Here is a 72,089-nt window from a genome sequence, read left to right on the forward strand (position 1 = left end):
GACATGCATTTAAACTAGTGTAGTGGTTATTTCTGCAAAATGCATACAAAGTAAAATAAGTGTATTTCATAATTTGTATACAATGGCCTATGTAATGTAGATGCAGCGCTATAACATTGACATATGTATCAATGCCTCGTATTCTATATGATAATCTATGGTTAAAAATGTCAATTCATTTACTTTAACATAGTACGTCACTCGAATAAATGTAGTTAGTAACATGTCACTAATAATGTATGCATTTCACAGGTTTAGATATTGAACAGAATGTCGTGCTGCATAATGGGACACTGAAATGCAGGTGTGACAATTCATTGTGTGACTGTATTTGTTGCCTTGACAGTACACAACTCGTCACACACCACCCCAGCAGTAACTGGGTGGGTGCAATCACTCTATCCAGCAGCAGCTCCCAATCAGCTGAGCAGAGTGCTGAAAGCAGTCACATGCCTTATCTGGGTTTGTGTTTTTCCCCCTCCACGTGTCAAGATACACGAAGCAGAAGGCGGGACCAAAACAAACCATCTCATTGGTCCGCTCCGTGTCACCAGCTTATGGTCGCGAGGAGGACTGTTCTCTTAAAGGGCCAGGCACCATGTTTTTTTTTCACCTCAACAACAATACAGCATGAGCTCGACATCTTATGCAGAGACCAATTTAAATCAGTATGAGCATGTAATACTTTTATTTTAAATGCTACACTTAATCAGGCACAAACACCCACATTTAAAGATATTGATTCATTTGGAAAAATATGGCATCAACACATTGCTGGGGGCTGTGGCTTGGTAAATGTACATTTTTTAGAAGCACACATTTGAGGATGCTTTACTCGAGTAACCTTCTTCCTTTGATAAATAATACTTTTACAAGGATAGTTTGACTACTACAAAATAATTTGCATAATAAAAACACAAGATGTGCTTAATTGAAATAAATACACGAAAATGCAGTCGCTTACAATGTTTGATATTAGTGCAACAGGGATCAACTATTATAGTAAAATGTTATGTAATGCACACATACAATTATAACTGAAAAAACATAGTAATAACACATAGTGTCTACATTGAATGCTCTTATTTTGATACTAAAGTACCATTTTAAATGCAAAAATTAGCCTATTTAAAACGGCATTGCTACATGTTCGTTAGAAATGCATGATCAATTGCTGAAATAGAAATGCAAATGAATTGTAAAAGCAATAACAGCTTTTAATATCCTTTCAGTGTGGCTTGTATTTGCATAACACTGTAGCTGACTCTGTTCCTTTCACATTTTTAAGAAGGGGCGGTTCCCTGTCATCGGGGCGGACTGCTGCTTTAACACGGCCAAAAAAACAACCCGCTCTAGTCAGCAAACATGTATGAGTAGCTGTAATGCAAAGAGGGATACAAGTCGCATCAACACAGTCCGTAGGAAACAAGGTAGCGGCAAGTTGTCAAGATACCACCGATCACAACGGAACGCGCTTTTGCTGGCGGTGAGTGAACATTAATTCAAATTTAAAGAGAGAAATCCTCCGTCCCGTAGTTCTTCGTTGTTTGTGGGAGTTTTGTCAACAATGTGAGGGGCATGACCGGGCAGAGACGCGGGGTGAGCGGACTCACAGAAGCGTTGGCATAATGGCAGAAAAATGGCATTTATAGATACATTTCTGCTCTGTTCTTCACACCAAGCAAGGCTTTTTCCTCTTGTTTTGACGGACGAAGCGAAATTATGTGAATGTGACCGGTTCTATCCATCACCTCGGCGCTTCCATTCCCCACGTCCCGGCTGATGTTTCCCGGTGTTTGAGACACAACAGCTGCTCAGTAGTGTTTTGACATTACACAACATGACGGCTTATTAGAGTTGTTACACACTATAACATTACTGAGTATTGAGTAGAAAGTAGTATCTGCTTTGCCTGAGTGAAACTGTCGGCTCACGAGTGTTTGTTTAGTGGTAGAGAAGATGTCAACGGACGATAATGGGAACTATGCAAGTGGCATTATTCTAACACTTTTTTTGTAAATAGGCCTAGGTTGGCATGAATCAGGCTAAACTGTTAAATGCTTTTTTAACGAGAAAAAAAAAGTTTATATTGACAATTTAATCTGTGGTTAGCGGTACCATGTGTCAGCATCCTGTTTCGAAAGGTTTCTTCACTAGATGTGTATGGAAGTCTGTATGAGCGGTGTTACCGCTGTGAGCTGCCCGGGGCGTTGTGCTTCTAGTGCGGGTAAATATGCAGCACAATCCCTGTGGTCGTCCGGAGCGAACTTCATGAACGATTTGCAACTGCAACACAAGAATGAAAACCGCAGTTATTCTGCATCTAAGTTGCATTTTAACTGTATCAACAACAACATATCATCATACACATAAACAAACAGAATTTATTTTAAACCATTACATTGGCTTTATTTTTCCAGTGATAGTTTAAGGTAGTGTTCACGACGTCTCTAGCACAAAAATATCCACGGAATATGGATTACTCGTTACATTTAGGCAGTAGGGTAAGTATCAGCACAGCTCACCTTGAGTGCACCCCCACCCTGAGTGGTGAATGGAGGAGAGCCCGGTACACAGATGGTGCAGCAGAGGGAGCCACTTTCTGCTCCAGCTTTGTGGTGGCTGCCAGGCCTCCCTTCTGCCCCAGGCACTGTGTGTGTGGGGGTTTGTGTGTGTATGTGTGTGTGTTGTCTTTCTGTGTGTCTCCCTTTCTATGTTTGTTTTTATGTGTCTGACACAATGATAATACTTGCCAGTCTTCTGTTGACTGCCAGTGAAAATTCAAGACAGGGCTGTCAATGCCACACAACACAAGTGCACATTGATTGGCGGTGAAACTTGTGTTACTGTTGAAGAGCCCTTACTGCTTTTATAATGTCAAATGAAGTACTACTTTATTTACCTGGAGGACAAGTTCATGCAGATTATGGGCTGTTTTTAATGTCTGTAATGCATACATAATTAGTGTGCAGTGACAAGATGGACGGTTTAAATGCCCTGGGAACAATCAAGGCCAGAGGATGTGTGGCTTTATAATATTTCTTTTGTTTACCAAAAAAGTGACTCAGAGACTGACATCTTACACTATAATAATAATACCTGGATATTAGACAGTGTTTTTCCACAGTTGCTCGAGATGTATTTTCCTCCTTTGACTCCATATGATATGACATAATGGACACTTTCACAAATAGATACACTACTGGTTTCGCCAAGCTCAGTAAACACTATTCCAGTATATCCAGTTTCAACTTTTGCATTTGCCAGTCCCATTTGTCTCCACTCACACAACAAAAAGAAAAGACAGACACCCTTGGAAAAAAAGATGAAACGCTATTTCAGGTTGTGGCATGTGGCCAAGCAGGAAGAGAGTGCAAGTGTTTTTGCGTTGAGCAGCTACAGTTGAGGATGGAGTGAAACTCGTTATCTCCCTCATGAAGCGGCCGCTGCACGCAGCACATGACAGTCTAGCCAGGACTTTGGTTTCACTGAGGTTTCACTGACACATCACCCGCTGCTGTGTGTGTGCGTTTTATAGTGTAGACAGAAGTGTGGACAGGCAGCCATCCAGTTATTATGTGGTTGAGAGAGAGAAAGGGGACAACAAGCATAGGTATTAATGTTGAGCTGTCGAATTGTGCTGGAGGAAGCTAATCTCTTGACTGTGACTCCTCTCTGTGGAACAGATTAAGGTAGTTGTGAGGCAGAAATTGCCTCTTCAGTGGATCTTTTGGCTCTCAATTACAATTTGGCAGCAACAGCTTGGCAAAATCTGCTACGTGAGTGTGGCAGATTTGGCGTGGCATTTGTATCTGCCTGCTGGGTGCCCCTACACAGGGTGTTTCCATATATTTGGCTCCTGTTGCTACTCATCACTATATAATAAGAGATGATAGCTTAATCTTGTGTTTACATTGGCAGATCCATCTGTGTGCCTCTTGAGGTTACTCATCTCTGCTTGTTTGTTTTCAGTATCACACACAACATTAGCCTGGGCATTAATGACTCAGGATTTATTTTCATTTAATGTAGACAGGGAGCGATAATTTTCTATCTGCCAGAGGGCAATGTTTTCACTGATAACACAATGACATTTGGCACTTTTTGTTTGGAAACAAATCACACCCAACTTACCTGCGATCTAAAGATGATAAAGTCAAACACAGTCCAACAAATGTGTCTAATATGTTCACTACAAAAACACTTTTCATGTCATTCTAAAGTTTCCATCTTTGTGCTAATTTTTGCCCCTTCAGGGAGTTTACCGCTGAGGCATCGGATGGATGATGAGGAGGAGGACATGTCACGGCCTATCTCACAGCTCTGGGGAACCCCCTATATGGACGTCAAATACGAAGAACGTGTTACACAGATTGCGGCTGGACAGGCCATGGCTGCTGTCACGACGAACAGCCACAACAACAACAACAGCATCGGCATCAACTCACTGCCCTGCGGCATGCATCGGCAGCCTCGCATACCCTTTCACGGTAAGGAGGGGGCGAGATCATGTGAGCCTACGGAAAGTGTTGTGGGCTTATGGTTTTAGAAACTGAGTGTAAGGGTTTAATGTTCTGGTGAGATCTGACACTATTAGTCATTCCTTTTATCCTTTTATCCGGCAGGTTACTCATTGAGAACTGCCCTCAAAGACCCAAGTGATTAAAACTGTCAATCTGGTTTTAGGAGTGTCGGATAGAATGAAAATTGGAGGCAGGGGTTTTATTTGATTTAAGGCTTTTAGAGAAACTGAATTCAATTAAAAATTATTACTGAAAACCAGAATTAGAACAACCTATGACATTTATTTTCCTTACAGCAGGGAGATCCCTGTGTCCTATTATACGCATGCTGAGAACTTGTAAAACTCAGAAACAGTTAACACTAGATTTGTAGTTATGTCATCCAACTATTTAGATCTGATAGATATTGATGTAATGTTAACCACATGACACTCTGTTTCTGTTTACGTATTTTAAATACAGACAACGCTAATTTCATGCTAACATAAAGGCACATGCCCACACTAATATGTCCATCACTTTTAATCCAATATAGTAGTCCCACCTCTAATCGAATCAGTGTGACATCACCCTAATTGAATTGAACTCATGTTGAAGTAGAATATAGTTTGTTTGTTGACTCAGTGTCATTGTGTGAGAGGTACATATTGTTCAGCGTTTAAAGACATGAAATACATGAACACCACACACTGTTATCATCTTGTCTTCCATTGTAATTTACTCAGTAATGGATGTCATGCACTTGGCCCGGTTCCATTTCTTGCTCATTTCTAGGAGGTATTATAGTCCTCTGTGAGGAGGAACAGCAGGGCATTCAGCACACATGATAACATAGAAACATAGTTTTCCCTCTGACTGCAGAAGGACGCTTGAGGCAATGAGTAAACTCAATGACACAACGGAAAGGTAGCAGTTTACTAGGAAAACTGATGATTTAATAATGTGGTTTGCGCTTTCCCACCTACCAACCCTTCCACTTGTTTGTGGACTCTTTGTAATTTTCCCATCTGCGAAAATCTGATAAAATCTGTTTGTGTTTCAGAAAGCAATACAGCAACCGTGTTAAGTAGATACTGTTTTTGTCACACACAGTTGTGTTTGAAGCCATTCATATTAATCTAGATACTTGACTGAGGTTTTTCACTTTTTAGTCATACATAAGTGGTTTAACTAAACAGAATCAGTAATGTCTCTTTACCTTATATTCATCTTGGCTCTGACACTGAAAACAGCTATTTTAGAGATGCAACACCAACAACACAAGTTTTAAGAAGCTTGATGTTTTCCTTTTAGGCAACGCTGGATTACGCTCACATTTCCCCGCTCAGTTTGAGCCCATGGAGGACCGGGGAGAGAGGCAAATTGAAGAGGAGGAGGGCAGAGGGGAGGAAGATGACAGGATGGCAGAGAGGCCCGAGGAGCAGGCAGGGGTGAGCGTCGAGGCGCAAATTGGTCGTAAACTTCGGGAGATCGGAGACAAGTTCCACCAGGATCACGTTGAACTGGTAAGCCTCACTCCCACGCAGTGAAGTGGATCCTTAAATGATCTCACTACTTCAAACAATAAGAACCTGTGTCAAGCCTCTGTTTGCCTGTTCAACATCTCCTTATGCATATCACAATGCCAATCGTTACACATTTGGTTTGCTAGGACTCAAGCTGATTTTTTACACAGGATAGAAAGTTTGTGTGTCAGCATTTACTTGATTAGAGACACAACTCAAAAGAACCTTGTGCCAATTTGTGGTTCACTTTTGGGGGAAAAAGGGCAGAACATTTTGCCAGCCGAATTGACCACAACTGGATAAAAATAGCCTGTGCTGTGATTCAATCACTTTCTTGGCCACACTGAAGGAAAAATCCTAAATCACTAATAGAGCACAATTTTACAGAACCGACAAAACTCAAAATCATTCAGTCAAAGGAATATATTGTTTTTGTCCCTTTCTCCCTTTTTAAAATGAAATATTGGCCCTTTGGTCAAGGTCATTTGGTCTTCTAAATCTCAGCAGAATGTTAAAGACTACACTTCCCATACTGCATCATTGGCACTATTTCATTACACTCAAAAGGAATATTAATATGTTTTCTAGTCTACAAAGAGAACCCGCCCACTCCTGACAGATTTCCTTCATCTCTTTGTCTCCGCTGTGTAATTTAAAAGACGTCAACCATCTGTTTATTACTTTTTTTTACCTGAAAGCAGACTTATTTTTACTGAACATACGTACCTCATGAAGCATGAAACGATGTGGGACTTGTGAAGACGATGAAGGTAATTGAGCGTGTAGGCTCACTGTTTGCCAAGCTCCCGAGAGAATAGCTCAGCACCACATACCTTGTGTAGTTCACGATATGTGGTTAATTGTGCATATCGAGAAATGAAACTCACATGCAGCTGACAACATGTTCCACATCCATTCTGTACATCTAGATGTGGCAACAAAGTGTGTTTTATAACAGGTCCAGGGGTTAGCGGTATCAGCGTTTGTTAAGCACTCAGTGGCCTGACTGAGAGTCCACACTATGAACTCGAGTTAATGAGTACAAATATACTGGGAGGGAGGGGTATCGCCTTCCTTATCTGCTGCTGTACTGTTTTGCCACGGGGGTCTGCGTCAATATCAAGGTGTGGTTGATACGTTTTGAAAAGCACTTCACTGTGTGGTTAATGGAGGAGGTAAATGGAGTAAACAAAGTGAAAGAGAGTGGGTGAAAGACTAAAAGTAAAGTGATAAAGCCGGTGAGATCAATGTGACTATCACGAACAAGAGTGAGCGGCAGGTCTGTGTCTGGGTAGACTTGGCCGTCTGTTTATATGGTGTCTAAAAATAGTGTCTGACTCACGGCTACCCACAATACCTCAGTTGTCTCGCTGCCTGCCTCGGCGTTTGTGTTTGTGTGCGTTTTGGTTTGTAACTCTGTGACAAAGAGATAAGAGAGACGCTTTCTTTTGTGTCTGCACTCCAGTCCTGCAGGATTGGATACTGCTGTTGTACTCCAAAGGGAGAAAAATACAAAAATAAAGATCCTTTATGATATCCAATCACTTCTTCTGTATTGTGTCTGGTGCTATTGTTAGACTTGTTCACTGCCTATCTGAGAAGAAGTTGCTGGTGTGGGCTAAAATGTGGATTCTAGTAGATGTGAAGTACATTGTGTTTTTGTTTTAAAATGCAATTAGTAGGAATATTTGAGGGGGGAAAAGATAATCCATTGAGTAAAGGAGTTACATTGAGTAAAGGAGCCAACATGGTGTCATAATTCCTAATCGCTTGAAGGGAATTAGCCTAAAAAGGGCAAACAAAGTACACGTCATCCTCCACTACACACCCAAATGACAGCAGAATGAGGAACAAACCGACGTGGTGTTTAAATAAGCTCAGCAGTGTAGAATTAAGGACAATTACGGTTACATTTAGCGGTGCTTGTTCAGTTCAGTGCAGGCTGCTAGTTTTGCATCAAATAGCCTGTGGCGGACTCTGATTACTAAGCTGGTAGAGACCTTGATAGAGAGAGGGAGATATGGTAGCAGGAGTGCTTATGCAACAGGCTGCAATATGTGAGCACGGCTGTTCAGAAAGTCAGTGGGAGCTGCTGTGCAGGATCAGAGATGAGGAGGGGGAGAGAGGAGATTGCAGGCTGCAGCAGGAGCCCCTTCATCTGTAGTGTAGCCCCCCAAAAGAAGAAAATGACAGAGCTGAGAGAAAGGCAGCTCCGGGAGCAGATTCATTTTCCTCTGGCTTTGTTTTGATAATTATTCGTCTGACTTTCTGCTTTTACAAGAGAGCCGTGATGAAATAGGCAGTGCGTTCTCTGAAAGCATTTCACTTTTGAGGTTTGAGAAGTCAACAGCGCGACATTTAATAAGAGGGACTGTCTCAAACCCCAGAGAGGAGGGGGGATTGATATTATGGAGATGAGTGGCAGATCCTGAGGGTTGTTTTAAGTCTGGTCATTTTCATCCTCTCATCAAACGAATAAATGAAGCAATACAATTAACTTCTGTCACCAGGAAATCACTGAGCCACTGCCCTTGGTATTGCGTGTATTAAACTGCAGGATGTGCGTGAGACAGATATGTTTGCTAGACAAAAGCTAATGTTGTGGAAACATCAATTCTACCTGGTCATTTGATTTGATATCGCAAGGTTTACCACAGGTCACAAGGCTCTAACTCAAAACCATGTTAGGGTTATTGTCTTTATCGTACCGCTGATAAATCCCTGATGCTAACAACCTCATGTGCTTTTTTTCTTTGCAGTTCATGAGGGGTCGGAGACAGAACCTGCCTGCCTGGATGCGCCTTACGATGGCCCTGTTTGGCTTTCTGTTTCCACGAGAGGCTCTCTTCCCCCGCCTGAGAGGAGCGCAGAGATGAAGGAGCTTCTTTTCCCCCTCCTTATAGGGACAAGGGACCAGACTTTTAAAGAGATGGCACTGTAAGATGGAACACGGGTTTGGATTTTGTTTTCTTATTGACCACGAAGATGAGATGAAGAAAACACTTGTCACCGCTGGACGGAGACTGACAATTTTTTTTTTGCTTTTTTTTTTTTTGAAGAAGCCATTGCGTTTGAAGAGATATTTTCGAAATGTTTGTAAGATTACCTATTTTGTACAGTAAACTGCTCTTTTTATTTGGTGTTTCAAGTCTTGAAGGACCTCCATCAGTCCAGGGAATGCCTTATTCTCTCCTGCCACAGTACAACTCTTTTGCAACGAGGAAATCAGTGAAAAACAAGAGACTCCTTTTTAAGATTAGGCCACTTTTTTTGCCGTCAAACTGGACGTGGACATGTCTGTGCTGAAGTTACTGACTTTAAACCTTGAGGACTCGAGGCAAATTTCTAATTTATTCTCAGAAAAACAATAAGCCCTGTACTTATCCTTTACTGTTTCACACTGGCTCATTTCTGAATGGTTTTCATGACATTGTGACAGTGCTACACCTTGATGCTGCACTTGCCAGATTCCACTTTAGACATAGTGACATCATCAAGTCTCATCCATCAGCCTCTCCATCTCTAGTTCCACTCATGCTGTTAGAAGTGGCCTAAAGACCCACTGTGTAGATTCAGATCCTGTTGATTTAAAGGAGAAACACATGTATACTTGAATGTAGGTTTACTGAAGGTATTTTAGTCGAATAATACCCGACATAATCGTGATTACTCTTTGAATTTGTGATCATGTGTCTGTAGGAGTGCGTGCTTACTGTTTCCAAAATCTGAAGTCATTTTGAAACCAAATAAGCACGAACAAATCTCCTTTGTGGGATCACGATCAGGGAACTGGAAAAACAATCACACAGCTGAAAAGCTTTGGAGAGATTTCATAGTTTTCTAAAGCTTTTCAGTTTTTCTTTCTCTGGCTGGAGTGACAATCGCAATTTAGCCCTTTGCTGTATTGGGTGGGAGAGATGACGTTTATCAGCATTTCTATGGGCGAGCAATATTCAAGCCAGTGGAAGGAAAGGAACATCTTAGGGATCTGTTGCATTTGCAATCAAACTGAGATTACACCTCTTTCAAATTTCTTTGTTACAGAAAGATTTTGGGTCAAAGTGACAGAGATGCATTTTTATTTTATTTCGCTCCAGGTGGAAGTGTTTCGAGCACTGATTCAATCCCGATGTGCTGATACATGTTACGTATCGACCTTTCATTCAAGTGCTTTCTTTCACCAAACTGCCAGTGGTATATCCAGCTTCACAGAGAACTTAGTAAGAACAGCTCCTGTACAGTTCAGAAAAACATTTGTACTCGCACACACGGACACATTTTAAGAGAAGGTTTATACACCCTTTTTGCAACGACACAGCCACTGTTTAAAGTAAGGTTTATTAAGTCTTTAAGGACTTTACAAATGTCGTCATTGGATGTATTATTTCAGTCTGTTGTAGATTCATGATATTAACTTTTGAAGACACTGATGGGTTTTTTTCTTCAGGGAGTAGTTAAGGACCATGTTAATTACCTGATGCTTACTATGAGTTGCAAATAATCTGCCTTTGAGTTAGAATAAAATATATTTCATTGGACTTTTTATGTTATCCAAAGTACATTCTCTCAACATCAACAGATTTAGAGGTTACGACTCGAGTAGCTAAACCAAAATGTTGTTTCCTGCAAACAATGAACGCTGAGCCAATTCACGCCATGTTTAACTACTCCCTGTCCTTAATGAGAACAGGTTTCATTTTGGATAATTTATTCTAATTTATTTTGTGTATATTTGCTCAGTTCTACTGTATAGATGCTAACTCAGTGTGTACAGTCCTTTTCTTCTCATAGTTGATGCGCATTCAGTTGCGTGTTTGATGCCTGTGTGTGGGGAGGTTGGACTAAAAGCCATGTGCCTCGTGAGTTCTCACTCTAACGGTGTGAGTCTTTACAAATCACGTGAACAGCAGACAATCAAATGTACAAAAATGTGCCTTGTGAGTAACAGACCTGCCACATCATCATCAACACTTGGCATCATTATTCAAAGTCACTTGCCACAGCCCTTGTTTCACTTGGGCTCTGTGAGAACAACATGCTACCATACAAACGACTTGGCACACACAGTATGTCGTGTTCGTTGTGCCTTGATACACAAAAGATCTGTTTCACGAGGCACAGGCTCAACCTTTGACGGCTCTCAGCACAAACGGCGAGTTTAACCGCGCTTCTCAATATCAGAAATGACTGTTTGCAATCAATGTGCACTGTAAAAACGATTTTTTTGTTTACCTGTATACTGTATTTTTTGCACCTCTCTCTTTCTACTCCTGTGCTGAACTTCCCCTCTAGAAACTCTGTAATATGCTGGATCTGCCTAGCTCGCCTGGGTTCTTGTGCTTTATTATCTACAATCTAGTAGGGCTGTGGGTTTACATTTGAAGGAGGAATGAGTCACCATGGTGCCCAGTATTATTTGTATGTGAGCTGGGTTGAACAGCCACTCAGTCGGTTACCAACCACTGTTGCAACCCTGACTCAAGTGAAACATTTTGTTATTCGTTCAACCTTCAGTGTCTTTAATATCAAATTTCTTCGATTCCATTTTTTTAATATCAAGGAAAAAGTGCATCTTTTCTGTCAAGTGCTGTGATTTGGTGTTTTTTTTTATACATTTGACATACATTTGAAACAGCTATTGTGGCTATCTTTATAAAACATTTGTAACAATTGTTTTCCATATCTTTTTGTAATAAGACGAGGAAAGATCTACAACAACAGTTTTTTTTTTAGGATTGCTTTTTTTTCAATGTTGTGGCATTTAACACTTTTGGATATTGCAAAGTCTGCTGTGTCACTCAGTTCAAGGGCTTTTTTCAATATATGTAAATGGAGTAAAAATGCATGTCCAACATTCCTGAAAAAATCTGTATCTTAAGGGTTTGAATGTAATTTAATGGAGTGAAAACCACAATATCTCTTTTAATACATGAACTGAACAGTGGAACTTATTTCAGACTGCCGTGCTTCGGGAGTTTGTATTGTCTTCACATTTCTTTCTTTACGTTCAGAGTGGTCTCAAGGATTTCACATTCATGTGTCCTAATGAAGTGAGACCCAGTCCAAATGTAGCAGTTTTTGTTAAAGCATTGTCTGTGTCATCTTTGGGACTGCTCTGTGTCGACTGCACAGTTTTCAAACAGCGCAGGACATGAGGTGATGGAGGGAACAGAGGGACGGGGGATGTTTGTTCTTTTTCTAGTGCAATATGCTGTACATAAGAGCTTGGCTCTCGAAATCTTACAAGTTCTCTTAATTTCTTCTGTTGTTAAATGGGTACATTGCTGTTTTTTTTTTCATTAAAGCTTTATGGACAATTTAAAAGGCTTGTGCTTTGTTTCTTACGATGAGTTCTCTAACACACATACACAAACACACATGATACATTTACATAATCATTCCTGTGTTCGTCACCTAACACGTTTCTGCTGCCATAACTATAACAATCCCATAAAGTCACAGTGACTGAATAAAACCTGTTCTATGCTAGACACCAGTGATTTAAACCCCCTGAAAGTCCCAAAGAAGTTAATTTAGCATGAACAATAGGAGCATTTCATAAGCCCTGAAGGCAATGTTGGGAGCTTAGCACATTTTACACGCTCTTCCCTCTGGGAGAAAGGTGCAACCTTACCTAAACAGTGATTCACTCTCCTGTCACCAGCTCTCCCTCAGGCAGCTGCTGTGTGTGTGTGTGTGTGTGTGTGTGTGTGTGTGTGTGTGTGTGTGTGTGTGTGTGTGTGTGTGTGTGTGTGTGTGTGTGTGTGTGTGTGTGTGTGTGTGGTGTGTGTGTGTGTGTGTGTGTGTGTGTGTGTGTGTGTGTGTGTGTGTGTGTGTGTGTGTGTGTGTGTGTGTGTGTGTGTGTGTGTGTGTGTGTGTGTGTGTGTGTGTGTGTGTGTGTGTGTGTGTGTGTGTGTGTGTGTGTGTGTGTGTGTGTGTGTGTGTGTGTGTGTGTGTGTGTGTGTGTGTGTGTGTGTGTGTGTGTGTGTGTAAACACAGCCTCAGGAAAAAAGAAAATTCATGATTTGAGACCTGAACCCCATAAAGATTAGCACATTGAAGTGTGTTGAGCTGCGGGGCGTGCTGATTTCAGTTGATACAAAAAAGTTTCATTACCAGTGACAACTGTCACCTTTGAGGCATTTTCCGTATTATTTCTAACACAGTCATAGTTGTTTCTGCTTTTGCAAACATTGTTAAGATAAGTAAAGAGTCACACTCAACACAAACAACACACACTAATTGGTTTGTCAAATTACTTGAATAATTAACCGTATTGTGTTTTATTTCTCATAGTAAACCACATTGCATACAGACTGAACTTTAGAACAATTTAATGTCCTCATTTACTTCAATGTGATCAACGAGTAGATATCGGGAACCATTACAAAAAAAGACAGAGCAGTTGTTGTTTTCACTTTGAAATTTGAAAAGCAGACCAGAAAACACATTTCTTATCAAGGCAGGATGACATTTCTCTCAAAGTCAACTTGACTGGAAACAGAGACTATTAGAAACTCTTAGCAGCGGGCTATATTAAAGCCTAAATTGCATCTCAGAATGCAATGCTAACTTATCCAGACTTTAACCAAAAAACTGGCCCTTTATTCCCCTCCTTAACCTCTCACCAGTTGAAGTAAAAAGCCTCGTCCCCTGGGACCGCTGGTAAATACAGACGTGTGTGTGTGTGTGTGTGTGTGTGTGTGTGTGTGTGTGTGTGTGTGTGTGTGTGTGTGTGTGTGTGTGTGTGTGTGTGTGTGTGTGTGTGTGTGTGTGTGTGTGTGTGTGTGTGTGTGTGTGTGTGTGTGTGTGTGTGTGTGTGTGTGTGTGTGTGTGTGTGAGAGAGAGAGAGCATTCGTGTGTGTCTCCAGGGAGAAAGAGAAAAAAAAAACACATGGGTGGGAGGGAGTGAGGGGTGAGGGCCCGCTTGGCTCAGCACTTTTTCGCACACAGCCCTGACAAAGGCCTCCCTGTTCTCCTGGCTAGTCACACAGGGAGACGCCCTCATGATAGCCCGGTGCCTATCTCAAGGGTCACGCCTCAACTTCAGCAGCCAGAGAAGCTCCAGTCCTTGGCTCTCTTTGTTTACTTCTGCCTTTCTGCCTTGAGTCCCATAAATTACATTAACCCTTCAGTGTCTGAATGTGAGTGCTGCAATGCCGCCAGGGAAAGACTGAAATGTTTTATGTGTATTGTTTGTCTGTTCCTATATTTCCCTTTGTGGCAGGCAGCAGTCCCACAGAAGTTGCTTTTGTGTCTCTGAGTGACTGTGAGATTTACAGTTTTATCAGGTTGCTATATATTCTCGTGTTACCATAATTTAGTTTCTTTGTTCAGTTGTTTCACATTTCCCCATCTGTTTTGTGCTGCTATCATGATTTAAGACTGAGCGAGGACAAGAATGAGCTCACAATAATCTTCTGGTTTATGAATCCACAGAACGATCTCATGAGATGTTTCAGAGAGTGATGACATTTCAATTATCACCTTCTCAAAGCTCTCTGTGTCTTGCGGTTTCTTGTAAAGAGGTCAAGGGAGGAGCATCTTCCTGCACTGCGAGTGTAAACATCCATTTTTACTTTCAGAAATAATCAATCTTCAATCTTCTCCACACATGTACAAAGCTTTTCTTGTTGATGCATTGATGTTCCCTGAGATATACTGAGCTTTAGAAACATGTCTTTCAGCGCAGAAATGGGCTATATTTATGGGGGTAAAATAATAATATGGTATAAAATGGAATAGGTGTGGCTCCATCCTCTGAGGAAATGAACTTCCCGTCCATAGAGAAGAGGTCCTGCCGCTCTGAAAGGGCACACATGTCAGGTGTAGCACTTTGGCGGTGTGTTTAGGTCAAAACACGTTGGTGCAGCTGCAGCTGAGAAGGGGCTCTTGGGAATAGCATGACTGCCTTCTTAGATGAGTCTCTGCTTTGTGGACCATGCTTTAATAACTGACTTGCATTCAAACCATAGCTAAACACATATCTGTTTTTGTAGGTGACAATTTATTTTCATGCAACCAAACTGCATTGGATAGTGTTGCAAGCACAACAAAGTGCATAATAATCAGTAGGCTACACCATAAAAATAATGGGATTAAAGAGTTCAGTCATAAAAGAAAATACTTTGTGTCATGACGCTGGCTTTTGTTGATATGTTTTCTGTTTTATTTTGTAAGTGTACTCATTTTAAGGCATGTCTACTTTTTACTTCCTGCCTTTGTGTTTTCCCACCTGACTTTGATTGTCTGCCCTGGCCTTATTCATTTCACCTGGTAACCATTAGCTCTGCAGCCATCTGACCTCCTGTCCACCTGCACTTCATCCCCTTAGTTTGTATTTAAGCTGAGCTGCAGGCTCCAGCTTCTTCCTAGTTTTGTCAGCTCCCTGTCCTGACCGCTTATGAATACTAACCAAACCTCAGAATAACTGCTCTGTGGCTCGGAAATTGCCACTTCTGCAGTCACACTTGCTGCACTTAGTCACAGAAAAACCGTCCTTAAGAACAAGAGGGCAAAATCAAGTTTAAGCTAGTTGGTGAGATAGCCACATTAACTTCACTGTTTAAAAAAATTATATTTCGAAGATCTAATATTGATAATTCAGTTGAACATCCCACAACTGTAACACATAATTAAGGCAACAGCATAGATTTCCAATGGTAGAGAAAAAACAGCATAGCTTAGCAGCACCTCAACTGCTACCTAAGCTTTTGACTTAAGTGGAGTGTATGCGTTTGTTGTGTTTGGTGTGAATGCATTTACACCAAAAAGGTAGTTGTCATGTCGAAAACAGGGATTATCAATAACACATCATTGAAATGAAAAGAGTGGGAAGCAAAGTGTTAAAGAAGATAACGTGGAAATAGTGTTAATGCCAAAACGTATTTTACTTAGGAAAATGTTTTTGCAGCTAGGCCTAATGGTAAATAAAACAATGCTTTCCAACATTAGATGTGGGTCCACTTTGCTGTTCCAGAGAACCAAACCTGCAGGGCAACAAGTGAATGTATCTTTTCTAAATCAATCAATCTACAAAAAACCAACACAAAGAAAAAACTCAACCATGAGTCACATTATCTGTGAGCTTTTTGAAATTGGTGGCAGGGCTCTTCAGTTACCTGGCTCCGATCAGGCTGAGCCACGCTGCCTTCGCTTTACAACCACAGACCCTCGTATACGTACACCGCACCACCAAATAAGGGTGGGGAGCAGCCAATCCATCTCCTTGGGTAATAAAAGTTAAATGCAGCCCGTGAGTCGAGACGTGCCTCCAGGGGGACTTGGTGCAATGGGCGTCCGCTATTGTCTCTGTCATCTCAGGCCTGTATCAGGGTAGGACAAACTACCGAGATGATAAGTGGGTATTTATATTGTGGTGACTGCTGTCTAATTCAAGACAGATGAGTGGTTAAGGGCTGCAGCAGATGGCCGGTCTCTGGAAACTAAAGAACAAGCTCTTCTTGTCTCCCTGGGATAAAAGCAATATGATAATATTTAATAAAATGTTGTTGTGCTACACAGTGTCATCAGACTGTGTATTCAAATCACCATAACAAAGTAGACTTTAATGGGAATCAATCTAATAATTGTTCAGATGTTTCCAGTCTTGTCCTGTGCTGGACAAAATGCCACCCAAACCACTAGCGTAAATAAATGTAATCTGAACATAGATTCTCAAACTTTGAATGAGAAGGAAAATGTTTTGAATAGTGTTTACTGATCACTACATCTCTATTGCACTTGTTTCTAGTGACCAGTTTCTGTCTGATTTCCCTGATGTTTACAGCGAATCTCCAGTGTGTCACATCCCGGAAAGTTTTGTTTATGGCTGTCTGCGTGTTGGATGAGGGTCAAACTGTTATGATTGTGTTTGTTGACTCTGCAAACAACCATGGATACTTCCAGAGTGACATAATGACTTGGTTTCACGACGCCCTGCGTGTCAGGTACATGTGTGATATGTAACCATTTGTGTAGGGACAGTAGAGTAACAATACCCTGCCTTCAGTCAGCCTTTGAATCATGGACACGATGAATTACCTTTGGAAAAGACAGAAAACATTTGTGTTCACAAAGATGAATTATATGAAAGCACCACATGGGTTTTGCGGTGTATTCAAACAGAGCTTGTAGACAGACAAGATATTTATAGAAAGCATACGTTTCATAGAAATGATGGAGTATGGGATGGGAACAAAGCCACTGACTAGTAGACTTATTGCAGGATAAAAAAACTCCTCTATTCCTCGTTGAATATGATAGAGTTTTGTCACGCCAAGTATACTATATATGTGGAAAGTATTGATAAAAGAATACAGTACTTTCCCCTAATTTTTTCTTAATATTAGGTGTATATGAATGTATGAACACATACAATGGGAAGACATAAGGTTTGAGCTTGTTTCTACCTACATTTGTTCATTGCATTTTGAACCAGCAGATATTATATAAATGTTCTAAAGTTAATGAATGTGTCCTTGATAACTGAATATCAGGAAAAGGTTTACCATACACATTGTAGACTAAGCTTTTGTTAACTTGGCCTCAATAGTTTGAACTCTGCAACATTCAGGTTTAAAGTTGAATAAGACCAAGTCATGATAAGATCATTGAAGTCTAGAGGAGATACACCCAATGTGCAAGGTAAACGTCACTCTGATAATCAGTTATCAAGGGCCTTGTTATTAACACGATCAAACGTCATCACATGCTGTTCCAAAGCCAAAAAGTGAAGCAATCCTACTCAGGTGACTACAAATATGTCACCTTGGTTTGACCTGTAATCTTGCACTGTTGGGTGTGTGCCACATCTCAGATAAAGGATGGGTAAATCCAGACAAATTGGCCTAATTTACCCGTGAAATCATTTATAAAAGACTCATAATCCCAAAATGAAGGCATGAAATACAACACAGAAGCATTTTAATTTCTTGCTGCGTTTCCCCTAATGAATTGTTTGTTTTGCTTTTTAAATTGATTGGCTTCTCGATTGTTATTTCTTAGAGCTGTTCTCAAATGCCGCCTGGAACAGAAGAAGTCTATAAATACCGTAATGTGATGTGAAGGGAAAACAAAGTGAGCAGTCATTATGTCTTCCCTCAACACACAGATCCTTTCCCTTCCAATGTTTTTGTTTCAATTATTCAGCCCAAGTATAATTTCCTCCGAGTGCCCTGAGAAATCAACAGTCCTTGCATTAACTGTGGTCTCAAGAAGTCTATTGCAAACTTAAAAGAAAATGAATTGGACACTCTCTTCGCAATAAACGGATATGAAATGTGACTTCAGGTCTCAAGGGAGTGTGTAAAAAAGAGTAGTAGGAAACAAGGAAACTTTTCCAAGTCATTTTGTTTTATCATTGTTTATTCAGCAGGCTGATTGAAAGTACTAATGGAGGATAAAGGAGAACATGAATAGTAAAGCAATTTACTTCATTATTGCATTTATGCTTATCTAACAAATTGGAAACTCTTGCCGTAATTAAAAAAACAGTAGACAAGAGATATATAACAGCCACTTAATATAAAGCCCAGTGTAAACATCATCCTGTCCAAATAAAACTTGACACTTATCCTGAAACTCAAAAGTTAGACGTTTTCCTTTCTTTTGAAAATCAGAGTGTGAACAAGGTTAAAAGGCCGCACATAATGTTGTTCCCACTGCCTTCCCCTCCGAACACAAGCAGCTTGCTTCGCAGTTTTGTGTGTTTGCTCTCTCCAGCAGTTGCTCCCCTGCTCTTGCAGCTGGAAGACCGGGGGGATAGAGGCATTGTTTTGTATGTTAACACAGTCTATGCCGCTGAGGTAAAAATAGTTCCCAGCTCTATTCTCTCGCAGCAGAGCCAGCGATGGCTCAGCCAAAAACAATATTTGGACATGGCAGCAGATGTCCCCAAATAAGCCCGGTAGGAGAAGCCTGCGAGGGGAACTTTTGGCATCGCAAGACTCCAGGGAGAGGGGAGAACAAGCTGGAGACAATGTGGTTTATTAGGACACTTGAGGGAGAGCATAAGTGCTTGCTTGTATCTCAATGTGAGACACTCAATGGGAGGCTCAGATTGATAGATGACGAAGAACCTGCCCTTTTTAAAAGAAATGGGGGATAGTTCATTGAGTTCGCCAACTTACTTCTGTATGTGCCTGCAATCAGTCAGGGCACTTTATTGTGACTTTGGAGCTGAGAAATGATCTCTAACTTTGTCTTTTACGCTGGTTCTATGGAGTGTGATATCTGTGCAGTGAAACAGAAAATTACAGGAAATGAGCACTAATGTTTGCCTTCTATACACAGATGGTGAGATTCGCTGCCCGATTTCCCAGGCATTGAAGTCATTTACTGAATCTTTTTGCTGCTCATTTGTTTATTTTCTCAAGAGCTGCATTTGCATTAAGGTTTCCCCAGAAAAATCATTGTGGTGCATACAAAAATACCTCACAGATTTCATGTTAAAATATGTAAAGCCAAAACAGACTTCACAAACTTGAGGATCTGACATGTAAATCACTTTCATACATATCTAAATAAAGCACTTGTTCCTGATATGCTGACCACTATTACAGATGATACAAGGTTTAGCAAAGAGAAGACTTCTTCACTACAGTGATTCGTCTTCTCCGTGACTTTCTCATTTTAGTTAATGCATGCAGCTTCTGTCACTGCTGATCTGCTACTACGTTTGAAGCCTTAAAAGTGCTCAGTGCTGATGACTTCATGCAAAGTATGATGTGACAGAATAAAAACTGTGCCTTTAAATGTCTATTTGGTTACTTTTACACTTTAAATTGTATCCAAAACTGTAATCTTGGAAGATTTGTAGTGTGATTTGGAAAACATACTGTGTCTGACATGATCATGAAACATTTTATTTGGAGATTATTACTAAGTCTTTGCATGAGAAAAACAAAGTCAGTATGAATTTAATAGAAATAATAAAGAAGGCCCTGCTTTGTGTCCACAGAACCATCTCGTTAGTTATTGAGTATTCAATGCCAACACACTGCTTGAGTTGCACATTCAGTGAAACTCATGATGGATTCAAGTTATACGGCCAGATGTGTCTTTTTGTATAACTTCATCCACCATTTGTCACGTCTTTTCTCGTGAATTCAGGAGACACTTCGACGCCCCTAAAAGCTGCGATGCTGATTTTCCATCTCAATCAGCAGTATCAGCAAGAGGGAAACCTACACCACCAGACAATAGCCCACACATCAGATTTGACTCCCCCTCCTCAAGCAGGCTAAAAGACTGTGACCTGGACCTGGCACTCTGACATGGCACCGTTTCAAATCGACAAGCTAAGAGACACGAGTGCTACATGATCCTGTTTTATTCTGGCAAGCTAATAATGCCTCTGACACCACTAGCGAAATGCAGACAACAGGGAATCAGGTTTCTTTCAATATAGCCATTAAAGACATATAATATCAGGGCTTTTGTTATTTAAAGAATAAACATATTAACCTAATGCTTTTTTTTACCAATCTGCGACACGCAAGATGTTTAATGATAGACAATGTAACTGGCGTTTTATTCAAACATATTATATTTTCCAGAAATTCAAGTTTGTGTTGAAATAAAACACCTTCTGAGACAGTTTTGTAACACAGCATTATCACATCAACAGAGTTGTTTTTTCTTTCATCAACACCTCTAACCAGTTAAGCCAGATGAGGGTATATTCCAACTTTAAAACTTTGGGCAATATGACACAACAGCTCACTGATCTTGTTGAGCAAGATCCTGCCAAGAGCAACAATGCAGAGCCAGCATCAGGTGGGTTTGCTTCACGATAGTTACATTTAATTATACGACTTCAAAAAGACAACAGGAGTGGAAACACAATGTAGTCTTGCTCTACAGCTGTGTCCTACACTACCGTCAGGAGAAAGGGAGAGAGCGGGGGGAAGGAAGAAGGTGACTGAAGGCTCTCATTGTCACCATGCCTGGTTATTGTTTGCACTCCCTCACATGCAACCCTCCGCCCCTTGCTTTTTTATCATGCTGTGGCACGCGAACTACAGCTGAGAGGTTCCTTTCTCTATCTGAGGAAAAGGCCACTTGGCAGCCGCTTAGTGAAGGTGAGGAAGGAAATGGTGACCGTAATGGTCATGCGTTGGACTTCCTTAAACAAAAGTTGGCTATGTATTAAGACTAGGGCCGGGACTCGATTAAAAAAATTAATCTAATTAATTAGAGGCTTTGTAATTAATTAATCGAAATTAATCGCATTTTTAATCACATATAAATATTTGACCTGAGAACAGTGAGAAGCAATTTTTTTCACATGGATTTTAGTATACCATTAGGCGCATTCACACTGCAGTACTTTTCCCACAAAGGTTCATGAGAACTTAGTTCATGAGAACTCTTTGAATTTGGGGGTGGATTAGGCAAATGAAGCCGCTGACGTCACTTCTTCTTCTTCTGCTTTGGGTTTACTGGCAGGCCGCAAACCACTTCACGGCGTATACTGCCGCCCAAAGTCCCCGGAGTTGGGGACTGGCTTCAGTAGAAGCTGCTGGGAATCCCAGCAGCCTTCCGAGTAAATCGCCAGAACGCCGACACCTCCTCATCTCCACCGCTCCCATGTTTTATTTTGTGTTGCCATAAATTAGTCTCTCTGCGTTTCTTCGCTGGGCTAATGCTAATAATGCTAATGCGAGGATAATAAAATTCACAAAACTTTTTGGGAGTTTTACGGGGCGTGGTTTGCAATCCGCCCAGCCAATCAGAAATATAGCTCTTTTCTCACAAGAGAGCTGTGCGAAAGTCCCTGCTCTCTAGCAGCTCTCTGCTCTCTAGCAGGGACTTTCGTGGGGGTAAAAAGGTTCTCATTAACTAATTTTAGTACCGGCTCTTTTTGGTGTGAACGCGATAAAAGAGGCTAACGTCCACGCTAGCTTCCACGCTAGCTGCTATATGTTTTGCATTGAGGTGATACTTGAGGCTTGATGTGCTGCGGTGATATGCGAATTCCTTTTTGCATAATTTGCACACAACCGTGCTCTTATCGACGCTTCCATCCGTCCGTTTAAAAAAAAACAACATATCCCACTGTTGTTCACTGTGGTTTGTTGTTGTCTGAAGTCATGAACGTTAGTTGGTGCTCCAGTATAATCGGTACGCCTGAAACTCATCCAGTGAGAAACGTTCCGCGGTGCAAAAATAAGTGCGATTAAAATGCGTTAATTTTTTTAACGCGTTAATTTTTGTGTAATTAATTCATCTTAATTAACGCGTTAAAGTCCCGGCCCTAATTAAGACATTTAAGGGGTTGTAAATGTATTGATGTCTTCCAAAAAGGCTGTATTGTTTTTCAGAGACAGCTACATTGTGATCTCAAGGACAATATTAGGCATTTAGGTGTGTTTAATGGAGTTGAAGATTACTGTTATGATTTGGGCATTACTGCTGATGGGATCACGTTTCACTGCGTCTGTTCCAGTTGTGGTCAGTTGGTGTTGACAGTTCAAACCGGAGAGACGTGATGAAAGGATTACATATTTATTGTTTACACGTCATGAATGAAATGATTGCCATGATAATACAACAGGAGAATGTAATGGTGTTTGGCGATTAGGCCCCGGTTTGCAGGATAATCATTCAGGAGGGAAAGAAGCGCTCCGATGAAATCCCCGGGGTCTAGACACTGGTGGTGGTGATGAGTAGGTGAGACCGGTCTGAAGAAGGAAGGTTTAGCTTTGTCCTGGAGGAGACGGGAGGCGAGAGGGGTGGAGGCGGGTTGCGTGTGATCATCTGCAATGACAACTGACAGGGAGGAAGAGCAGGCATTTAAAGAATTTAGCATGTGCAGCAATTGGCTGCTGAGGGGTGACGCCCTCGTATTTAATGAGGGGGGAAGGGAGCCATAGAGTGACGTGTAAGTGACTCGTGTTAGGTCTTCCTTATTGAACTTGTGCTAAAGCTTTCATTTCAAACCGGAGAGACGTGATGTAAGGATTACATATTTATTGTTTACACGTCATATGAATGAAATGATTGCCATGATAATACAACATGAGAATGTAATGGTGTTTGGCGATTAGGCCCCGGTTTGCAGGATAATCATTCAGGAGGGAAATAACCGCTCCGATGAAATTCCCAAAACCAGTGAAGTATGAAATACTGAGATGAACCGAGTTGCTTACCTTGTGAGGTGACTGGTGATCTGGTAATGAAAGATAATATATTAACATATGTAAGCGGCATTGGGCCGGAATCACTGCCGGAGCTTACGGGTCATGCTGAGACTGACTGCCGAAATCAGTGCCGGTCTTATCTGAAAACGACCTGCGGGTCGCCTGCCTGGCTAGCAGGGCTTGACTACGCCGCCCGAAGGTCGAACGGTTTTGTTTTGTAACCGACACCGAAGTGTACGGTGGCCCAACGTCCACGACACCGAAGTGTACGGTAGCCCAAAGCTACGACACCGAAGTGTACGGTGGCCCAACGTCCACAACACCGAAGTGTACGGTGGCCCGAAGCCACGACACCGAAGTGTACGGTGGCCCGAAGCCACGACACCGAAGTGTACGGTGGCCCGAGTCCACGCAGGATATACATTTTACACTGACACATTTGAGCAAGGGCCTGGGATTTGGATACCTGCGTGCAGGAGATGAAGCCCGTTACAGGTAGGTGCAGCGTGAGACGAGACATTGTTCCCTGTCGGCGGGGGCCCACGGACTAGGACAGGAATGCAGTTTGAAATCCGATACCATGATGAGACATGTATACGTGTTATGAACCACACCAGTTATATGCATAGATACCATAGTTAGGGTCTGAGAGATCTTTGGGAAGCCCGTACGGCGCTGATGTCCGGACGAATGAAGGTTGTGAAGGCGGAGGAGGACCACCGTCCTAGTTGTTGTAGGGATAAGGTAGAGAGACCTTGATTAGCAGCAGAGGTGGCTGCACCTATCCTGAAGGAATGTCCCGGGTATGATATGGGTGATAGGCCGGATTTAATGAGAACTTGCTTGAGGTAGAAATTGACGGGGCCATGACCCTGCGAACCACTCTCCCTGGAAGAAACCCCCAAAACCCATGGATGGGCAGCATCCGTGAAGAAACTCATTGAGTCAGAGGAACGCACGAGGCCATCGTAAAAGAAGGTAACTCCGTTCCAGTGGGCGAGCAGGAGGGACCAGAACCGTAGGTCTGAGCGGCAGCCTTCGTCTAAGAAAACGCAGTCATGGAGGTTGTCGACCGATGATGCTGCGTCCAGGAGGCGGGAGATGAACGAGCGCCCCTGGGGGATGACGTGCATGGCGAAGTTGAGGTGTCCGAGAAGGGAGAGCAACTGTTGTTTTGTGATAACTTGTTGCTCGCAGTATGACTTGGTGATGTCCCGGATGCGCTGCAATTTGTCGGAGGGGAGAGACGCCTTCATGTCTATGGAGTCGAGGATGATGCCTAAGAACTCTAAGTGTGTGTCGGGACCTAACGTTTTCTTTTTGGAGAGAGGGACACCTCACTCCTGAAGCAGTGTTTAAGCTTGGCCAGTGAGATCCCTGAGCTGTCCTGTGGCGGGTCTATGGGGAGGAAGTCGTCCGGTAGGTGAAGGACGGAGGGGATTCTGACGATGTTCAGCAGGATCCAATAGAGCGCTTCCGAGAAGGAATTGAAGATGCGGGGGCTGCTTCTGCATCCGAAGGTCAGGCGAACGGCAAAGATAGAGTTTGGACTCCCACTTAATACCGAACAAGTTCCACTGAGACGGATGAATGGGGATGATTTGAAGGCATCGGTAATGTCCGCTTTGGAGAGCCGAGCTCCGTGCCCTGTGAACTTGATCATCTTTATTGCATTATCCACTGAGGCATGGTGAAGGGAGAACTGATCTGGAAGGATGATGCTATTGACGCTGCAGAATGGGCCGGAGCAGGGAGCGGACAGATCGAAAATCAGCCTTTTATTTACGTGTGGCTATTCCGATGGGATTTGAACGGAACACTGAGAAGGGGGAGGAGCTAAAAGGACCGATTATATATCCTTTGAGAAGTTCTTTGTCGATGAGCTGGGAAACTATGTTGGGTTCTTTAGCGGCTGACTGTAAGTTTCTTGCTACGAAAGTCACTGTGGGAGATGGGAGGACCCCTACCCTGAAGCCTTGGGAGAGCCCTGGCAGGAGATAGTCAAGTAGATAGCGCAGCTGCTAGCTGAGGGATGTTAATGGGAGTAGAGGGGTGATATTCCAGATTTTTTAAATTTATTTTTTTGATGTTTCTGGCGCAGAGCCACTGTGACGGCCCGTCCACACGGTGGCGTGCGTTACAGCTTCCAAACGCTTCTGCCCATTCACTTTGAATGGGGTGACGTCACTTTTAGCAGAACTGTATTTTGGGAAGCGACGTGGAGCGTTTGCTGGCGTTGCTCGCTTCAAAAAGTTGAGCAATGTTCAACTTTTGGCGCCTCGGCAGAAGCGTCAGCCAATGAAATCCCGTTTATGCAAATCTGCCAGTACAAGCGCTAGCCTATCAGACCACGTGTATGCTGGGAGAGACTACGCAGGTAATTCCTCATATTCCAAAAATTTGAGGGAAAATTCATTATAGCGGTAGTGAATCACCCGGTGCTGTATGATCAGCCTCTGTTCATCTACCGGGATACAAACCAGAGGAGCGAGGCATGGAGGGAGGAGGCAGAGACAGTGGGTGAAACTGGTAGGTTTTCGCCTGTTGGGGATTTTTTTTTTTTTTTTCCAGTTTACTTCGTTTTAACATTGCTATTGCTTTGTATGTCGGGGGCAAGAGATTCATGTGATTGGTTGTTGCTGCTGTGCGAACCAGTAGCGTAGGCAGAAATGTACTTTAGGGTGGGCCTGTAAAAATATAGGGTGGGCCAGATTTTTCTTCTGCGCATCAGAAACTAACCACAATCCCGCCGGTACCGGTGGCAGATTACTTTTAGAATACTTCCTTTTCTTCTCTTTATCTTTTCTTTCCTCTTTTTTTTTTTTATCTTTTCTTTCTTTAGAATACTTTCTTTTCCATAACAGATGGGTATGTTTTGGTGAACGGGAGACACGTATTTTACTGTTTTAATGGCTTATGAAGAGCACAAACACCACATTTTAGTGTCATTCTGGACAGCTCTCTCATCTGCACCGCACATAAAAAGAAAAACTCACCCAGACTGCATTCTTTGTACTGTCTTAAAACCTTTCCTTGGAATAGTTTATGCATTGTAAGGTGTCCTTAGGTGCTTTGAAAGGCGCCCCTAAATATAATGTATTATCATTATCATTTATTATCTGAAACGATGTAATAACTTCTAAAACTTTTCCCAGTTACTTGCCCCATGCATTCGGCAGCAGCAGGCCATTCAGTTAGATTTGATCCCGTTATAAATGTCATCATTTCGACAATAAATTACATTACATGTTACTTGTTAGACGCTTTTATCCAAAGCGACTTACATACTCAATACTGTGGACAATCCCCACAGGAGCAATTTGGGATGAAGTGTCTTGCCCAGGGACACAACAACATACTGACTGCAGTGGGGTTTGAACCTGTGACCTCCTGATCCGAATACCAACTCACAACCCACTGCACGCCTCCAAATAAATAAATGCTACATAAACGTTATCTTCCATGTTTTATCTAAACATCTCCGTTTCTACCTTCCAATATATTTTGAAAGAGAACTCTCTCTCTCTCTCTCATCTGCGTGCGGGGCGGGGCCTCACGGACACGCTGTCACTGGCTGCATCTCTCGCTCACAGATATGCTGCAGCGCTGTGCAGTGTGCACACGGTTCTGCCGGTAATGAATATTACATATTGTGAGGAAACTTTCCACCAATAATTCCAATAAGTATTCACTTCAGGTTTACGAAAGTAACTGCACTCAGATTACTCGTTTTTCAAATGTAACCCCAGCTGAATATACTGATTTTTTTTCTGATTACGTAACACCGTTACATCTATTCCGTTACAACCCAACCCTGTGTAAGGGTGAGTGCAAACATTTTCGTTAAAACTAGTACCTGAGTGCAACGGAAGTTGAAGCTCCTGTGGCGGAGTCTTCCAGAGCCTGGAGGCGAGCATCGATAGCTATCATGGAGCTAGCCAGGGATTGCAGGGAGCCGGCCGCGCTACTCTCCATAAGGGTGTGACAATGGGGGACCCTGATGTAAACAAGACGAAAGTCTTTCTCTGGTCTGCATCCCCTTAACAATTGTATGTTTTGAGCTGTACTGTACTGTACCCAATATACAAGCTGTTAATAAACTTTTCAATCAATCAATCAATCAACACTCCCTGCCTGGCGAGCATGAGAAGGGGTGGATTTTGGAGGGGGACGGGATCCTGGAGGGCTCGACTTCCTGCCCTTTTTTACCTCCGCGGCTGCGGCCTCGTCCTCGCCCTGCTCTCTGGTGAGCTGAATGGAGCTGCTGCCCCGGACTGGGGAGCTACGCTGGAGACCTGGTCCGAGAGCTCTCGCAGCTGAGAGAGAGTGAGGCCTGGGGCTGTGGGAAAGCCCTGCTGCAGGAGCCGGGCGATGAGGAAGTCTGCCTCTGTTGATAAGCCGCTGTGGGGAGCCGAACCGGGATCGGAGACTTCCAGAGAAGGTTCGTGTTCCGAATTGTCCGAGTTGGACATCTTGAGCTAGTTGTTTCTTACGGTTTTTCTCACGAGAAGGAGTATTGTAGTACTACCATTGCGTGTGATCATCTGCAATGACAACTGACAGGGAGGAAGAGCAGGCATTTAAGGGATTTAGCATGTGCAGCAATTGGCTGCTGAGGGGTGACGCCCTCGTATTTAATGAGGGGGGAAGGGAGCCATAGAGTGACGTGTAAGTGACTCGTGTTAGGTCTTCCTTATTGAACTTGCGCTAAAGCTTTCATTTGGCAGATAAAATGTACCAACTCTCCCTTTTTACAAGCCCACAACATTGAAAATGTTCAACCAATCACAGATGCCCTTAGACTTTTATTCCTGTCCTCATCACCTGACTGCCCCACCCATCTACACACCTGTTCCCACTTCCATAATCAGTGGCCTTGTCATCCCCTCCCACCTCCTCACCTGCATCCTATTGCCTAATCAGCCTCTCAGTTTTTTAACCAGCACAGTTTTCCTAGTTCCCTGCTAGGTTTTAAAGCTGATAAGATGCTACTTACCATTTGCTTTCAAGCTTCTGATACTTGCCTAACCTTAGCCGCGTTCACACCGCAGTACTTTTCCCACTTTATTTCCGAAATGTCGCGCTCACACCAAGTGTATATATTTAGCACATTTTAACATTATTAAATGCTTACCTTTAACCTTTGTTTTCTGTTTGGGTCTGTGGGACCCGTTTTCAGTGTTTACTAAAAGAACATGTATGCAATTTAATTATTTGAACCTGCTTTATTTGGGAGTGGACGGGCCTCACCTCCTCTAGGGGGATCCTCACCTCCTCTAGGGGGGTCTGGGGGCATACTCCCCCGGGAAGATTTGTTTTTCAATGTTGAAGTGAAATGCATCAATCTGATGCACTTTGAGCACAAAATTAATGTATGGGTACAGCTCTCAACACTCATATGAAAGGGAGATGTATACTTTTCAATTATCCAAACATCTTTAGAATATGATCACAACCAATAACAAATAATTTAAACTGGTTTATTCTTATCTTATGTTACCTATTTATCATTCTTTCTTTTTATTTATGCATATTTGACTAATCACTCCCCTTTTAAACTGTTTTTTTTTTTTACTGTCCTATAGTACACATTGGAATGATTTCTTACTTTATCTATATGAAATAGATAAAGGTGTGCTCTCTCTCTCTCTCTCTCCCTCCCTCCCTAGCTCGCTCGCTCTCTCTCTCCCTCTGTCTCGCTCGCTCACAGAGGCTGTGTGCTCCTCCGTGGCGATGATGACTTGCGTTAAAAAATAATAATAAACATATTTGTAAAGTGGGGGGACACAAACGTGATTTCGAAAAGAGCGGGGGACATGTCCCCCCTGTCCCCAGTGGAAATTACGCCATGCGTGTGTGTGCGTCAAGTGCAATAAATATATATATGCAAGTTGCAACACACACAGAGTAAAACTCTGCCCCTCATGTGTTGTATAGGCTGGCATAATAGGCTTTTCAATGGGGCTGTTGTCTTGTGTAGATTCTGCCAGAAGGAAAATCAGCGGGGAGGTGACACATTGCTTTTCTTCCCGACTGCAACGCTGGTCCCGCAAATCAAGCAACAACGTGATTGGTCGATATTCATTGTGGGGGAGGAGGGGTGTTAGATAGATATAGAGTTGTAGTAAGTAGATAGAGTTAGCTATGATTTAGGTTTCGTTTATGCATAGGGTATATTATATATATTACATTTCCTTTTTTGTTTTGTGTATTTTATACATTTTGGATTTGCTTGGCGAGCTATTTTTAGAACATGCCCCGCGGGCGACTCACGTTGCCCCTGCGGGCGACTCACGTTGCCCCTGCGGGCGACTCACGTTGCCCCTGCGGGCGACTAAGTGCCCGCGTGCACCGTGTTGGCTACCCCTGCTATATTTGAATAATATATTGTAGGGCCATACCTATATAAAACATGTCAGTGAAGTTTTTTTTTCAAAATAGCAAACAGATCATGCTTTTTAGCCATGCCTCATTTCGCTCTATTTGCTCTATTCCAGCCCTGTTTTTGCAAGGGCTGATTCTGTGGCAAATGAGCTGCAGCTGACCACGCCCCCCTGCAAAGGAGGGGGGCGAGGCACGAGCGTCATGTTACCATGCTGTTACCATGCTGTTACCATGCCACGACAACCCCCCATTCCCCTGATAGGTGGAGAGTTGCCCATATAGGCGGAGCTCCTTGTTTCTGACGTCAGAGATATTTCAAATCTGTATCAGTCTGTATCAGATCCGTTGCAGCCCCGTTTTTAGAGATTTGGGTATGGAGGAAAAGAGAGAGGGTTGTGTTTTCTGACACTTGGTGAGTTCCCTGACCCACCGGGGACACATATTCATGTATAAAAGATGTACAAAAGTGCATTTTGCATGATAGGTCCCCTTTAAGTTTTGAATATGTTTGGTCTTAAAATATTGAGAGCCATTTATGAACTAAAGATTTGATAATAACACTGGATACATTTCAGAGAATAATGACCATAGACAAATAGCGGACGGTGTGGTGTGCTGTAAGGATTATGTCATTGCCAAGTTCATCTGGTTTAAGTGCAGCCACAAATCGCCCTTCTCCTTGTGAAATTACTTGCATAACTTTCTGCAGTTTGGTCCAGCTGTTATTGGATTCCTTTCCACTGTAGCATATCAGTTTAAGTTTTCCTACAGTTTTGGTTTAATGTGACATTTGGTCCACTTTATTTGACATTGTCTCTAATGAGCATGGCAATAGTATTTGTCTGAGATGTAGACAGCACTACTAAAGGCTTTAATTCTAGATTAATTCAATTCTGCTTTAATAGGCGGCAACTGAAACATCGCTACATGTGATATATATTTTTTTAAAAGGCCACATTGCTGCAAATAAATCTTTGTTATGATCTACACAAGTCAGAGCCATTAACTTTGAGTTATGGGATGAACTTAAAATGGTCCAGCCACTGGCCCTGAAGTGGACAGTAGTACAGCACATCACAGGCTCTGGTTTGTTTCACAGTAGTTTGGTTGGCCTCCAGAGGATACAACATCTGGATTTCTGCTCTTAACGGGCTTCGCTTAATAGTGAAAGCACAGCCGGTTGGACTGAATCTGCATGAAAACCTAAATCTCTGTATCTGTAGTGAACATCAACTGTGATTTTTAGATAAGCATTTGAAAAACATTATGAAATACCATTTATGATATTCATGTTTTATTCTGTAACACTCTTTTTTATGTATAACCACATGGCTTCTCGAAGAGGGTCTAAAGGCCACTATTTGGAATGCGTGTCTCATTAACACTGCTATTGTTTCATATCACACTGAAGTTGAACTGACACGCTGAGCAGAATCACATTGCAAGTTGCAACACAGAAGGTGGCAGAATAACTGTAGATAACCTGCTTTAACAGTAAGTAAAAGTCAATAGTCAATCAGTGGGTACCAATTCATTTGCATGTGTTGCATGGATGACAGGGTATATGAGGTTGACTTCACGATGGGGAATGTGTTGTCGTATGCCAACATTAAAGTATGACTTCCTGTTCCCATCAGACACTTTCAAACAACCTGACAGACATGGAAACCTCGTGTCAGACACAAGCTGCTTTTGCTAATGTTGTGGTTTTAGATATTTGAGGGGATGCACATATATGGTTGAAATAAACATGACAGCACATGTTGGTGCACACAAGCCAATCTGTTTCACTCAGAGAGAGATCACTAATCTGTTCAGGCAGGCATTGGTTTCACTACCAATGTAGGTGTTCTCTTTTCAATATTGTCTTTGTTTTTTACCATATTCATGGGCAGTTTTTATGTAAATGTTAGTGAAGTGCATACAAAAATTCCCTAACTTCTAATATAATATTGATATAATACCTCAGTAAACATTGTAGTTAAATCGCTAGTCTCAGTCTTCTTCATTACAGCACGATGTTCATTTTGTCAATTACAGTAGGGCTCTATTTTGAGTAAGAACAGACAATAGAGCAGTGTGCATTTTGGTTGCCTAAATATTTTTCCCTCAGTGTTTGGTTGCACATTTATATTGCTATTGTTTTAGCCCTCAACCTGGAACACAACTACAAATGCAACCTAAAGAGGCTATTAAGAGTTCTCCAGGGTCATAAGCTGTTACATATGACAAAAGTTTTTAATAAGTCGTATTGTGACCTTTCTGACAGCTGACTAACGTGGTCTTTATGAATCTAAATGACTCCAAAACCAACATTTCCAAGTTTGGGTAGGCCTTATTTAAAAACAAAAAATATTGACTGTCATGACATTGAGTGATGGGTAGCTTGTCCATCTTGGCACAGGCTTAATTTCAATTGGAGAACATTAAACTTCTGGTTGCTCAGCAGTGCACAGGGAAACAGCCTTTGGCTCCACAGACACTTACAAAAGGCCAAAAGGGGAGCTGAGCAGAGCACACACAAACATGAGTAATGACATCCAGCTGTTGGTGCACACACTCACACAATCTGAAAAAAGCAATTCAGTAGCAAGTAGATTCGAGCATACAACATTATGATAGCTTCTGAGATGAAAACCAGGCTAAATCTCATGTTTGGTGATTCTAATGTTTTGTTTTGCATCTTTGACATGGTGTGACAAGCGACTCTCACGTACCCACCACACACCTTTTTAAACCTCTTTTTTCCCACACTCTCACACAGACTTGCATGAAAGGATATTTGCAAATGCAAATGCCACAGCCTCACTCGTCTGGTTTGGAGGTTGTGGGCAATGAGGTTATCGTGTAAAACGCTGTTTGGCTCGTGTTGTGGTTTCCAATGATCACACTTATCGCTGAACTGAACAAAAAAACAGATATGAGAGACATTATTCATGTTGGGTGACTCAGGTTTCAGTTTTGTTTACACATAATGGTTTAGAAAGAGGTGGGCCGTTAACAATATATAGATAAGCAAACTTCAGTACTTATGTTACCAATAAACAGCAACCAGTGTGAGTGTGTGTCTGCATACATTTGTTTGCAATGAAATAGATGACCATACACAAGAGCATTAGGACTTTTCTTGATAAGAGCTTCTAAAATGAGCTTGGACAGTCACGCACTGGGGACTTTCCAGGCTCTTATCTAACACTGGGAGAGGTGACATCACTGTCCATGGAGACTATCACAACACAGAGACGCTCACTACATGGCACGACATCGAGCTGAGGTCTTTGTTATGAGCGTGCCACAGTTCTGATTGAAGCATTAAAGCTTAATATGTTAACCTGCGTATTATTTTTAAGTAACTTGGGGATTAATGGTTTTGATTTACAGTAGGAAATGATTTAAGGTGTTTGATGCAGACGGGAGATGCTTTTCTACCATCTGAGAGGCACTTTGATTGGAGCAAAATGACACTTAAATGCAAATGCTATATTGTCCCTAAACAAAAAAGCTTGACCAAGTTCTTTATATAGATTTAGCTTAAATAAAATACCGTTTCAGCTTTTGTTTAAGCATTCAGTGTGATGTTTTGCTACGAGGGGTCTCTCCATAAAAGCAATAATAAAAGAGAGGTGGTGTGTTGAAGTAGCGTAGGGTCATGGGAGTTGATTGCACTACCCTTACCATCTTTAGAGACAGATTTTACTAATTACAATTCCTTTATTGTTCATTTTTCAGGAGACTTTACCAAGGGCCGAATTGCACTCGGATGCCTCCTTCTTTCCAAAACAAATAGACGGGGATAAAAACTGGTAAATGGTAAAAAAAAAAGAATGTCTATCGTAAAAATGTCTCTTAAACCTGATAATGTCAATTTATAAAAGCTTCTGGCAAACAACCAACATGTTTTAGTATTCACAAAGAAGATGTACCCTAAAATTGCTCTACGGGTTGCAGGCAGAGACGCTAACAGTTCATCACCCGAGCATCTTCTTGGTTGTATATCAGCTTTAAGTGCCAGCAACCAGACTGAGCCGTCAAGTTTTATTACTTTATGGTCCTTATGCTCTGCTCTGTTGAAGTATTTGCACCGTAAGCATATACAACCACACAGACATTAAATGTGTATGGCTGTGTTTTGTTTAGAAAATATGATCCCCTTAGGGATACAATATGGTGATCAGGTGGGAGCAGCTGTCCAATTCTGTAAAGCTATAGTGCTAAATGTTTAAACAGCTATCTTAATAAGACTGTCACCAAACTGTGTTCATGATTCACATTTAAAAAGCACTTTGATTATGAATCTCAAATATAAAGTCTATGGCAGGTTATAATTTCAGTGTCAGCTGAGGAGAGCAGGGGGAACTCTTTGGGGTTTTGAGGCACCAGCTGTGTCTCCCTGTCCAGGCCAGAGACTCAGCTGGGAATTTGCTTTTTTAACAAAACTGACAGGAAAACATTGAGTTGCTGTAACCTGAGATGGAGGGAACGTAGAAAAACAAATCCTTTCAATGCTGACTGTGTGTGTTGAAGGGAGAGGGATGGATTAGTGTGGGGCGGGCATGGTGAAGCATCCCTCCCCCTCCTTGACTGATAACTCTAGCATAGAGGGAGACAAGGAAAAGAAGGAGGTGCCAAGAATAAATATGCCATGATGATTACAAACTCATGATAACACATTAGAGAAACCTAAAAAGTGGCCTGAAAACAAATAGCTGTTGTGATTTTTGATAATGTCATGGATCATTGTTGTGCTATTGAACCAACTAATTTGTCTGTTTAACCTAACACCGTTTACATTTTGGGGAAACACAGATGTTTGGATAGAGGTAATATGGCCTCATCAGCACCTCTACGTCAAACAACTAGCTAACAATTCAAAAAACGACCCTATGACGATACAAACAGCAATTATAATACATAATCCTGGCAAAAAACAAATGTAGTGACCCAGCAAAGGTCGTGACACTTGACCTTCTGAGTCATTATAAATTGCTTTATATTTTGTTATTGTTATAAAACATTTGGATTATTTAAAAGTACTTAAAACTGTAGCTATGCTGACCTTAATGCATTATAAGTTTGTTTATAATGAATATTAGACATGGACATCACAGAAAGTGTAACCAGATCAAGATGTACTAATTAACCTATAACACTGAGGTTCCATAATTGCTATGCGGTTGTCAGGGTAGAGCTTTCTCTGTCTTACTGTGTAGACATTGAGAGCACCAGCTGTAACCCTTTGCTTGACCCCTATAACCTCCTGACCCCCTTTCCCATCTGCAGACAAGACGGGGTCAAAGAAATGTGACTGTGTGCCACAGCCCATCACTATCACTATAAAATCTTGCATGCACACACAACAACTAACACCAACCAAAACAAAACAAAGGGGGATATCCTGTTTTTCTGAGCCCACTCCTCCCAGAATAGCGCAGCATGGCAGGGAGGTTCTTATCGCTCTTATCACAGCCCACATTATATTAGCTGTGTGGCAAGGAAGCATCCCTTATTGTTTTCTCACAGGCTTCCTTTCAGACTAGGGGTCGAAGTGGTCCAAAGAGCCACGTACTGCTGCTGTCACTCACTGTCGCTCTCTTCATGCCCTTCTCGCTAGGACAGCGTATCTCCTTCAGGGTTTTCCACTGATGCTACACAGACCCCACCCCCCAACCTTATCTTAAATTGCCGGAGCTTATGGAGGAGGGTGTGTTGTACAAACATGTACAGACACGCACCTAAAACCCAATCCCACTTTTACTGATACAGTGGCATGTGTACGATAATATCTGCTTTGGTTACTCAGCCTGTAAATAGTTCACAAGCAGTGAGTTGTGTCAGCAGTGTTTCAGAAGCTATAAGTGAAGGGCATATAAGAACTCATACACTCCTGGTGCACACGCAGTGCATATCTTACCCTAAGAATCCCATGCATCTATATGAATGGCACATTGCTATGGTTTTTGTATCATAAACACACAAACTTGCACACACACGACACACATTCACACATCAGTTGCACCCATATCTTTGTCACTCCCCTGAGCGTGCCACTTCTCATAACCACACTATGTGTGTATGTATGTGAGAGTATCACAGGCTCATAACAGGCAGCTTTACACAGCAGCTGCTGCTCTGCTCATGTGCGCTTGCTGCTGGCACGCCTTACTCCATAAGTAAACCCACGCTCCAGTTATTCACGGCATGCGATCTGCGCCAGGACAGGGGCACTATGCACTTGTGCAGGGGTCAAGGCAAACTTCTGCAGAGGTCAAAAAGTCAACTATTTGAACAGCGAGGTGAAAACTTTCAGTTGGGTCACAGGTTGGGCAGAGTGTTTGGGATGGGATGGTCCTGCAGCTTCATTCTTCCCTGAGGAGGAGCCTCACTCTGCTCAGCAGTGTGTGCCATGCCAAGGTGGAGTAGTGTTTGAGGGTTTGTCGTAAAGTTTGTTTTGGTACAGTAATACGATCGTGACTCTGGTGTTTGCTCTATTTGGCTCATGGCAACTCTTCTATTTGTGATGTTACAATAAGTGCCCTCTGGTCTAATAGACCTGCTGATGCCAAATTGGATTATTTCCAATTTGTGTGTAAGAGTACACAATGCAGACATTTGTGTCCAACTACCATTTGAATTAGTTTTCAACAGTAAACAGAATAGAAGAAGTAATGGTTGCAAATCAGAAAACAGATCAAATCACATTGGCCATCCAGCCAATCTATAGGAGAAAACATGGAGAGGTGACTTCAAAAATGTGTTTGTAGTCAGCTAGTATTGGCCATGTTTCATGTTTTCAGACATGAAGACAATATTAACTCGTGAGTTAAAGGTCCAGCAAAGCTGTTTCCATGTATCTATTTTGTGAATCAACTCTTTTTTGGACAAAGAGCTTTTTGCAAACTTTTCTGCACCATTGATTAAGTTTAATCAAACTTTATGTACAGCTTTTCTAGTGCTATTTCAAAATGTCTATAAATAAATGTGAATGTAAACACGGCTCTAGCCGGTTGATCCTTTTCCGGGTCTTTTGATGTTTATCAACAGTAAATCTCTGAACATAAAGTGACTCTTTAACGTATTTATTTACAGTGTCATTGTACATACACACAGATCTCATAATTCTTAATATATTCATCCCTCAGAGCAAAACTGAAGATCCAGACAAAACACACAATGACAGGAGAGACGCCTCCACATGTACACTCTGTCCAAATAGACTGCTTTAACTATTGGCTTACGTTGATCCTTTAATTATACAAACACTCAGTAAGTCAATTTAATACCAACGCCTGTAAATGCAAACAGAGAAGGCCTTTCTGCTCACTTGGGAGTCAAGGTCGTTTTGGAGGAGCAGCGCTGACACCAAATGCCCGCCTTAGTGAAAGACGTGCACCTGTCTTGTTAACTGTCAGGGCCAACTGTCGAGGATAGGCGGTCGTGGGAAAACTCAGAGAGCGCTGTTATGTTTTGTTAGTCCTTCTCAGCTGAGTGAAGAGATGTTTGCCAGCTGAGGGACATGGAGCTAAATTTAAAGTCCAGCAGAGCTCTTGACTTGCAAAATGTGCCATAGCTTAACGTGTCAAAGATCAGCAAGAATTACATTCTAATCTACGAGGAGTATTTTTAGAAGAACTAATTCAATCAATGAAGATTTACTAATAGGCACGTATATTTACACAGTGATTTTGCCCACAGAAGCTTTCTGATAATGTTTATAGGGATATGTTAGTTATTGACAGAATTAATAGCAAAGGCCAAAAACAACATAAGATTACGTGGCTGGCATTCCCGAAACATCTGAATCAGTTTTCAATTAGCCTGTTGAATCATACTGCATTTTTTTTTTATGTCAATGAACAACTATGTTAATTTAGACATTGTTCCACTTTATAATATCTATAATACATGAACATATAACTGTAAGTGCAGCCTTTACATGTTCATAATTTAACTGTAATGTGTATTTTCTAAGTGTACTAATTATTATTGTTGTAATGTTTCATGCGTGCAATATTTCGTCTTTTATTTTGAAGTCCAAGCTCACGTCTCGTTATGCTGTTCTCGCGTGAGTTAGAGAGCGAGAACATGAGAAGCACCCTCAGAGTAAGATGCACGGATACTTACAGCTCCGTTAGTGTTGTATTCTTATACATACAAGTTGTGAAGAGAACTGAAGAATACTTCCCTCTGTTTACAGAGCATGCAGCCCAACGAGGTATGTTGTTGTGCTTGTATCACTTTTATGTTTATTACCTTGCTAGTTATCTCACATGCTGTGCATGTTATTGTGTGTCTAACACGAAACTATGTTTGTCATTTATACTGTTTGTTTGTGTAGTTTTCACGGTGGATTCGGAGGAATAAACCCGTTATGAGAAAGCCACTTGTGTCTGCCTGTGCTTCGAGGGAATTACAGTGAAAACTCGACTGTCCATCGACGCGAGTGCGTCTTAATTGACGAAGCGGCAACTTCAGAGGATCACGGACTGAGCACGAGGCTGTCTTCAAATGGCCGCCGGAGGAGGAGAAACTACGCATGCACACACAGAAGTGGACGACGCGCGCAGTTCTTAAAAGAGCAACGCTTCAAGACAGAGCCATAAAGAACTTGGACACTAAGAAATCAATAGTTATCTGAGTAAAGGGCTTCTGTAAAGGTTTGCTAAACCATTATTACCGTGAGTGCCAACTATAGTAGCGTGTGTGGTTAGCGTTTTGACTTATTTGCTCATGTCATTTTATTAAGGCTTGTTAATTAAGGCGTAAAGTTAAAGGGAACGCAAGTGTTTTTATTTCCAATTTCTAATTCAAAGTGTGTTTTTGGGAATAATAAGTGAAAGTTATTTCATTGAAGTTCTGAAGTCTTATTTTTGAGTATATTTTTGAAAGGTGTAAAGTTCAATTAAGCTGTTTTTTGCACATTTTCTATTTTAAGTGCATTTCTACCTCTATTGAAGTCTTATAGGGTACATTTAAGTCACACTTACATTTGAGTAAGTGTTGAAAGTTCATTAAAAGGTTTAACTGCATTTTGCTGTTTATAAAAGTGAGTCACTTTAAAGTAGTGATTACTAATGTCTAAGTCTAGTGAGCCTACAATTCAGGTTAGGGAAAGTGCAGAGCCCCAATACAAAGCTGTGGATAACACTGAAGCACAGCAGCTAAGAAGAGGTCAAAGAACTAAAACTCCTACAGAAAAGGGTAGAGAAATGCAAGAAGAACAAATGAAAATGCTCCTACAAAAGTTCAACTACAATTATGAGAAATGGAGAACACAAGTGAAAACAGCCAAGCGGCCATTATCTCAAACAACAGAGTCTTTGTCTGAAGATTTGCTTAATAACATAATTCATGATGTCACAAGTTTGTCAGAAGATGTCCAACATGTTTATGAGGATCTGCGTACAATCTCAACTCCAGACCAGGACACGCGTCGAAGAGTGGATCTGTGTGCAGAGATTTCTAAGTTTGTCATGATCAGAGCCTCAAGTCTCCTGGATGGAAAGGTTCCAGAAGGAGAAAAGAAAGATTGGCCTGAAGCAGGTTCTCTCTTTAACTCAAGCACCTACACTTTTTCTTCGAAAATCAACTCCAAGCAATCGAACCAGTCTTCTGTGAAACGACAAGAAGCTGCTGCTGAGGCTGCTGCAAGCCAAGCTGTTCTGAAAGTGTTACAAGAACAAGAAAGAGAACATTTGGAGATTCAGCGCCTGGAAGCAGAAGCTAAAAGAAAGATAGCTGATCAAGAGACTGCAGCCATGAGGCGTTGTTTAGAAAGAGAAGCAGAAGAGTTAAGACATCGTTCAGAAAGATAATCAGAAGAGTTAAGACATCGTTCAGAAAGCAAGGAAGAAGAAGCTAAAATTAAAGCTTGTCTAGAAGAAGAGCATGTAGCTCTACAACAGACTCTAGATGACAAACGGAGAAAAATACAGCATTTGGAAGCAGTAAAAGATTTAAATGCAGCACGAGCAAGAATGCAAGTGTATGACCAAGAAGAGTCCATTAAAGAAGAATGGAAAGACGTGCTAGAGAGGGATCTGGTAAGTAACCCAGTGCCTGCTCCCACAAGTCCTCAACGACAGGTTGTCACTACTTCCTCAAGTGAAAGTACAGTAGAGCTTGTTAAGGTGCTAGCTGGTGCCTTAACTGCCAACAGAATTCCAGTTCCTGAACCTTCAGTATTCAGTGGGGATGCATTGAAATACAATGACTGGAAACTTTCATTTGAAATACTGATTGACCAGAAGAACATCCAAGACAAAGAAAATATATACTACTTAAGGAGATATGTTGGTGGACAAGCTAAGAAAGCACTTGATGGTTATTTCCTGCTCGGAACCAAATCTGCCTATGTTGCAGCATGGGAGATTTTGGAGGAGAGATATGGGAATCCATTTACAATTGCAAAAGCCTATAGAGACAAGCTTCAATCGTGGCCCAAGATAGGATCTAAGGACAGCTTTGAGCTCAGAGATTTTGCAGACTTTCTCCATAGTTGCGAGGCTGCCATGGTCCATATCAAGGCATTAGAAATCTTGAATGACTGTAATGAAAACAGGCAAATACTTTCAAAATTACCAGATTGGCTAACTGCAAGCTGGAATCGGAAGGTTACTGAAGTCCAAGAAGACAGTAAACAATTTCCCTCCTTCAGCCAATTTGTAAAGTTTTTGACAAGAGAAGCAAAGATTGCCTGTAACCCTGTCACATCATTGCAATCACTGAAGCAAGGTGAAGCTGAAAACACCAAATCTCAAAGACAACAAAGCTTTGCAGCAAAGACACTGACCACAAGTTCAGACGAAAACACCGTCTTAACATGTATTCTCTGTAAGAAGAATTGGCATTCCTTGCACAATTGCAGGAAGTTCATGGAGCAAGCTGTCCCAGACAGAATCAAGTACATTCAAGCTCAGAAGCTATGCTTTGGATGTCTCGAGACTGGCCATCAGTCAAGGAGCTGCCACAGTAGGAGTGTATGTGAAGTATGCAAGAAGCAACATCCTACCTGTCTGCATGAAGAGCGTACAAATCGAGAAAGATACAAAGAAAGACTTCAACCAACACAACAAGAAGAAAGAACCACAGCAGCTATTTCCAACAGAGTAATACTTGGTGAAGGTAATACACAAACAGCTGCTATAATTCCAGTCTGGCTTTTATCCACATGTCAACCAGCAGAAGAAATCCTTGTATATGCTCTGTTGGATTCTCAAAGTGACACAACATTTGTGCTAAGTGAAGTAGCTGAGGCTTTGGAAGCAAGTAAACAACAAGTCAAGCTCAAGCTATCTACTATGACCTCAAGAACCACAGTTGTAAGCGCTCAAAGAGTGAACAACTTACAAGTCAGAGGCTTTTACTCCGGTAAAAAGATTCCCTTACCACCAGTCTATACACGTGACTTCATTCCAGCCAACAGAACTCACATACCAACAGATGAAACTGCAAAAGCTTGGTCTCATCTAGAGCACCTCCAAGGAGAGATTGCACCTCTGCAAGACTGTGAAGTGGGTCTGCTCATAGGGTACAACTGCTCACAAGCTTTACTTCCAAGAGAAGTTGTGTCTGGCAAAGAAAATCAACCTTACGCACAACGTACAGACCTTGGATGGAGTATTGTTGGAAACATGAATCCCTGTCTAGATTATGGAGACGCCATTGGCGTTAGCCATCGCATAGTAGTAACACAAGTGACACCAGGTGTAGAACCTTCTCTCAGTCTCAAAACTGAAGTACACTATGTGAGCCGAACCAAAGTTAAAGACAATCCAGCAGAGCATGCCTCTCGAGGTTTAACTGCAGAGCGACTGAAGACTTCAAACTGGTTCACAGTACCAAAGTTTCTTTGGCAAAAGGACCTACCTGTAAGAGAATGCAAGGTGGGAGAAATCAATGAGGATGATCCTGAACTTCGCAAGGAAGACAGGTCATTATTGGATCACTTACAGAAATGCTCTGATTGGTCAAGAGCAGTTGCAAGACTGAAACGACATGCCAAAGAACACCAAGGTGTGAAACAAAGAACCAATGAATGTACAACCATTCAAAGGCGAAAGACCAAAGTTACCTGACAACAAGACGTGCGCAGTACACCGCCTAAATTGTCTTGAAAGAAGACTAAAGAAGTCTTTCCAGGGTCAGATAGTAGGGTCAGAAAACTTAAATTACTGGTTAGCCAAACCACATTAGACAAAAAGGGGAAACCCACAATTAGGACTGTGTTCCTTGAAAGACCTGTACACAAGGTTGTTACTCTGTTTGAGGCAGAATAAGGTGTTTAATGTGTTGCCTGAGATTCCATGTTAAGTTGTTATCTACAGGTAATGTCTATTTCAAAGGACTACTTTGTACAAACAATCTTTTGCGTGAAATCTCACGAGTAATGTGTGATTTGGTGGGAGTGTAAGTGCAGCCTTTACATGTTCATAATTTAACTGTAATGTGTATTTTCTAAGTGTACTAATTATTATTGTTGTAATGTTTCATGCGTGCAATATTTCGTCTTTTATTTTGAAGTCCAAGCTCACGTCTCGTTATGCTGTTCTCGCGTGAGTTAGAGAGCGAGAACATGAGAAGCACCCTCAGAGTAAGATGCACGGATACTTACAGCTCCGTTAGTGTTGTATTCTTATACATACAAGTTGTGAAGAGAACTGAAGAATACTTCCCTCTGTTTACAGAGCATGCAGCCCAACGAGGTATGTTGTTGTGCTTGTATCACTTTTATGTTTATTACCTTGCTAGTTATCTCACATGCTGTGCATGTTATTGTGTGTCTAACACGAAACTATGTTTGTCATTTATACTGTTTGTTTGTGTAGTTTTCACGGTGGATTCGGAGGAATAAACCCGTAATGAGAAAGCCACTTGTGTCTGCCTGTGCTTCGAGGGAATTACAATAACTTTAATTGTTTGAATGTGTGCCATGCAGCAATAACAAAAATTCCAACTTCTATAAAGATGTTTACATGGTTTTTACACCACGTCTGTTAACGAGAGAAGTCAAACTGAGTTAGCTGCATGTGGTCCACCACAATTTGTGAATTGATTACATCTCAGCAGTGGCATGTGCTATTGAGGAACTAGAGATACCTTATTACAGGCCTTCATGATCAACTATGGTAAACAAGATGATGTGCTTTATTCCGTTCTTTGCCGATACAGTTAAAGTAAGTGGTGAAAAATGGTGGACAGTCTATAAATGTGCAAGATAAAATGCAGTGTGTTCTGCTGCTACATCACCACTACTAAACTATAAGTGTTGCCTTTTAAAGACGTTTTTAGCGAATAGTCATTTAGACATCCAGTTTTACTAAATGTCTTTGCCACCTTTGATGCTTGCACTCGTCTGATTTCAGCTTTACAGTCCCGGCTGTCAGTCTTTACAAACTTCATCATATTTTGTGGCGGGAAAATGTATTTTCTCACTTTCTGTTATGTTGGGTATTCGCACTCAATCTCAAGATGAGTCAACAAGTCAGTTTTGGCAGGAATAATGTGAACATTTTAGTCATTTTTGTAAACTTCAGTTTTCCAGTTTTAACTATCAAGATGGCTCCTTCAACACCAGTTCTCTTCAGGGATACTTTGTTTGAACCAAATAAAGCAAGAAAAGTTTAATTAACAGAACCAAAGGTCATCACCCTGAAGTGGCTTCATATTTTTTAGACAGCCACTCTTAATTGGTCATGGTACGGTTCCAAGACTCTATGTGAAAGGGAAGTCGTGAAGCGATGCCAGCAGTATAGCCAGGCCACAGGAGGAAGGAGTATTGTTCTTGGCATGGATCGAAGCAACCAAATCCAAGCACACAGATGGACTCCAACCGGCTCCAGCAATAATACATACACACTCAAACTAGAGGTCACTTCAGGATACATACACAACAAATCCATTGTGACTGGCTGTCTCTTTTCAAAGACATTTCATTACTCTGAGATCTTATCTACCTCTGCACATCGAGGCAAACTACTTGGGTTGTCTCAAATCAAAACAGAGACCAGGCAAAGTGTATGCAATACATTGGCTGGTCTGTGTTCCTTTATATAAACACCACAAACACACAATAACCTCTGCATTGAAGACATCTACTGCCCTCTTTTACTGTGTAAGCATTATTGAGATTCAGTCATGGTTAGGCTCTGGTCCAAGTTCTACTTCAGAGCTTCTTGCTGAAATTCATTATGTAAGTGCACCAGCGCCGCACTATTTGAACTTGAATGACACATAGATGCAGTATTTAACTGGTGCATTAGCATATTTCCCCAAAAAAGACAAAATAGTAGCTCATACTTGTTTGATTTTGCAAACTCTTAATGTAGTCTTAGCTAACTGCATTGCAAACGCTAAACACATAAAGTCTAGACTGGACCGTTTGCAGCCTCTTGTACTGTATGTGTATGCAGGAAAAACAAGACTAACATGACAGTTATTATGATTATCATACCCCACATCTACTTGTGGTTATAATGTCTAGACAAATGCAGAGAGACAGGTACATGCAAATACACAAACATAATATGCATAATTATGCAAACTGAAAAAAAAAGAAAAGTGCAAACTCATAACAAATGTGTCACCCACATAAAATCACACTATTTATCCAGGTGCCATCCTCAAATGTAACTTTGACAATCTGCTTTAAGGGATTTAACAGTTCATATATTTGTGTTTATCTATCCTGTGCGAGCTTAACTGGATATCTTTGAATGAGAAATGTTTTCCCTCTCCATCTCTCTGTCACTCTTCTCTCCCTCCATCTCCAGGTTTTTCTCTCAGGAAAACAAAAACCCACAGCAGCCATAGCGACAGAGAGCAAAGGAAGACCTGGCCCGGGCCTGTCACCTTTGAAGCGTCCTGATTGGTCGAGGCCTGCTGTGTGAGCTTTGTTGCCGTGTGGACGGCGAGGCAGGCAGTTCTCTGAGCGTTGCCGTGGACGCAGAGCTATCTCAGCAGTCCTGTCAGGGCAGACTTACACCGCAGGCTCAGAGCTGATTTTTTTCTCTGCGGTGACACATTTTGTGGCTGGATGAAAAGAAAGCTCAGTATGACAGCTCATGTTACCTTCAGTGACTAAAGGAAAATATCTGCTGACTTATTGACTGTTTATTGACATTGGAAATGTGAGGGAAAAAATCAGACCTCCTTCTCTGACACAAGCAAAATAGTGTTGTGTTGATTTTGCATTGTAAGAAGACAAAGAGACCCGGTAACACTTTACATACAAGATAAAGGCAAGGACAGTCGGTCGGTCGGTCGGTCTCACACACACACACACACACACACACACACACACACACACACACACACACACACACACACACACACACACACACACACACCACACACACACACACACACACACACACACCACACACACACACACACACACACACACACACACACACACACACACACACACACACACACACACACACACACACACACACACACACTGATTAAAGCAATCACACAATATAATAGAATCTTAGATATACTATGATTGGGCAACAGAACAAGCTGGAAACATAACACTGACATAATTATCCTCACATAAAGTTGATATGGTGCACGTGCTTATTTACATTCAGCACATACTCTAAGGTTGGTTTGCATTTTGGTGCTGGGCAGGTTATGCTGATGTGTGTTTATCAGAATGTTCTCACCAAAGCAGGAAGCAGAGGAGTGAGACTGAATCAAAACTGTTAAGTTGCGAGGAACACCCGTAACAAGTCGCTTAAATATGCTAAATCTCTGAAGAGTGAGGATGTTTGCAGAGTTGGGTGATAATTCATCTTTCAGTTTGCCAACATGTAAATTCATGCAAATCTTTTTATATGACACATAGTCATTTGACCAAATCTGATAAGTGCAACATTGAGTGCTCCTAGCAACTGCTTACAGTCAGAAAATATCTGGTGATGATACATAATTTGTTACTGATAACTGCACAACAAAAACAGCTTAACATAATCAATCTATTTTATTTGTCGCATTCACGGTGCAGTGAAAGGCACTCCTTTCTGCTCCTTCAATTTTTAACATTATTGTTTACCATAAAGCTCACAACTATGCCAGAGTCGGATCGGCCTCAAGCATTGGTGAAACAAAGTGTTGACTTTGAAAATGAATAACAATCAATGTATCCAATATAGACACAAGAACACAAATACAAATTTAGTGGAGTCTTTGCATGTTTAATGTTGTTATGGTAAGCTAACGGATGCTATGTCATGGTAGCCATGAAGTCAATTAAGAATGTTAAAAATCTTAGACAAATAAGATAAAGCCTTATGGATGAAAACCAGTTTGCTTGTACCTTCTATTTAGAGGTCAGTGATAATGACCACCTGACCTCACAATAACATCAATAGCTGTCTTGAATAATGGAATGCCATTGTGTGAAATGGCATGTTTTTTAGGGTAGTGGCAACAGCATTTGCATGTTTTTTCCAGTTTTAAAAGAATCCACTTTAAATGTTAAAATGTAGTTCCCATCCATCTATTGTTTATACCTGCTTGTCCTGTTCAGGGTCACAGAGGGTGCTTTTAATCCCAGTATGAACTGTGTCATCACCTCATCACAGTGCTGTCTTTTATTCTTCCACTAAAGTTCAGGTATAGGAAACGCTGCAGATGTGAATCTGCTTTCTTTGCCATTGTTAGTCATCCTACCCTCGTTTGTTATTGCCCTGTGGCCTGTGTTGATAGATGAGGTTAAAATACAGTGAATAACTAGTGACAGTTGTTTCCTCCATGGGAAGGAGGCATACAATGAGCTCTCTGATTCTGTTGTTGCCAGACTGGGTCCAGATTGGGGTGATGATTTCCTATGACTCCTCTGACTCACATGTCTGCATCGTGGATCCACAGTACGTTGATCAAGACCCCGATATGTCCGTCAGACAAGTGGATGAATTGGTAATAAAAAACGTATCCTGTTTTCAAAGAACAAATGGCTGATAATGTTCTTATCTTATAATTTAAAAAATGGAACAGATTAGTTTGAGGTTACAGATTGTTAAAGGTGGGGTAGGTAAGTTTGAGAAACTGGCTCGAGATACACTTTTTGTCATATTCCATGGAATGCTCTTAACATCCCGATAGTAATGAATATCTTAAGTGTTTTGACAAAAAATCCATTAAAAAAATGCATCTGTGGAAGCCGTAGTACTGTAAAAAGCACGACCAATCATTATAGCCGGCCCGGCTAAAATAACTGGATGGCCTACCTGCCTGTCAGCCTTCCATCTGTGCACAAACTTATCTCGTGCCCTCATTGGTCATGTGCGCGTTCGTGTGTGTTGGAGGAGGGGCTCTGTAAGGAAGTGGCAGATTTGTTCCGGCTGTGTATTTTCAAATTCTAGCGCACTCGAGCTGGTTTCTCCAAAATTACCTACCCCACCTTTAACTGTCAAATAAATTCTCTTATCTCTGAAGTGGATGACATTTTTGGAATAGATTGAAAAATAAGGCACAAACACAAAATATGGTCATATAATGAAGTGTGTAATTCCTCCTCAGACAAACACAATAAAAGTGGAGTGTGCAACTTGAGACAACATCAAACAACTATAAACACAATTTTCTTGTTAAAGTAAGCTCATTTCATGTGCACCACTGGATATTGTATCTCATTAAGGCGAGACACCCCAGGTGAATAGGGTAATTATTTTAACAGCTAGAAATGTCTCCAGTTAATTACTTACAATAAGGCAATTGTTTTTTATATTACAAGTTTTCTGAAATAGCATGTTTAAATATGAAAATTATACATTATCTCATTAAATATGCACATATTTTAAACACATTTCAGGAATCGAAATCTGAACTTTGGATAAAGCCAGGTTCAAAATTCTTGTTTCATTTTGTAGTCATATTAGTATCTAAGGCTTTTACAGAAGGGATATTGGATATCTCTTTTTATCACTCCATAAATCAGAAAATACTGTCAACAGCCCTAAAATATCAATTTTCGCCATGTTTTTAGGTATACAATGTTGTATAATTCAGGCTATGAATGATATATGAACAAACCCTTCAGTAAAAGCCTTCATAATATTGATAGGAATATAACTGGAAGGTTTGGTGTATGTACGTGCTACTGAAGTTGAAATTTCGAACTCAGAGTAGGAGAAAAAACTCATTTTGAGAAAACGACCTTTAAAGATTGCAGTGAGGCGCTAGCTAAACCCTCCTGTTCTTTGGATGATAGCTTGCGCATTGACGCACTCCGTGAAGGTATTTCATGTTCGGGGTCATTTGTTTTTTGTATAATCTTGCTTCGTGCAAGTGACAATTGTTGTCGTCTTCTCTGTGAACGTTTTTTTCGCCGTTCTTTTGCCATTTTGAGATTTCAACTTCTAGCGGAAAGCTAACCAGGAAGTGTTTTAGCACACCACGTGACGCATCTGAACGAATCACGTTGTCAGAAATTGACACCAGCCAATGAGATTTCGTTTCTTGGTTTAAGACCCCTTTGTGCTTTTACGATTGGTTGCTGATACAAAGGAAATGACCATATTTGGATCCGATGAGATTGTGCAGGAGAGACACAGCTTTCCATCGATATCTCTGTTGACATGGTGCACACAGCAGTCGCGGTACTTTACGTTACGTTAGAATGCTAACTTTTGGTGAATTTAGGAGAAATCTACAGACGCAAATAGACAAACTATAGTAAAATAAACACTTAAATGTGTATTTTGTACGTTTTCCTTCCAAAAGCCTGAAAGAAAACATGTTATGGAATCAAAATAGCACAAAATCTCAAAATTGACCAGTACTTGAAAAACGATGTTTTTGCCTGCCGTGTCTCGCCTTAAACTAGATATTGATTCATAGTTTCATTGTTGACTGTTTTATTAATCTACAACTATTTTGTTATTCGATTTGAGTAATTTTTCTAATAAGAAAAGATAATACGAAAAATGCTCTGCTCCCAGTTTTTTACATGTCAATATTTTCTGGTTTCCTTACTCTATGACAGTAGACTGACTATCATCAAGTTGAGCTTTGACATAAAAAATAAAATCAAGGACATGATGGGCTTTGGGAAACGCTGATTTCCGACAATGAGAAAATCTTGTGCTGCACTCTTTACATACAGTATAGTTTTTGTGTACATGTAGTTTTTCATATATTGCCTTTTGTGTATTTGAGGATCAGAATGTACTCAGAGAAGAAAACACTATTCTTAGCCAATATGATAATTGCACTTGTAATTGTGTCCGCATGCACAGGCATGTTTCATACAGCTGCAGAGTATGTGGTCTGTAATTACCTGCTAATGTGTCACGAGCATTAGGCAGAGCTGTGACCCCTGATGGTTGTAAAATTCCCCGGAGAACAGCCCGGGGCGTTCTCACACAGCATTCAAGCTGAACTTTCAACTCACATCAGTGACACGGAGGATAAAGGTAGCATACATGCCTGCAAAAACACATACACACTCTTCATATGAGAGTAAGACTCCTGCGTAAAAAGCACATTAATACTCTGCAATTCTGACAAGTTAAATTACAAGATTTTCTTAACCTTTTTCTGGCCACTTTGGATTAGTTAAACACGTTGGGAACACAACTCAAATCCCTGTAGGTTAGAGGCCCTATGGGTTTTCCCTTTCTCTAGTTTGTTATTGTTTTTTGTTCATGTAAATGGTCTGCAGAGGCTAAAATCCTGAAGTTCACACCAGAGGGACTTTCTCTCCCACACACTGCCCCGCCGACTGAAACGCCTAGATTGTTTACTTCTGTAACATAGTGATATCATTATGTAACATCACCATTCTATTGGCTAGCGCTCCAACACTGATATCCAAGTATTTGACAACAGAGCTGGCCAGCTAACCAATCAGAGCAGACTGGGCTCTGGTTTCAGACAGAGGGTGAAAACAGGTGTTGCAGCACAGGCAGTATGTGAAAAAAAAACCTTTTTAGAACAATAAAGCATGTAAACATGTCACAGTAGTAGGTAGCATAATGGGGCCCCTTTAACCGCTATTAGCATACATTGACATACATTTTCATAGGCGCTTTAAATCAGTTTGTTTATGTTATGAGGTTCTAAAATGTTGTGATGGCTGACTAGGAGATTCACAGTTTAAAGACTCATGGCTTCAATTATAAAGGCCTAGGACCCCAAAATTAGTGATTAATTTGGATTATTTAGAAATTATCCAAATTATTACTTTGATGTAGTATTGGGCTTTTAATGGTTTTGTTCAAGTATTTACCGGTACTCCTAATTTATTTACGGAATACTCGTGATAATGTAACAAAGGAATTCCCCGCTGGTGTCCCTTAAAATTGATTAAGCTGAAGATGATTCCTGGGACTGTCCCTGGGGGAATTTCTTCTAGAACCCGAGACCAGGAGAAAGGAATAAGTCAGACATAGGAAAACACTTCATGGCCATATATGTCAGATCTGCTAATCTTGTTACAAAGCTCAATTATCATCAACAGAGCAGTGACCTTTGTAACAAGATCATTTCAGGGAATATCAGAAATAGCCTGAAAGAGCTCAAACATGACCATTTCAAGGGCATTCAGTGTTCTATCTGTTAAAGGATGATATGCAGCCAATCTTTTTTAATTATTAAAAAAACGTGTCATCAAAAATAGAATGGATCCAGAGCAAAACATTGACATTATTTAAAGCTCTGACAGGTTTGGCTACATGAAATAAATATGACATTAATGTGAAACCTTCATGTCTGCTGTTCATAATGATCATTTGATATAATTATACTTTATTTAAAACCTTGTTAAAAGGGAGCTCAAATTGAATCAGAAATCCAACTTAACAGCAAATTATGGAAAAACATATCCCTATGTTATTGTTCTATGTTATAATGTGTTTTGAAAAAAGGAAAAACGTCTTTGTCGTCAGACTCTGCTCCTCATCATTTAGCACCCATAATCTCCCAGGGCTTTTCTAACCCCTCTGAGATACGTCCAGCTCCTCAGTGCTTGCCTCCCTTCTCCCAGCCGTCAGGTGTAGTGTGTCGGACAGCTTTATTCATGCAGTAACGCCAGCAGTGAAGTTCACGCAAAGGTAATTAATCTGGAAACCTAAAGCTGCTCTCCATTCACAGCGCACCAGATAGATAATTATAGCTACAGGCTTTTGGGGGTACAAGGGCAATGCAAGTGCTGAAAGACGGGCTTAAATGAGAGACTGAAAAGTTATAGCTGAAGTTTTTTTTTGTTTTAACCCTCCAGAGTTTCATTTAGTTTAACCAGCTGGTGGAATAGGGAATTATACTGTGAGGACAGCATTTAACAAGAAAGCACTTAATTAAGGTTTTGAATTGCACTTTTTATTGAATTAATTTTAAAACCATAACAAAGGAGTTAATTACCATTTTCTCCCCAACCAACAGAGAGGCATTGCAGGAGGTTTCGTGGTGGTGCAGGTGTGGTGCTGTGTAAATGATGGTGCTGATAGATAAGTTGAGAGGACAAGGTCACAGTTCAAGCCTGGAGGCCATAACCGCGAAATTACCATTTTGAGGAACTTGTTGTTTGGACAGTCCTGGACATCTGTGGAATTCCAGGTCGGCTTAAATCCATCTGCAAGGCATTAGACAGTGAAATGTCAAAACCAATTCTAGTTTATTTTGCATTGCAGCCTTCAGACTGTTATAATTAGTCAGCTTCACTGAACACTCTCACCCTTTCCTTCTTAAAATATTCACAGAAACGAAGTAGAGTGGACTTTATGGTAAAATATGTTTTGGTTCTATGGTCTATAGAAAAGTATATTTTTTTAAAGATGAGAGAAATAGCTAAGTATCCAGTTGTTTGCAACTACAGAAATATACTATACTGTCCAGTATGCATATTACTTGAACAGGTTTTTTATACAAAAAAGACTACTTGTAATAACCGCTTTTGCTCAGTGATTGTGAAAGTTTGAAGTCTGTGTAGTATTCACACTGAGTCACTTACAGTGAGAAACTTCACACCCAATACTCATCTAAATGAACATTTCCTGTTGCAGAGAAAGGTCCTTTGTGTGGGTGAAAGCATCGTCAAGTGATTTAGTATTTGGAGTGTTACAGGTCTGATCACGATCAGCTGCAAATAACATAAATTACAGGATGTAAAAAATGTCACGTTGAACTTAGATGACAGCCAAGAATAAAAAAAGAACCATCCATCTTGCAGCTTAATAATGTTTCCTAATGTATTCAGAAGCAACATGTTAATTATTATAAGATTTCTATGAATAATATATCTCAATATTCAGGGAGGAGATTAGGCTTATCAACATCAATGATAAACAAGCTCTGCAGGGGGTCTCATTTGTAATACTTCTGCCTCCCTTAGTCCTCTGAAGAAAAGCACGGCGTGGCATCCTGCCATTATTCTAATTAAAGCTAAACAACCGCGCAGCTTGCTCCAACACATAATCAAACCACGTCCAGCTCTCCCTCATTCTGTTTTCATAAGAAGATTATTTGTTAAAATATGATGTGATTTATGAAAGAAGGGAGGGGGAGAGAAAGACTTTGTTCAAGAAGGTCAAGGAATACCTAGGAAATGTTTACTGAAAAACAAATGTCAGGCTTTGAGACATATAAAAGTGTTATTTAAAACTGAAGTTGAACCTCACTGCAAACAAAGAGACTCCACATGTGCTGTCTATTCAAATGGGAAAATGCACTTGTTGAAGCCAACCAGCTGCAAATGCAATCAGCAGAGGTTGTTACATGACTCGGTGAGGCGTGCCAAGATGTGAAGGTTTTTAACAGGCTTCAGCTGAGAAGTGTTATATCTGTAAACTGAACCTGTCAGTGCCATTGATTCAGAACAACATTATTTCACCAAATGCAGAAGTAACAGTGCACAAGATAAGCTTTGGGCTGTTGGGACCGGGCCACGTCCCAGAGAGAAAAGCATGTTAAAAGTTAATGCACTTTTAATGTTGTAACATATTAGAGGGGATCAGTCTTTTGCACAAAATGTGCTTATCCTCAGACATGAGGTCAAATGAGGTCATCATAAAAAGACGAAAAGTAAAGTTTATTCAAACAATGCAGAGACCAACATTTAGATAATTTTGAGCAAACACTTCATAATCGAAGGATAAATAAGATGTATTGACATATTTGTATGGATCTTCAGTTTCTAGTTGCCAGTTGCCAATTTAAGAAAAAATCATACTGTAGAACTGATGATGTGTACAAATGTGGTTTGGTTTCCTGTTAGCTCTGTAGAGTTATATTTGTATTTATTCATGTTAGCAAACTATGGATAAGCTTAAAATGGGAATAATTTGGGTAAAACTGTGAGCTGCATTTGGGGCCTGTTGACATGTGTTTTTGAGGACAAAGGAAGATGGGGGAAGGTGAGAGCATGTCCTGATTTGCATTCAACTTAGATCTAGCTGCAGTGTTTGTGAGGTTAAGAGAGGTCCCTTGGGTTTCTCTGGTGGTTATCAACAGTAGCAGTTAAGTGAATACTGTTCAAACAATACCTGTGTTTGTGTTTTATATTGATTTCTCTGTTTTATCCTTTCATAAATGTAAGGACTACAAATGGCTATAAACATTCTGGGCTGGTTGGAGTAAACAGGGTTTTATGGCTCTGTGGGGGAGGTGTAGGTATGCAGGCCTTGAGACCTTTTGTTGGAAAGTGAGCCTGTTTGGTTTCCTGCTGCGTTTCCTGCTGCGTTGCGTCTCCCAATGAGATGACCTGAAAAGATGACCAGCTGACCTAACACCAAACCCCTCCTTCTTACTCTGGTATATATCCGGTGGATCCCTGGCGTTCGGCCTCTTCTTCACATGCTGCGCTCGGGTGAAAGTAGCTCTGCAGTATGCGGACTAGAGCAGGAGTAAGCCGGTATTACTCCTTAAGCATTGCAATATAACTGTAATATATCATGTTGTATTGTAATGATTGTATTGCATTGTCATATTGCCATTAAAGTAGATTATTGTTAACGGTTACTTTGTAGATATGGATTCCTTCCTGTATTATAACCAGCTTCATAGGAACGCGCGGAGATTTGAAAAGCGGACCAGTTATCCCTCCAAATCCCCAACAAAATGGTGACCCGACGTCTATAACGAAGCTGAGGAAGAATTCAGACGCTTTCAAACATCTCAGACAATCAGCAGGACTCTGCAACTTTGCAAATAAGGTAAGCAGACGATGAAAGTCGCCTGTCTGTAATTGGATACGCTAAAACTTTAGGATTGTCTGTAGGCGTTTCACAGTGTTTTTATAGTTTAAATGGAATATACAATGCATATTTTACTATGTTAGGAAAGTTATATACAAAACGTAAACGTGGATCGACAGGTAGACGAAAGTCCTGCGTGACGTTAAATAGAGCAGTTTGGCGTGGATCTGCAGGTGTTTATTCCTGAGTGGCGTAGAAATGGTGCAGTTTGTGTGAATGCGAGGTTTGAATCCTGCACGGCAAAACCTGAAAACTCGATATATCAGATCGAGTCGCCGTTTAAAACTGGGGTTTAAATAACAGACCAATGCTAAAAGCTTAAAGCCAGAGGTCTGTTATATATTAAACCAAGGTAGAGCGTTTCCCTTTGTCTGGAAACTTCTGCTGCTGCCATCTAGTGGCTGAAAGGGGGGTATCACACCCTTGAAACTTCTGCTGCTGCCATCTAGTGGCTGAAAGGGGGTATCACACCCTTGAAACTTATGCGAGCTTAGAGTTTAATCATTACATTGCTGGCCGGTATTGTTTGGTAAACTGGTACAAAACAATAAGGGATTGAACATTTTTTACAACGACAGCACCAGGAGATGAGTAAACTCAAGAATCTGTAGAGTGTAAATACATTGTGCAAAACACATTTTACACTCGAACTGTTTGCAAATGTAGACAATATAAATAAATGTTCAGAAAGAAGACATAGGCCTACACTTGATTCAAATGTCATTACTGTGATCCGATTGGTGTGCCCTGCAGGTTTACTATTGTTCGAAGTAACAGTGGGATTTAAAATGAGAGAAGATATGGAGATGTTCTTTCATAGTGTGTGGAATATGTGATGCTGAAAACATGTAAGTATTTCAGAGTTGTGTTGGGTAAATATGTAACAATGGATGAAACAATTTTTGGAGTGAGTTTTTGTAATATCATAAGTAGACATTAATTATGTTGTTTAGATGGCATTTAACAACTAAGACAGATAGTATGATTAGAAAGAGACAGAGTGGAAAGGGTTGGATTTATTTAACATCAGTGTGCTAGACTTCTTATAGGTAATGTGTACCGGGACCTGGACTCCCCCTCTGAGTTAGAAAGGCTTTGATCCCGACCCTCCAAGCAGACAACGAGACCTAACCCAACAGGAGACTCCTCCTTCTCCATCGTACAGACAGAGAACCAGAGCTGAACCAACAACAACAACAAGACTACATCAAGACTGCAGCCAGAACTATCTCCACCTGTGGCATCCAGAACCAAACCAGCATGCTGACATACAGAGAGATACTCTCATCGGTCCCTCAAACAGGACATGAAGTTCCAAACTGCGCCGCGAGATTTGGCACAATAGACATGAGAGCAGAATCCGCCCTCCATAAAAACAGCAGAGAGACTGTAAAGGAGGAGTGCAACAACAGTGGCATGATGGGGCTGCAGATGTGACTGGGCCAATGGCGGCCTACAAAAGTTACAGCGGATGGATTCAACAGCTGATGGACTGAAGAGAAGACAGAATCAGAGGAGTTGGCATGGTCGATTAGAAGTGAGGAGGCCGGGGTCACGGCTTGAGAAAACCAGGGGAGGAGGAAAGGAGAACGGGAATGAGTGAGTTACACATAAACACACTTATTCACGAAACGCACATTTAAATAACTTGAATTAACTTCATAAATACGTAAAGACAGAAAGATTTATTAATCATTTGGTAAATTAAAAATAGCAGTAAAGAGGAAACTATTAAAGTAAAATGATAATCATCCTAAAACACACTGACAGAGTAGAACCATATTCTTCAATATTTTCATCATGTTAACAAATCATTCTTTAAGACATTTTTATTCACGTGTGAATAAAGTAGTGATCTCATTGGTTACAATATTGATCACCATTAAAAGGATAGTTTTAGGACAAATCTTTGTTTGTATTAATGGCTAGTGCCAAGCCACATATTAAATTCCAATCTAAAGTGTTGATTTCACCATTGTGGCATAGTTATTACCAGACTTCGGTTTTAAATCCTTGATAAAGGAGGGAGTAATTGTTGCATGTTCGGACACCCAAGGTTCCACACACTGCTAAAGAGTTTAACATCGTTTTTTAAGTAGACCAGAATTATAATGACCTATGAAATGCAGAGCGACACAGATCCTAGTAATGTTTTGACTCAAGATAATAGTTATTGTACACAAGTTTCTGAAATAGATCATTAGACATTTTAATTAGTAGTGGTACTCGAAGGAAGTGAGTTTTGTACCAAGTTTCAGGAAAAGTGGGAGGCGGAAGTCCCAATGACAAGTGAGAATCATCTTGAAAATTATAGTTGAAATCGTGACATATTTTTGTAGACAAAGGATACTGGCCTATGCTGAAATGTCAAAGTCTCTGCAGAGCACGACACATGGCCAAAAAAGACGGAGACCAACTGACCTTTGACCCTGACCGACAGTGTAACTTGACAAGGCACTGTGGATGACTGACTCTGGGGTGAACCTGACCAAACTTGACATGACAACCAGACAGTGTGAGTGTGAATGTATGCCGGCATGTGATCAGTGTAACTGCATGATTCTAAAACAATAACTAACCAAGCATGTTTTTGGACTAACATATTATTTTGGAGCTCCAAGGGAAACGAGAGGTTTCCTAAAAATTCCACAAAAAGGGGAAACCGCACATGTGATATTTTCCTCTCACATGAGTTGGTGGTTTGCAAATGTAAAACTACAATCTGAAGATTCTGTTTCTTTTAGGCCTGAAGGACGGAGAGGAACACTTCTTTTCACTGAAGTGTTCACTGTGGAAATAATGATAATAATGTTCGTTATGTTCCTAACCAATTACCTGACAGTTTTTGTTCCCCTCCCATTACAGGCTTTTGTTACACATGATTTCATGTGTAAAAGGGGGGAGTGAGTATAATGTATAAATGTTAACATGGCTGTAAGATTCACAATTTACATTTTTCTTTTAAGGATTGAGCATTGAATGTAATTAACCTGCTCCATATCTGGGGATAAGATACTGTTTGATGAAGGTTGAGATGTTTCTAAATATTGATTTGAATTATAGCAGGTAACAAAGAAGCAGTGGCCAAGGGGCTACTGTGAAACCGAAGAAGTTGACCTGTGATAGTTAAACAATTTTGTAATATTTTAACAGACATTAGAGTAACTGAGGTTTGAAATGTAGAAAGAACATATTACAGTTAAGTTAAGCTAAAACATAGTAATGTAATGAGACAGAATTTAATTTAGACAACATCATGTAACTAGCCTGGTAAAGAAGTAAAAGCCATATACTTTATTATTTAGGTCATTATGGGGATATACATTTCATCTAAATTTATAATAGAAAGACATTTGATGACAGTTTGTTGGAATTCTGTATTCATTTTTTCAGCGTGATAATATCTAAGCACTGACAGGTAGAAGCAGTATCACCAGGAAATCATTCACTTTGTTAGCATCGTGATTTTGGTTGTTTTTGAATCCATAACATTAGTGTGTTTCTTTACCAGAAACATTAGCAGTTCATATTATATTTGGATTTTAAATAGGATTTCATTTAAAAATAAACACGGATGCTTGTCAGAAATTCAGAGCTATTGAAATATGTTATTTAGTTTACCTAAAGATGTTGAGGTTCTTATTTAGTTGGCACAATCCAAGTATTAAGATTCTGAAGCTGCACTGGCAGATAGGAGGTCTACAATTAATTTAGAAAACCGGTTCACAGACGGCTGTTGTTTCAAGACACCCCACCAACAGGCTCCAAGTGGGTCAAAACAGCTGAGCGTAGGCTTGAGGGAGTTGTATCAGATTTCTCCACACAGGTCACCGGCGCCAAAAGGGGGACCCGAGAAGCACGAGGACAAAGTGGCTCAACCCCAGGCTCTCCGACCCCGACCGAGTGACCCAGCGGACCTCTTATGCCGTCTGCCTGGGAGAAAAGGGGGACAGCTCGTACCACGGGAGCCAGTGTGCGGCGGGGAAACCACCTGCTAGGACCAGGGGACGACATCAGGACGGACGTGGCCCTGGCAGACGTGGACTACTCGGAAGCAGCAGACTGGAGGAGCAGGACCCTGGAGGCATCCTTACAGCAGACGACCCGGGAGGCATCATCAGCGGGCCGGAGAAGGAGGACCCTGGAGACATCTCTACAGCATCGACCCGGAAGCCGCCATCAGCGGGCCGGAGGACGAGGACGAGGAAGACATCTCTCTAGCAGGCAGCCCAGAAGCTGCTGTCAGCGGATTGGGAGACAAAGACACGGCAAGCCAGGACGGCACAGGGAACTTGTCGAGGCAGCAGAGGAGTCTACTTCGCTCTGATCAGTTCTACCCGTGAAGGGCAAGCTGCATCTCCCCCTCCCTATTAGCTGTCCTTGTGGGCTATTCCTCCGAGGGGGGGGGGGGGGGGGCTGATGATTCTAGCACTCAGCTACCCCCTCATGGTTCCTTCACTGCCATGGAAAGTGGTGTTCGGTCTCCATGAAGGTTTCAAGTACTCTGAATACCAGCTTCGGATGGATTTACGGACACAGTAGAAAAGAATGACCGTGGGTATATTTCAAAATGCCTTGTCTAAGTTTATCTCTGGAGAAGGAGATAAAAAGGGGGATTTGTAGAGTTATATTTGTATTTATTCATGTTAGCAAACTATGGATAAGCTTAAAATGGGAATAATTTGGGTAAAACTGTGAGCTGCATTTGGGGCCTGTTGACATGTGTTTTTGAGGACAAAGGAAGATGGGGGAAGGTGAGAGCATGTCCTGATTTGCATTCAACTTAGATCTAGCTGCAGTGTTTGTGAGGTTAAGAGAGGTCCCTTGGGTTTCTCTGGTGGTTATCAACAGTAGCAGTTAAGTGAATACTGTTCAAACAATACCTGTGTTTGTGTTTTATATTGATTTCTCTGTTTTATCCTTTCATAAATGTAAGGACTACAAATGGCTATAAACATTCTGGGCTGGTTGGAGTAAACAGGGTTTTATGGCTCTGTGGGGGAGGTGTAGGTATGCAGGCCTTGAGACCTTTTGTTGGAAAGTGAGCCTGTTTGGTTTCCTGCTGCGTTTCCTGCTGCGTTGCGTCTCCCAATGAGATGACCTGAAAAGATGACCAGCTGACCTAACACCAAACCCCTCCTTCTTACTCTGGTATATATCCGGTGGATCCCTGGCGTTCGGCCTCTTCTTCACATGCTGCGCTCGGGTGAAAGTAGCTCTGCAGTATGCGGACTAGAGCAGGAGTAAGCCGGTATTACTCCTTAAGCATTGCAATATAACTGTAATATATCATGTTGTATTGTAATGATTGTATTGCATTGTCATATTGCCATTAAAGTAGATTATTGTTAACGGTTACTTTGTAGATATGGATTCCTTCCTGTATTATAACCAGCTTCATAGGAACGCGCGGAGATTTGAAAAGCGGACCAGTTATCCCTCCAAATCCCCAACAGCTCTCATCAAGATGTGAACTTAAACATAAACATCTGATGCACCTGATAGTTTTCAATATGGGTTTAACTCTGTAACCACTAACATAGACATATTGATTCTTCCGTACGTTTTTATATATTATTGTTTAAACTTCTTAAAACCTCTAAGCCGCACGGACCCGGTTCCGGGGCCGGAATTGCGTCATTTGCAGGAAACAACGTCTAAGGAACCTTAATATTTAATAAACTATGAATATTTTATATCCATATCACGGGGAAAAAATAATTGAACTGATCTTTTTAATTTTTCTTTTCAAAAACACAATGCTAACGGTGACCCTCTGAATTAGCCCCGAGCGAAAAATGCTAACCTATTACTGCACCGAAAATCACTCCTAGCTACCTTATTACTTATCCTAGCTGCACATCCAACACATCGTTTATGATCGTAAAGACACAGATCTAACGGTGCCCACCTCAACACTGAAAGATACAAACTCGCGACGTTATCAACAAAAACGTACATCAAAACAAGTGACGCTAGGTAACCTAAAACGCTAACATGGCTTACCTTGGTCTTTGTCTGGTCAAAACTGGTCTTCAATGGCATTAAAACGATAAAAACGATGCTGGAGTTAATCCATAGGTTAATATCCAATGTGACTGTGTCCCCTTTGAAATTTTCTGATAAACTATAAGCAATACAACTGCAATTCCGTTTTCAAATATCAGAGCAGGGATATTCCTACGCTCTGAAGCAAGATTTTAACATGAGTGTGTGCAGGACGATTTCCCTTGGATTCTATTGGCTCTAACGGTCAGGAAGAGATGTCACATGTCAAAATCGAACAAGGGGGGGCAGAGATATGGAAAATCCACCCAAATGGCCCCAGAAGAGGGTTTTTTTGCTAAATCTGTCTAAAAAGGTCAAATATCACTTGTTTTGCATCAATCTTGATACAGGGTACTTATTATATGTTGTACTTTGGATTACTAAAGCTTTTAGTCTACTAACCCATCATCCAAGGTTAGTTTTTCACTATAAGTACAAAATATGTTTTGGACGGACACTATAATTTACAGTTTTTTACCATGTTCAATCTGAATTTTCTTTAAAATAAAAAACATCTATATAGATTCTGACTTTTCTACATCCAACTCACAGGTTTATCATTACTTTGAGAAAAATTATTATTAATTTAACCCTTTTAGAAGGGAATATATGGTCATTTGTTCTGGGAATGTCATTTTCGAGCCTGAAACCTGAAAAACAGGCTTGGGGCTTAAAGGTATGTCATTAATTTAGCTGAAGAATGGTAGATTTGTCTTCTGCAAAACACAATCAGTGATACATTGCACCTAACCTCACCAAAAATGGTGTTATAGCCTAACACTTTAATTGGGCAAAGAGCATCAACACAAGCATATTATGGGATTAGTTTTGTATCATAGCATGTAACAATGTTTTTAAGTTGTTGATTTTTTTCTCTGGGGAAAGATAATAGTAGAATCAGATTTTTGCATTTGCTTTTCTTGAATAGGCCAACTTGGAACCTGGTTAACAATGAGTTAGCTTTAAAGATAAAATAATAGTTCGAATTTTTGGAAATGCAGTTTATTCCACAACATTAATTCAAAAAACACGTTAACTCATGAGGTTAAAGAAAATGTACACCTACAAAGTTATGAATGCCACATTGGCGTGCATTTATATGGACTTATATGTTTGAACACATATAAACGCCCCCCATTTGAAGGCATCATTAGCAATGAACTAGTTAGCTTAGCTTTGAATACAAACTGTTAACTGGGGAGCAGTGCATTCCTGGCTGTGTTCAAAGGTAAAAGTTTACATTTAGGTTTTTATATCTTCAAATGTAAACAAAGAAACATGGCAATGACTGAGATTTTGAGGTGCAAGCTTTATAGATCTTACCTTTACGAGGCAGGCTCCCTGTTTGCAGTCTTTATGCTAAGCTAAGCTAACCAGCTGCTGATGCCCCGGCCACACGAGGACGAAAACGGCCGTTTGCGTTACTGTTTAGTGTCATATAGACCATTCGGTCATACGAGGACGACCGAATACGGCACTAAACGACTGAGGAAACGATAACGGGTCCCAAGGTGGATCGAACGGCATACGCAACGCTCTGGGGGGTCAAACGGCTCCGTGTGTGCGCCCTATACGAACATGTTCTGATAGTGATTGCGCAATAGCAATAGCCCCGCCTCTCCTGCTCACCTCCGTTTACCCCGCGCCATTGCTATGTGTTTCGCTACCAACAACAACAACAACAACAATGGCGGATCGCAGAGTTGCTATCGTGCTCCGGACGCTACTGACCATGCTACAGTTCTTTGTGCAACATCTACAGCAGACTTACACATCCAGGGGGGATCTTACTCGCTGCTTTTGTGGATATGTACTGCAGCTTCAGCGATCATTTTCTGATAATGATTGCGCAATAGCCCCGCCTCTCCGCACCTCTGCTGCTCACCCCCGCGTTAAAGTAAACTGCACACTGAATTCAGATTATTTATCTTTCTCTCGATATGGACATAAACGCGAGAGAAGTCTAATCTGACAGGACGGAGACACCTCTCAAACTACCTAAACTAGTTATAAATACATTTATTTTTACTGTCGGCCGGGTCACTCATTACTGGATCAGCTGCTGCATGAGACAGACATTGACGCTGTCCAAAGAGAGGGTGGAAAAAGAGAGGCTCCGTGTATTTGTATTATTATATTATATTATATAGAGTCGTTATTCATTTGTTTCAAAGCTCAATAAATAACAAAGAAGACCTTTGACCGGCACTTTTATAATTTAGTCGGAATATTTAAACTTGAATTCACGTTGACTGGCGAAAAACTCTGCCCGGTTCCCTCGGCCCCCACCGCGGAGAATAAACAGAAGGGCAACCATGACAACCATGCTTCTTCGCTGCTTTTGTGGAGGAAGTTACAGCGCCACATACAGGCTCCTGCATATGTACTGCAGCTTCTCCAGCGGTTGGAGCTAAATGGAGCGGTCTCGTGTGGACACAGACACTATCCGGATAACTATTGCGTGTGGACGGAAGCTTGTTTGCGATTGCGTTTGCGTTACCTATGCGTTTAGCCGTTTTCGTCCTCGTGTGGCCGGGGTCTCAGACTCATGTTTACCAAACAGACATCAGAGTGGTATCAATCTTCTAAAAAAGGCAGTTACATTTACTTCACAACATATCATACAACTGGTAGATTAGTCACATAATAGGCTACTGTGTTTGATGTCCTCATATGAACTAGAAAAATGTTCTGCACTAACTTTGTTCACAACAACCAGTTCCTATCTCTTGAAGAACCTACCAATACATACCCAGTCTGTGTGGGTGGTTGTTGTTGTATGTAGAAATCAATAAAAAATAATGTTCATATAAACAGAAACAAAACATTAGTACTCCCAAATGAGGCTGCTCAAATGACCGCCAATTAACAATAACAGTTGAGGCAGTGCAACACAAATGCTGATGAGAGCTCTTAGAAACTCTGCACTGCAGTCTTTAATATGTGGAATTCTGTCGCAAAGATTGGAGTTTGGTATATGTAATGTTTCCATGTTGTGATTGGACATGAAAGACTCAACTTGCTGGACGTTAACAGGGTTTATTAACCAGTGCTGGCTCACACACTTTGTACATGCTTAGCCTAGTGTCCACTGCATCACTTCTAGTGTATATCAACCCAATCTCGGCATTTCATGTTATAGTCACAAAATTAATTTAATCTATTGATTTGTGTTCACCAACACGATTTTTGCATTTTTTTTTTTGTGTCACACAGAACAATTTAAAAAGCAGTGTATTTCTATTGGTAGTATGTTACGTGCCTGCACCACGTATTTTTGTCCGGTCAGGTCTTGGAAGAGCGGAAGCTGTGGGGTTCATAAAAACATTTTCTTACTCAATATCTTACCCTAAGCCTAACCCTAACCCTTTTATTTTAAATTGTATAATGTCGGAGTTTTCTTTGCCGTCCGTGAGGAAAATAAATGGGGCTCAGAGCCTCAGAATACTGAAATCTGTATTATTATTTTTTAAATGTCCTTCTAATTTGTTATTATTTGGTGCAGGCACGAAACATACTACCAATAGAAATACATTGCTTCTAAAATCTTTCTGTGTCAGAATACTGAAATCTGTATTTTTTTATCTCTTTTTCCTTCAAATTTGTTATTATTTACATTGCTTTTAAAATTGTTCTGTGTGACACGAAAAAAAATGCAAAAATCGTGTTGGTGAACACAAATCAATAGATTAATTTCGTGACTATAACACAAAATGCCGTGAGACTGTGTTGTGTATCTATATCCTGTGTAGACAGCAGGGGGCGCAGTTATAATGAGAGCACAATACATTCACATGAATATCACAGTATATAGACCCCTTTCCACGTTGTATAATTCTCTAAATATACTGTTCAACACTTGACCTGCACTCCTACACAACACAGAGATGGATATGTGAAAGTGTTGACAGCTGTAACTCTGACTCATCCAGACTTCATGCAGCAGTGACCCACCGAGTCTCTCACCCAAGGGTGTAACTTTGGTTTGAGAAGTGGGGGGGACACAAAACAGGGGGTCCTCCGCAATGAAACATTGTTCTCGATTTAATTCCATTTCCTGCCTTTCTACAAATATATATTAGGGACTATGGTGTTAACTAATCCAAGAAAAATGTGTAGTGTATATAATGAATGTGCAAACTTATCTATCCATGAACATGTTTTATTTGTGATGACCTCACATCCTATAAGGGGGTCCGGGGGCATGCACTCCCGGTAAGATTTTTTTGTTTAAATTGAAGTTAAATGCATCAATCTGGTGCACAAATTAAGAGATTTATGGATACAGCTCTCAACACTCATATGAAACAGAACTGTATATATTTCAATACTCCAAAAACCATTAGAATATGCTCATAACCAATAACACATCATTGATATACTCCTCTCTCCTATCTTTATCTGACCTAGTCTGCATTATTTCTTTTTATTTATGCATATTTTACTAATCACTCTCCTTTCAAACTGTGTTTTTAATTTTTTACTGACATTGGAATTCTTTTTTTACTTATTTTGAACAACTATATTAAATAGATGGAAATATTTGTTTAGCCCAAACCGTTTGAGACCCACTGAGACAACTTAGACTAAAGTTTACAATATAATCACTCAGCGAGTCCTTCCTCCCTGAGCTGATGTTATCTCAGCCTCTCAGTCCGACAGGAGAGGACTCTCCCTCTCCTTATTGTTGAAACAGCGTCTAATCTCCGTTAGCTCCGAGCTAGCACCAGATGCTAACAACAACCCCCGTAACTCTCTCTGTCTCTCTGTCTCTCTGTCTCTCTCTCTGTCTCTCTCTGTCTCTCTCTCACACACAAAATGCGCTCCTGACACACACACACAGACACTCCTCCGTGACGATGACCAATTGCGTAAAAAAAAAAAACACATTTGAAAGGTGGGGGGGACACAAACGGGATTTTTAAAAGTGGGAGGGACATGTCCCCCCTGTCGCCAGAGGAAATTACGTCCATGCTCTCACCGATCCTCCAGCAGATTTGGCAACTGTGATTAGAGCAGCTATAAATCGTAATGGGCCTTCACTTCCTTGCCAGACTAATGAATAAAAGCTTTGCTGCTTAAATGTCACAAATCAAAATTGATTTAACCCTTTAGCTTGTTTGTGTATTGTCCTCAACCTCTCTATTGACATAATCCACAAAACGACAATTAAAAAAAAAGGATCTGTTTTGCACACATGGTTTCAAAGGAGCTCTTTCAACTAATTGCTTAATGTTTCTGTGTTTTGCAGCAAACCGATAATTCCCCTGCAACTTTTCTGACACCACTTCTCGCTCACTAAGTGTGCACTAAATCTGTGCAGCTGTTCCACTGTGTGAATCTATATGCATGCAAGTCCTCTCTTCTGTGGTGTGTGCAATATGAAAATGTGATTGTGTGCCGACACCCAGCTGCACCAGCTTATTCATACAGGTGTCATCTTGTCCAGGAAAGCCTGTATTAGGTTTCGGGACATTGTCAGAGCAGGTGCCATGAATTATCTCTCTGTGCACTTCTTTGTTAAAGTTTTTTTCTCCCTTGTAATCTACCTTTCCATCCTTTCTTTTCCACTCTCTCCAGCCTAGAGGCAGGATCTTGTCCTATCCAAACTGCAATGGGACACTGAAAGAGTATTACTTTCCTTAATGGCTGAAACGGTTGCAGAGGGAGGAAAGAGAAGCACTTCACTTTGTGTCAGGGTCAGGAAGAGGTAGGCCTCGGTAGCAGAACTACTGTCATCATAGCCATGCGGTTGAAATATTCACAGAAGTTTGTCAGCTGATTCATGAGTGAAGTCTCTTATAGTTTATGACAACATTTCAGAGAAAGGGGAAGTAGAACTACCGCAGTTCTCTCTTTGTTGAGGAGGGAATGCCAGCCAGTAGAGCAGATCTGTGGTCACACATGCATACAGTAGTACAGATGCTGAATGTAGCTGCACTTATAATAACACAACAATTATCGTATGTGACGCCTCTTGTTTTTTGGCAAAATGTCCATGTAAATATCCACTCGAATAACAAAATAATTGTATTCAAACTGAAAATTGAAAAGTCCCCTTTTTTAAGAAAACAATAATTCTATATTAGATAATAATACACTGTCAGTTAAACATTTCAAGGGTTTACCAATAATAAATGTTCTTTCGAAGATTAATAACAATCTCATCCAACCAGATGAGGCTAGGATATGATTAGCCTAGTTAGTAAGATTGTGGGATGTAATGATAGCATGTTCATATTTGTTGCCTATGTAATGATCAATATGCATGGACCCGCTGTCGCTGCACTGAAATAACACGGGGATCTTGAACAGAAGAGGGTTTCGCATTGGCTGTTAAAAATACTCCACTACCATACCTGACAACCTGTGAAGGGCAGACTGGCTGCTTGTGATGGTACAGTACAAGAGCTGTTATGGCTCTGCTGATGGATGTTGTGCAATACCATTGTTACAGGGTCAGAGCAGCAGTCATGCCTCTGCCTTTATCCAATTAAGCACTAAAGACAGTAACAACAATGAGAAGGAGCCTTGAGTGAAATTTCTCTCATAGCCATAGTGCAGGTCCGTTCAAAGTTCTCTTTCATTCCCATTGAAAACAACTAAAAAAGGAAACTAGGCTGCTCGCTTCCCTTTGAGATAAATGGAAAGTAGCAGGACAAATTACGGAGGGGACCATTACACTCTAGTACAGTGGTTCTCAACTGGTCAGGCCTCGGGACCCACCTTTTTACTTTGTCAATAAATCGCGACACGACATTTTGAACCACTCAAATCTATTCAGCAAAAAATCGTGCTGTAATATATACGCTTTTCAGCATACAATATTAATTAAAATTAAGTACAGTGCATATATCCCTTATATCCTTTCACAGAACTAAAGTATGCTTTTAAAAAAGGTTTAATGAGATGATGGTCATCAAGTTTCTATAATCAAAGCTGAACTGTATAACATAAAAAGGCACACTTGTATTGTACTCAATAAAAAGGCAGACTTGGAGCCAATCCTGCAAATTCACCACATGTGAAAAACATGACATACAAACCCTAGAAGGGGGGTCTGGGGTGATTCTCCCCCAGGAGATTTTTAGAAATACTAACATATAAACTACGCATTCTGGTACACTCTGAGAAGAAAATAAATAAATCTATTACTACCCGACATATTAATAATATGTTATGCCATTGTTAGTTTTTCACTTTGTTCTGACAGCTGAACTTTCTGCTCATCACAGAGAGAAGAGTAAAGAGGAGATAGTCTGTGTGAATTATTTTAATTGTGGATAAGGGTAGATAGCTCCCATTGTTCTGTGACCTGTCAATCATCAAACCGGGGGTCATATTTCATTATGTGTTCATTTTGATCTGAAGTTGTACCCATGGATGTATAAAGAATAGTTCTCCGTGGGGACTTCCGGCAACAATCTTGATTCTGATTGGCCAGAAGACTCGAAAAAACATCAGCAAAGATATTTTATTGAGAAGATGATCACTACGTGACAGAAGTTTTCAAAACCGTTTATGGTCTCCGGTACTTCCAGTCCAACGCCTACTGCATGCACAGCGTTAGAAAATCAGCACTTCAAAATAAAAGTTTGACTTTTTTCCAAAAATAAAAAAAGACCCGCTTTTGGGTTGCGACCCACCAGTTGGAACCACTGCTCTAGTATAAGCGCTTGATTTCCTGGTAAGAATACATGACATGAAGACCTCAGTTGAACGTTTTGGTCCTGTGCTTTGCAACCAATAAACCCATCTGTATGAATGAATAACCCGCACTGTCATTGTATAGGATCTAAGCCATGGTGTCAAACTCAATTTCATCGCCGGCCACATTCGCATAAAGGTTGCACTCAAAGGGCCAGTTGTAACTAGGCTATATAAATATATATATATGAAATAATGTATTATGTTACATTATTGCCTCTGAATTGGATTATTATAGGATAGGATAATAACTTAGTAATTAACTACGTCTGAAAGCAGAAGTCCAGGGCAAATAATTGCAAGTCTCTTCGGTGCGCATGTCACAAAACGAGATGCATTGTAGGACATGTAGTTTATGGGCAACCTGCTTCTGTAAAGTGGCATGTAACCGTATAATAAACGTATTATATTCTTTGCAACCTCTTGCGGGGCCACATACAATTAAGTCGCGGGCCGGATTTGGACCCCGGGCCTTGAGTTTGAGACCCCTGATCTAAGCAGTACATATTACCCTAGTTTGACTTGGTAAATGTTGACAAAACTGAGAGTGGGCATTTAACTAAATACATTTACTCAAGTACTGTATTAGAGTGCACATTTTAGATACTCGTACTTCACTTCATCATGTTCATTTAATGCAACTTTATACAGTTAATACTGAGGGATACAGTAAACCTCCCTCCCCTATAGTTTTAGTCTGACAGCTTTAGTTACTTTTCAGAATACAGTTTTGTGTCCCCTTCTGTCCGATTAATTGAATTGTTAGTGATAAACTGTTTCTTAGGGGTTGACAAAAATAGCATACGTCCTAAGAAAAACTGTCTAAAACCCTCTTCAATTAGCTGGAAAATGCGTTGCCGCAAAGAACTTGCTTTTTGACATCTTAAAAAGTTGATTTTAGAGATATGTGATTGTCTTTCTTTATATTGGTTTTTGAGGGATTGGAGAATTGTACATCCCCCTGTTGAAAATTGATTTTTAGAGAAGATAGTCATTATTTTCTTCCAGATGTTTTAGGTTGGTGTGCGATGCCAATCTGAGTGAAATAAGTTATGTGCTGCTGTTAAAGTGAATTGGGGACAAACTGTCATTATCTGTGACAAATGCATTCTGTGTTGTGGTATTACAAAAAAAAACATGTTCTTTGCAAAACATTTTCCTCATAATTAAACTGGCATTTGTCAACAGGAATGTTAAGAGAGGTCAATGACAATTCATAGCTGAAGTGATTCTGAAAGAAAGACAAGGTTGCTGTATTTACACCTTAAACAATGTGTGCGTCAGCATTGATTCACACAGACAGTGTGAACAAAGCAGACAGAGAGACGGAGAAGACGGCTGTGGCTGTGTGTATTAAGACGCTCGTCTAGACGACGAGCAAGATCCTTCCCGTCATTGTTGGTTGGCATTGAGGGGCTGCAAAACAGGAAATAATATCTGAAGGAAACATACAGCTTTGAACTTTAGAAAGTCAAAGACACGTGCTTTAAAATACAGCATTTAAACAATATTTAAAATGAAAGGAAAAAGAAATGTGAACACCAAAATAAATGTTTTAAGAAAAGCATGGACTAGATTACTTTGAATACCTTTTTGTCTCACAACAAATTCCTTGTAATTGCACCCCATAATGTCTCTACAGGTGATCTATTGACACTTTTCTAAGTAGGTGCAAAGTTGAGGATCATGTAAGTTAAGCAGAATTAGACTAATATTAAAATGTTAATCATTTAGATGTGTCTTTCGATAACCAATCTGTTTACAAACATGCAATTGAATGGCATGTCAATAATTCCACATTTAAATTTCTAAATAAGTTTTCATCGTTGTATATTTGAGTTATTTTCATTTGTGAGATATGCCATGTCCTTGTGGAGGGGAAGAACAATGAGTGTTGTTTTCTAAAAGTCTCTTACACCATCTTGTGGATCATTATAACAATAATCATATTATCAACACTTAATGCAGTACATTGACCAATACAAAAACATTTTATAACATTTTGTTCTATTATTTGAGCTGCATATCTTTGTTTTACTCTAATTATCACATAACATTTCCTCCTTGGTTTTGTAGCAATCCTGAAAACTCTTTAAAAAAACACATTTTTGATTACACTGAAGAAGGATAGCGTGATGAAGAAAAAGGGAAATTATTTCAGGATAAATTGCTGAAAAACACACCATTACTTTTAAGTTTTCCAAGCAAACGGCATAGAAAGCCTTCTGTTGATTTCTTAAGAGCATCAAGAATAAAACTGATCATTTGTAATTGCCCATTAGCGTCTCCACACTCCAGTCCAGTAGGTGGTGGTAATGCGCCTAATCGTTTGAAGAAGAAGTTTGGTCCCTGTTCGGCTACCGTTGTCAGTCACGTGATCAGACGTCACAATTGTTCCTTTTGGTTAACGGATAAACTGTTAAAAAAAAAACAGTTGCTCCTTTTAAAACTTACTCAGTTAAATAAAACGACAAGCATGGAGATTGGGACAGAGATCAGCAAGAAAATAAGAGTGAGTAACATTACAAGCTTAATATGAGTGATTTTCTGCGGTGCTAAGGCTCGTGGTTTAGGCTAGTGTAGCAAAGACGTTGCTAGCTGACGTTAGCATGCTAGCTTGTGTTTCTCAGTGGTGCAGAATGGCAACATGGTTTTTATTTTCAAGGCCGAGAAAAGGTTTGCTTTATCAGTTGATACAGTATCGAGTAGTTAGTTTTACAAAGTGTTAGCGGTTTTTCTCCCCTTTTTTAGGAAACCCCCGTAATAATGATACGTAGAGATAGTTTTAGATAGTTTAGAACGACTATAGCGAATGAATGATATGTGGAGCAGCACTTTCTCACACAATGTACACAATTCAAACCTAAACGTAAAGAATTATTCCCAAAATTCTATAGTGAGCAGCCTCAATTATTTAAAAACTATACATATTACTCGGGGACTGAAACGAAGCTGCATTCTTGCAGGACAGTTTGTCTTATTATTTTCTTATTGTATTAATTGACTGACTCAACATATGTTTTTCTTACTTGTGTTCCTTCAACTTAGTTTTATTTAATTGTAATTTAACAGTACATTTCAAATGTATATTTATGTATAGATTTAGCAATTGTACAAAGCTTTGGCAATACTGTCATTATGGTCATTCTAATAAAGCTATTTGAATGGAATGTATATCAGCGTGAAAAGGGGCTTATCAAAACATGTTTAGATATATAATAACATTTATACCTTTGGTCTGTTTCAGGCTGCTATCAAGGGCAAGCTTCAAGAGCTCGGTGCATATATTGGTAAGTGAATACGATGCAGATCTTGTATTTTGGGACGACTGGTGCTTGGATGAGACATAACATTCTGTCTGTGTTTTCTCTCTTTTTAGATGAAGAGCTTCCTGATTATATCATGGTGATGGTAGCCAACAAGAAAACCTCGCAGCAGATGGCGGACGACCTATCTCTTTTTCTTGGCAACAACACTAGTAAATTCACAATATGGTACGCCGAAAGCAGACCAAAAGTGTATATTACCAGTCTGATTAAATTACACATAGTTCTTTGTCAAGTAACATTATTAATATCAACAATTCTCTCAGTTCTTGACATAACATGCATCTGTTTATTATTTTTAGGCTACAGGGTGTCCTCGAGAAGTTAAGAACGGTTGCAGTCGGTAAGTCGGATCATGTATATACATTTAAGATTTTCTGCATTTTTAACCAGATGGAGATAACCTGAATGCACAAAGCCTGTAGCTGTCTCCCACCAGCTATCACGCATATTATTACTTTTTTTATTCTAGTAAACCTATTTTAATATGTCGCTTACTTTTTTTGTCTCTCTGTTAGGGGGTGGTGTTTGTGTTAAATATTATACATTATAACTGTATTACTCTATTAATTTTTTTAAGCACAATAATTTCCTATGGGATTAATAAAACTGCTTTTATTATATTTTCTTATCACCATGATTTCTCTCCTTGTCTTCCTACATGATTTTTACAGAGCCTGCCTCCCTCAGCACACCAGTGCCTCAGTCGGACAGTGGTGCTGTGGCTGTGAGAAGCCGGTCGTCTTTGACTGAGGAAGTCAGAGCAGAGGAATTAAAGCTGCTGATGGTGTCCAGCTCCCACTCTGATAGGACTGAAGCACGCGTGTCCAGCTCCGCTCATGAAAGCAGGTGTGTAAGCTCTTATTATCTTCAGTCACTGTTTACATTTCATTGTTTCAATCAGCACACATGCATATTAAACATATACATACGCCTGTGTTTGTTATCAGGAGAAGCAGCTTGGAGAAGAGTTCCTCTCGTCTAACCTCCACTGTGAAGCCCCTCATGGAGCCGCTCCCCTTAGAGGCCGTTATTGACATCAAACCTGACATGGATTATGACCTCATCGCTGAGGAACCTGTAGAAATCGCCACCAGCCATGGACGAACACGCGGGGCACCTAGTAGACCCACAGCAGAAATCTACCGACCGGGTCAGAGCAAGTATTCATCAGTTAGCTCTGCAGACTCGTGTCGGCCCTCAGAAGGATCCTCTCACTACAGACAGCAGGACAGCAGAAGCAGCAGATCATCCA

General features: G+C 40.8%; 3 protein-coding genes across 6 annotated transcripts in view; all 3 read left to right on the forward strand.

Annotated features, from left to right (window-relative positions):
- Positions 1-1,335: 1,335 nt before the first annotated feature.
- Positions 1,336-12,352, forward strand: LOC117533809 (bcl-2-modifying factor-like). The gene is made up of 4 exons (XM_034197759.1): positions 1,336-1,486; positions 4,257-4,490; positions 5,817-6,028; positions 8,788-12,352. Exons 2-4 carry the CDS (start codon positions 4,280-4,282, stop codon positions 8,902-8,904), a joined length of 540 nt encoding a protein of 179 aa, XP_034053650.1. The 5' UTR covers positions 1,336-1,486; positions 4,257-4,279; the 3' UTR covers positions 8,905-12,352.
- Positions 12,353-37,482: 25,130 nt separating this feature from the next.
- On the forward strand, positions 37,483-42,444 carry LOC117533769. 2 transcript variants are annotated; one of them, XR_004567111.1, is made up of 2 exons: positions 37,483-42,257; positions 42,381-42,412. XR_004567111.1 is itself a non-coding variant. In XM_034197689.1 (2 exons), exon 2 carries the CDS (start codon positions 39,531-39,533, stop codon positions 41,628-41,630), a length of 2,100 nt encoding a protein of 699 aa, XP_034053580.1. In that variant the 5' UTR covers positions 37,483-37,768; positions 37,892-39,530; the 3' UTR covers positions 41,631-42,444. The 2 variants fall into 2 exon arrangements, 1 of the variants encoding a protein (XP_034053580.1); XM_034197689.1 differs by having other exon boundaries at positions 37,483-37,768; positions 37,892-42,444.
- A 27,421-nt stretch (positions 42,445-69,865) lies between these two features.
- zc3h14 (zinc finger CCCH-type containing 14) overlaps positions 69,866-72,089 on the forward strand; it is a 5,740-nt gene continuing 3,516 nt past the window's right edge. For all 3 annotated transcript variants that reach the window (XM_034197651.1, XM_034197653.1, XM_034197652.1), the window contains exons 1-6: positions 69,866-70,020; positions 70,756-70,798; positions 70,888-71,002; positions 71,137-71,177; positions 71,509-71,683; positions 71,785-72,089. The exon at positions 71,785-72,089 is cut by the window's right edge and continues 17 nt beyond it. In XM_034197651.1, the coding sequence (XP_034053542.1) occupies positions 69,985-70,020; positions 70,756-70,798; positions 70,888-71,002; positions 71,137-71,177; positions 71,509-71,683; positions 71,785-72,089 (715 nt within the window). In that variant the 5' untranslated portion in view covers positions 69,866-69,984. The remainder of the gene's footprint in view (positions 70,021-70,755; positions 70,799-70,887; positions 71,003-71,136; positions 71,178-71,508; positions 71,684-71,784) is intronic.

This window comes from Gymnodraco acuticeps, unplaced genomic scaffold (genome assembly GCF_902827175.1).
Source record: "Gymnodraco acuticeps unplaced genomic scaffold, fGymAcu1.1, whole genome shotgun sequence".
In the NCBI taxonomy this organism is placed as follows: domain Eukaryota; kingdom Metazoa; phylum Chordata; class Actinopteri; order Perciformes; family Bathydraconidae; genus Gymnodraco; species Gymnodraco acuticeps.

Coding starts and splice junctions, on each gene's coding strand:
- LOC117533809 (XM_034197759.1), top strand. CDS start 4,280: ATGGATGATGAGGAGGAGGACATGTCACGGCCTATCTCACAGCTCTGG. Junction 4,491..5,816: donor GCCTCGCATACCCTTTCACG/GTAAGGAGGGGG, acceptor TTTTCCTTTTAG/GCAACGCTGGATTACGCTCA. Junction 6,029..8,787: donor ACCAGGATCACGTTGAACTG/GTAAGCCTCACT, acceptor TTTTCTTTGCAG/TTCATGAGGGGTCGGAGACA.
- LOC117533769 (XM_034197689.1), top strand. CDS start 39,531: ATGCAAGTGTATGACCAAGAAGAGTCCATTAAAGAAGAATGGAAAGAC.